Source organism: Staurois parvus, unplaced genomic scaffold (assembly GCF_062004578.1).
Source record: "Staurois parvus isolate SC_StPar_1 unplaced genomic scaffold, SC_StPar_1.0 ptg000647l, whole genome shotgun sequence".
Classification (NCBI taxonomy): domain Eukaryota; kingdom Metazoa; phylum Chordata; class Amphibia; order Anura; family Ranidae; genus Staurois; species Staurois parvus.
In genome coordinates, this window is record NW_028318443.1 from 1,947,929 (window position 1) to 2,020,017 (window position 72,089).

At 45.8% G+C, this 72,089-nt stretch overlaps 1 protein-coding gene across 1 annotated transcript; it reads left to right on the plus strand.

Annotated features, from left to right (window-relative positions):
- The first annotated feature begins 673 nt into the window (after positions 1–673).
- Positions 674–57,143, plus strand: LOC149448970 (uncharacterized). The gene is made up of 6 exons (XM_089694022.1): positions 674–806; positions 18,991–19,395; positions 32,633–32,929; positions 35,192–35,551; positions 51,951–52,052; positions 57,019–57,143. Exons 1-6 carry the CDS (start codon positions 674–676, stop codon positions 57,141–57,143), a joined length of 1,422 nt encoding a protein of 473 aa, XP_089550148.1.
- The last annotated feature ends 14,946 nt before the right edge of the window (positions 57,144–72,089 follow it).

Sequence of the window (72,089 nt, forward strand, 5' to 3'; positions counted from 1 at the left end):
GCTCGCCCTCGGAACGGTCCTCTTCTCTGCGCCAGTCGGATGGCCTCCCAGTCCCAGGAGCCACGGGTCCCATTGGTCTGTGCCACTCACGACTCCGCCTCCCGGCACCAGACCTGCCCACTGCAGTCCTGGATCGCCGTCCAGCCACGCGCTCAGCTGCTCTCTGCCCAGCGCTGCTCCTCTTGCCAGTCTTCCATGCTGAGGCTCCTAACCCCCCTGAGGGACCACCGGCCACAGGAGGGGAAAGCCCGGCGGCCGCAGCTGAACGTCTCGCAAGCCGGGCCCCCTCCCGGTCCGGTGCCCAACCAGGGGAGGAACCGTTACCACAGCGACCACTCTGCTGAGCTCCGCTGCGGATGGGGATTCCTACCGGCTGCTACGCCAGCAGAGGCAGGGGAGCGCCCTGCCCACGGGGCCGGAAGGTCCCGATCGGGGCTCCCAGGAAGGCGCTGAGCTCTGGGGGAGGAGCCTGGACTAAACTGCTCCGGAGGCCAAGACCTCCAAGCGTGTGGGCACTCCCGCCCCTCCGCTGCTTGCACTGAGCCCAGGTCCCCCAGTACGGCCAAGACCCGGCTCTGTAGCCAAGCAGCACCCCAGGATGCAGCAGCCTCCCGCAGCTGGGACATCAGCCCCTCCACATCCATGAAGGCTGGACTCAGAAATCCCTGCAAGAATGGGGGAAAGCAGCATCTCCAAGCTCTCTCAATCTCTTTCTCAGTTGTCTGCTCCTGGACTGCAGAACGACCCTCCCCATACACACCCACAGGTGCAGAAGACCCCACCTTCCACCCCAAGTTACCAATCAGGTACTTAGCCTTAACTAAAATCCACCTCTTACTTTTCTCTCACCCTTTCCTGTCTTTTTTTTAACCCCCTCTTGGCCTCGTCATGTCTGCCCTGCGCTATTATCTTTTCTTTCCTTTCGCTACGGGCATCTCTATAAAAAGGGGAAAAAAGAAACAAAGAACATCAAGAGTTTCCTTTTCCTTTAACTTTATGTTGTTTTAGGGTCCTCTCTTTGATATATGCAAATTTCTTTTGTGTTTGTCTGGGTTGGATCAGGCTCTTCAGAGAGCAGTTTCTGAGGTAATGGCCTCTCTGTTTCTCAAGAGTAGATATCTCCTCGAGGTACACATTCTTATAACTTTGGTGTTAATTCTCCTGATAGTGATGCACATTATTAATTGCATCAAGAAGAGCAACAGGGTTACACAAATCAGATGAAGAGGGTGGAGTAAGATGTTTAGGAAAGCTGTGGTTTTAGGACTGTACCGGAAAACCTCTCATCAGCATACTTTAGCATCTCTCTCTAATGTGTGTGTTACTTGGATTAATTGACTTTGATCCAAAGATAACACCTAAATAGACCACTCCACTCCTCCTAAGACATCCTGATCTCCAGCTCCCTTGTTACGTCCTCCCATGATCTTCATCAGGACTGGTCCAGAACCTCTGGAACTCCCCTCCCCAGTATGTCCAGCCATCTCCTACCCTGTTCACCACTAGATGATCTTAGAAAACTAATTTATTTAGGGGAACCTCATCCACCTCCACCTAAAAACTATACCTCAGCCAGCTCCATCAGATCATCCACCCGCAACTATTATCTTTTGCACCACTCCCACACTTTAGGTTATAAGCCCCTTGAGCTGATCCCTCCTATTAACGCCCTGCCCAAACTGTTGGCGCTATCTAAAACCTGTTGCCCAAAACCAAACTTTTAACTCTGCTCCAAATTCCAAAGGAAGTTTCTGTAGGTGTATGGGGGTGTCAGGTTTGAGACCAAGCCTTTTCTCTGAAGTAATAGGGGTATATCCCTGTGTCTCTGCTATATTTATGCCAAGGACAGGAGATGTATAGTAGACTCCCCGAGGTAGTGTACCCCGCTGTGTACAATGTAACCCGTATGTAGAATATAGGGCATCACTAGACATTTGACACCGGCACCAATACCCTTGCCCCAAGTATTCTATAACAAGGTTGGGACAATTCCTCAGCATCCATTAGACATGACCTTGCTTTGTGCCAATATTGCTGTCTCCTTTAAAGCCCCAAGCATAACACAACACCCTCCTTCCCCCCACCCCGTGCCCCCCCCCCCATCCTCTCCATCACCACTAACAACGCCACCATCTCTCCCACCCCACACGCCAAAGTCCTGGGTGTCACCCTGGACTCCGACCTCTCCTTTCTACCCCACATCCAACTGCTATCTAGATCTTGCAGGCTCCACCTCCGCAACATCTCCAAGATACGCACATTCCTCACCCCAGACACCACCAAACAACTCGTACACTCCCTCATCATCTCAAGCCTGGACTATTGCAATTCCCTTTTCACCGGCCTTCCCAAACGAACGCTATCCCCACTCCAGTCGATCCTAAACTCAGCGACCAGACTCATCCACCTCACCAAGCGCTCCACATCTGCCTCCCCCCTCTGCCAATCCCTTCACTGGCTCCCGATTGCCCAACGCATCAAGTTCAAGCTGCTAACCCTGACCTACAAAGCCATTCACAATGCCGCCCCGAACTACATAACTGACCTGATACCCAGATACTACCCTACCCGTGCCCTCCGCTCCTCACAGGACCTCCTGCTCTCTAGCTCCCTGGTCTCCTCCTCCCACGCCCGATTGCAGGACTTCTCTAGGACTTCCCCCATCCTCTGGAACTCCCTACCCCAATCCATCAGAAAGTCACCTACCCTCCTCACCTTCAGGCGCACCCTGAAAGCACTCCTCTTCAGGGAAGCCTACCCCAACCTCTCCTAACACCTGACCTCACCTCATAACCAGCCTCCTTCATTCTACCCACCATTCCATCCCCCACAGCCATCTCCTCCTGTGCCACCTTCCCCTCCCTCCTAGATTGTAAGCTCGAAAGAACAGGGCCCTCAAACCCCTTGTTTAGTGCACTGTTACTGTCTTGTCTCATGTTATGTCCCCCTGCTTCTGTACAGCGCTGAGCATGCCCTTTGGCGCTATATAAATACTGTATAATAATAATAATAAAGTGTGATAGGATAGTACCCAAATTGACTGCGGTATACGCACGTCGTACAGTCCCTGCAACAGGACACAGGGATGAGACAGTGCAAGTCAAACTTTGACAGCCAAGGAACTGAGCCATCCACCAATCCTTATGACTCATAGCAAACTTGGATACTACCCTACCTGTGTCTCTGCAAAGTGGAAATGATCCCACTGAGAAAGAGGCAATCATTCCTCCGAGGTCCTGGGACACCTCTGTTTGTACCTGGGTACTGGACAGAGCAAGCTGGATTTCCTGACACCTTCACCACCATTTGGTTCTGAGTTCCTCCAGATCCATAGTGTAATATTAATTGAGGTACACTAGGTGTTCAGGACAGGAAGGGCACCTGAGGACAGGGTACTATCTGAGGAGACTACAGCATACCCGCATATATAACAAAGGTGAAGGGCTCTTGGAAGGGCCAAGGCGCAGTGTTCAAGGAACTGCTACTATTGGAATCAAACGGGCAATAAACAAACAAGAATCCCTTGCAGCATCGAAGCGCTGGAATCACTGAACAGTAGGGGGTACAATTCAAGCTGACAGGTATGCATGGAGACACACAGACACTGAGGACAAATACAGAAAAACACATAAAAACAAACAAACAGAAATCTCTAGAAGCCAGGGAGAGGTGCATGGTGACACTGGACAGGAAACAGGCTTTAAATACACTTGGGGACACAAAGGCAGGCTGCTAGGAACACTAAGGTGACAAGCCTATGGTAATTAGGCAAGCTTGAAAAGAGATGGCCTGGTTGGGGGGTGGGGGTGTAGCTAATTGAATTAACAGCAGGAGGTTAACCAGTCCACAACACAAGTCTTGTGGGACAACAAGGATCAGCAAAACCTTACAAGTTAAAGCCATGGCACTACATATACCATCATACCTACAGATCCTTAAGAATTTCTTCACAAAACACAAACACAATAAATGTAGTAACACTTTTTAGCCTTATAGCGCTGTCCTAATCAGATTTCCATCTGAAAACTGGCTTTACCTTGTCGCCAATCAGTGGAGCAAAGAAACTCGTTAATACCAGAGCTCCATACATGTCAGATTAGGACATACAAGTGTACAATCCAGACGCGCACATTCCTGCGTTACAAATGGCGGTGTGTATAAGTGGGTGCTGCAGAGATCGTCGGCTGGAACTGAACAGAATCAGCAAGGGACAATGTCACCAGCACACCGAGGATCACCAATATGGGGCCAAAAGTTTTAATGAACGATCACATAGTTACAAGGAAAGTAGATTTGAACATACAACACACGCCTAGACCTGAACAGTAAGACACAACCTGACTGACAAACTCAAACAAGCACCATCTAGCTAATGGGGGGGTGAAACCCATAAACATGGACACATGAAAACAGACAATACAGGAAAAAGACAATTTTTGGAAGGACACTTCTTGTCATTGGACGCCATGATCAGGGGCGGACTGACCATTTGGAAACTCGGGCACTGCCCGAGGGCCCGGGGTCAGTAGGGGGCCCCATGAGATGCCCCTGGTACCTTTTTCATAGGCTTTTTTGAGTTTGGGCAAGGACACAGGGGCCCCATGATCCCCTATTGCCCGGGGGCCCCATGAGTTGTCAGTCCGCCCCTGGCCATGATCACCTTCTGTTCGGAAAGCCCTGAAAGCCAATGACAAAACCTGTGAGGTAAAAAACCAATAACATTTAGTAATAAAACATTACATTTTTCACCTAAAAAATAGGGACTTTTTAACACCAACACAATATACATTGACTATTTTATGTTTTAAGAGTGCACTTTTTTGAATACAAAAATTGTTGACGTCAACTAATTATTACCACATGGATTTTGTTTATGGTAGACCATTAATATCCCAAAAAAAATTGTTCATGGTTAAAAAAAATGAGCAGCTCAAAACAAACATTCATATAGTGAACTCGGTGTAGACTTATTCACCCTGAGGTCATCACAGAGGACAAGGGGGCGCTCCTTACATCTGGAAGAAAAAAGAGGGGGGAGGGGGTTGCCTTCCTCTGGATCAACTGTGGACATACAGGATTGTGTATATAGGATTGTATAATTTTCTCTCCTTGAACTAGATGGACTTTTTTCAGCTAGACTAACTATGTAACTACAGTGGGGCAAAAAAGTATTTAGTCAGCCACCAATTGTGCAAGTTCTCCCACTAAAAAGATGAGAGAGGCCTGTAATTGGCATCATAGGTACACCTCAACTATGAGAGACAAAATGAGAAAACAAATCCAGACAATCACATTGGCTGATTTGGAAAGAATTTATTTGCAAATTATGGTGGAAAATAAGTATTTGGTCACCTACAAACAAGCAAGATTTCTGGCTCTCACAGGCCTGTACCTTCTTCTTTAAGAGGCTCCTCTGTCCTGCACTCATTACCTGTATCAATGGCACCTGTTTGAACTTGTTATCAGTATAAAAGACACCTGTCCACAACCTCAAACAGTCACACTCCAAACTCCACTATGGTGAAGACCAAAGAGCTGTCGAAGGCCACCAGAAACAAAATTGTAGACCTGCACCAGGCTGGGAAGACTGAATCTGCAATAGGCAAGCAGCTTGGTGTGAACAAATTAACTGTGGGAGCAATAATTAGAAAATGGAAGACATAAAAGACCACTGATAATCTCCCTCGATCTGGGGCTCCACGCAAGATCTCACCCCGTGGGGTCAAAATGATCACAAGAACGGTGAGCAAAAATCCCAGGACCACACGGGGGGACCTAGTGAATGACCTGCAGAGAGCTGGGACCAACGTAACAAAGGCTACCATCAGTAACACACTATGCCGCCAGGGACTCAGATCCTGCAGTGCCAGACGTGTCCCCCTGCTTAAGCCAGTACATGTCCGGGCCCATCTGAAGTTTGCTAGAGAGCATTTGGATGATCCAGAAGAGGATTGGGAGAATGTCATATGGTCAGATGAAACCAAAATAGAACTGTTTGGTAGAAACACAACTCGTGGTGTTTGGAGGAGAGAGAATGCTAAGTTGTATCCAAAGAACACCATACCTACTGTGAAGCATGGGGGTGGCAACATCATGCTTTGGGGCTGTTTCTCCGCAAAGGGACCAGGACGACTGATCCATGTACAGGACAGAATGAATGGGGCCATGTATCGTGAGATTGTGAGTGCAAACCTCCTTCCATCAGCAAGGGCATTGAAGATGAAACGTGGTTGGGTCTTCCAACATGACAATACATACCGCCCGGGCAACGAAGGAGTGGCTTTGTAAGAAGCATTTTAAGGTTTTGGAGTGGCCTAGCCAGTCTCCAGATCTCAACCCCATAGAAAACCTTTGGAGGGAGTAGAAAGTCCGTGTTGCCCAGCGACAGCCCCAAAACATCACTGCTGTAGAGGAGATCTGCATGGAGGATGGGCCAACATACCAGCAACAGTGTGCCAACCTTGTGAGGACTTACAGGAAACATTTGACCTCTGTCATTGCCAACAAAGGATATATAACAAAGTATTGAGATGAACTTTTCATATTGACCAAATACTTATTTTCCACCATAATTTGCAAATAAATTCTTTCCATATCAGCCAATGTGATTGTCTGGATTTTTTTTCTCATTTTGTCTCTCATAGTTGAGGTCTACCTATGATGCCAATTACAGGCCTCTCTCATCTTTGTATGTGGGAGAACTTGCACAATTGGTGGTGACTAAATACTTTTTTGCCCCACTGTATGTAGTAAACCTACCCCAATATGTAACTTTGAGTTTCCAGATGTTCAAAAAGATCAAATGAAAGATATGGAGGTTTTTAAAAGGCATTCACTGCTGTTTACTGAAGGAACAAGAACTTTGTATACTGGTAATTAGGGCTGCACCAAAACTGATACCGGTATCAGTGCCGAATATTTTCATGAGTACTCATACTCATGAAAATACTACCAATACCTTAACCCACGGGTGTCAAACTGGCAGCCCTCCAGCTGTTGCCAAACTACAAGTCCCATGAGGCATTGCAAGATTGACAGTTACAAGCATGACTCCCAAAGGCAGAGGCATGATGGGACTTGTAGTTGTGTAACAGCTGGAGGGACACCAGTTTGCAATCCTTGCTTAACCGATACATTGTGGTGTGATGTGCATTAATGGACTAGTTAAAGGATTATCAAGCGCCCCAACATTTAATCTATCCCGACTCTGTGAAGGAGGTCTCTGAGGGGGGGGGGGGGGGAATTGATCATATATTTGGTTTTATCACTGGTTACTGACCAGCTGTGGGAGCTGCCTTTTTTTCACATCGCTTGAAAGAAAAATAAGTCTTGAACAGTGTGTACTTAAAGTGGAGCTCCACCCAAAAGGGGAAGTTCCTCTTTAAGGACTGCTCCCCCTCTCCCCATTGAGGATTGGCACCTTTGGGGGGGCGGGTACCCGAATTTGACAGGTACCCGCTCCCACTTCTGGTCTGCTCACCTAAGCGATTGGAAACAGAAGTTGTCCTCCCTCCCTGTAGTCTTTTGGGACACATGACAGGTCCCAGAAGACTACAGGACCATTCATGAAGCGCAGCACTACTCGCACATGTGCAGTGGGTACCCGGTTGTGAAGCCGCAAGCTGTCACAGCCGGGTGCACACTCTGAAGATGCCGGCCTCCTGGAATACAGGACGGCCGGTGAAACGGGCTGCGGGGGACACACCACGGGACCGAGGGACAGGTAAGTGGCTGTTTTTTAAAAATCAGCAGCTACAGTTCTTGTAGCTGCTGACTGTTATTTTTTGACAGGTGAGTGGAACTCCGCTTTAAATCACAACAGTTAGGCCTATCACCCCTGCTGAAAGCTGTCCCGCTGCTGGACAATTTTACACTGCTGTGTTATCTCAGGGACCTGCTGCACATTTTCTATCCCCCGGTCAAAGCTGATCAAAGGCATCTGCCACTATCTACATTTTTCAAGCTGAAATGAATCATTGAAGAGTTGCTGCTGCTGTACATAAGCCAAGCTAGTCGTAAAATATACACATTGTTGTTGAGGCCGTCTGTGCAAATCATACCATTCTGTAACCCTGAGCTCAGCTTTAAAGTGCCGCTAAATACACATCATAAAATACAGCAAATGCTGGATTACATGCTGTTTATACTCTCTGAATTCTGCAAAAAACCTGGTTGATCCTGCTGTTCTCAGGCTCCCCCTACTGTCCATGTCCCCAATACAGCTGGGGATTTTGCAGAGCAGTGTTGGCAGCTACTGCACATGCTCAGTTTTCAGTGAGTTTCTATGCTGAGCATATCCTTCCTATCACATCTGAGAAGCCCATGTGAATATAGAGTCACACATGTGGGAGTATACACAGTGGTAAATGACAGCCCACTCCCTCCTCCTCCATGCAAACTTACCAGCTAATCACAATGGGGGTGGGATATTACATCTTGACTGATGCAGGCTTCACCTTCCTGTTATTCTAAGACACAGGCTGGAGGGGCGTGTGACCGACTGAAATCCACTCACACCATGGTATTGCTAAAAAAATAATAAAGATTTAATTTCAAATACCTTTGAAAATCTCCCCCACACCAATACACCACCACCACCAGCCTGAACCATTGATACAAGGCAGGATGGATCCACCACACCATGACACCACCACCAGCCTGAACCATTGATGCAAGGCAGGATGGATCCACCACACCATGACACCACCACCAGCCTGAACCATTGATACAAGGCAGGATGGATCCACCACACCATGACACCACCACCACCAGCCTGAACCATTGATACAAGGCAGGATGGATCCATGCTTTCATGTTGTTTAAGCCACAATTTGACCCTACCATCTGAATGTCACAGCAACCAGTCTGCCCTTTCTCCTCTGACCTCAACAAGGCATTTTCCTCCACTGCTGCTCACTGGATTTTTGCAAACCCTAGAGATGGTTGTGCGTGAAAATCCCAGTAGATCAGCAGTTTTTGAAATAACCACTCCAGTCCTTCTGGCACCAACAACCATCCCATGGTGAAAGTCACTTAAATCCCATTTCTTCCCCATTCTGATGCTTGGTTTGAACTTCAGCAAGTCATCGTCACCACGTCTAGATGCCTACATGCATTGAGTATATCAGAAAAACACTAAAGGTAGCGTTCCTCAAATTAATATATCTCTGAATGAGTGAACTCAACCAAGATAAATAAATAAACAATGGTATAACAATAATAAAAAGAACAAATCGATGTGAAAAATCTGAAAGATAATTCTGTGATTAAACAAATAAATTAGTGTCCAACATAAAAGTCCATATAAATAATAGTGTTCATAAAAGTAGTGTTCGTGAAACAATGAATTTTCTTTGATCTTTTATATTAAACTCTTTCATAAAGTGCCCAAAAACACTGTGAAAATCCACCACCAAATGAATTGAATCCACTCACCAGAGCTCAATGCTGGTAAAACTATAAACCAGCTACAACCGATCTGCAAAAGCATACACCAGCTGATTGAGACTCCTTCAAATAACAATTGGCTTCTCATATGCTCAGAATGGGACATGAAGGAAGAAAAAAGAAATCCACATAGTGTAAAACCATTCAGGCATTTATTAAATACAAAACGTTTTAAAACCACTCACATTTGTCAGTGTCCTGGAGGACGTCAGATGACGAAACGCGTAGGGTGGGGCCTCGGAGTTGATGTCACCACGTATGGGTGAGCTGCCTTTGTCTGTTGAGACCAGAGCAAACCTTTGATTATCTATGTTCAATGCACTATATGCTAGTGACGGCCTTGAACCTACGGACATATAACCCTTAATTCGGCCAATCTCGTCAGAGCCCCTCTTGATCCAGCGATGTCCACAAAAGCCTCGGTTCTCTGGGGACCCTCACTCCTGATTGGCTGAGGCAGCAACGGGAGCCATTAGCTCCTGATGCTGTCAAGCACAACCAATGGGCCAATCAGGATAGGGAGGGGTTTGGGCCAAGTCACGGCTCTGTGCATGTGAATGGACACAGAAAGCCACATCTTGGAAGTGTGCCTGCTTGGGTGCCCCCATAGGAAGCTGTTTGCTATGGGGGCACCGGCAGGAGGGAGGGTTAAGGAGTGCCAGCGGGGGACCCAAGCAGAGGAGGATCTAGGCTGCTCTGTGCAAAACCACTACACACAGCAGGTAAGTATAGACATGCTTGTATTCATAAATAGTGGGGGAATACATTGCTGAATTGGAAAAAGGTGTTGAGTAGAAAGAATGCCTAAAATGACAGCAAAGACATCCAGTGCGTCCCTGCTTCCAAATGAGCCAACTGCCCAAAAAAATGGCAACCGTCCCAACATAACCAGCCAAACTGGTTGTTTTGCAGGCTGGCTGCTAAATCCTTTGTTTGGCATTGCCCTTCCATGTGCACCTTACTGCTAAGGCTGGTTAAAGGTTGGGATGGTTGCATTTTATGTGCAGTTACCTCATAGACTTCAATATCAGGGAAGATTAGCTCATCCCTGGTGAAAGAGCGACAATTCTACAATAATAATAGGAGCCAACGTTTGTCTTTTAACATCAAATTGTTGTGATAAACCGTATACAAAATGCAGCATTCTAATATCTGGCACACAAATACGCGAAGATCCCTTAAATGCAGTTTACACCTGACAAGTCCTATCAGCACGGCAATTACCGTCATTTCATTCTTACAAGTGGCTTTATGTGACAGAGAACTTTAATTTTCTTAACAGTTAAATGATAAGTCAGCTGGTTTACCACTTTCCCTCCGCCCTATAGCAGAAGTACTGCTACAGGGCGGCAGGACTGCGCAAAATTATGCATATATATATATATATATATATATGTGATTTGCTTTACTGGGTAGGGGGCACGTGCGCGCACTGCCCTACCCATGTCGCTATTGGCGGCTAGGGATGTCAATCACCGGGTCCCAGCCAGCAATTCCCGGCCGGCATTCGGTGACCATCGTGTAAGGCTGAGAGGGGAGAGTTCTAAGTGTAAACAACACAGGTCTCTCTCCTGCCAGCAAGGACATGCTGCTGTTTATCTCTCTGCACAGTGTGTCTCCCTCGTTAAACACACACAACACACAGTTAACCCTTTGATCTCTCCAGATGTTAACCCCTTGCTGCCCAGTGCCATTAGTACAGCGTCAGGGCTTTTTATTAGCAATGATCACTGTATTGGTGTCACTGGGGATGTCAGTGGCAGTTAGTCAGTTACCCCCCCCCCACCCCCAGTGTCAGAATGCCCGCCGCAGTCCTGCTATAAGTCGTTGATCACCGCCATTACTAGTATACAAAAAAAAATTCCTGTGTAACAAGAGGGCTCTAGATATAGATTGTATAGCGAGCGCCCACTGTAGTGAAAATTCGATGCAAGTTGCTAGAACACCAAAAAGGTAACCAACATAACCTTCCAAGACAATATACATAGAAAAAAGGGTGCAGCGCTAATAATACCAGTAGAGCTATATCAACATGAATTGAAAAAAGTATGCAAATAATAATCTTATTAGATCATAATTAAAGGTTCAGTTTATTGTCCCAAAACCACACAAGAAGTGTGATATACAAATTCTGTCGTATCTCCTTTTCAAACCACGATAAATAATCCACAGGTGAACAGGAAATAAGTGAAATACGCACTCACCAGAAGTGCGTTTAAGATACGCATGAAAGCAAATTCCTCTCTCATCTGGTACATCTGGGTCCTTGGATCTCAGGTCAGGCTGCGCTCTCGCTAGACATCCATCATGGCCAAGAGGTGTAGACAGGAAGTGATGTCAGGTACAGACAGGAGGTATAGAGGAGACGTTGCTGGAAGTGGCAGCAGAGGAGGGCTCTTTATGAGCGCCACCCTTTCAGTTCCAAACTTAAGGAGGGACCCCTAAGGTGCATAAGTGTCTGAGGAACCAGGGAACTTGGCCATGATGGATGTCTAGCGAGAGCGCAGCCTGACCTGAGATCCAAGGACCCAGATGTACCTAACAAGAGGGCTCTGTCCCTTCTTTATTATGGTTACCTCTATTTGAGGTTGTTATATATACCAGCATATTATAGTTTAATCTTTATTGGATGAACTATATAGATCGGTTATTATATTTGTATTATTTGGATCGGAACCAGTTGTTAAATTACCTACATTGGAGGGTTGCTTCCTATTATGAGACTGCGATTCTTCTTAATTTAATAACATTCTGATTGATATCTGCTTCCTGCCATTGGAGCACATTCCAAGGTGTGGGAGGGTCCCTTTGAGGTCCGTTGGCCCTTCACTTGCTGTTTCAAGCCTGTCTTCCGCTTACTGGAACACATCTCGATTAGGGGGGGTGTCCCTCCGAGCTCTATTTATTGGAAGCGATGCATCTCACTGGCCATGCCCCTGACGTCTTTTTGATGACGAAATGCATAGGGTGGAGCCTCGCCGTGTGACGTCATCACGCTCTGGAGGGACGGTGGCCCTCTTGTCGGCCAGAAACATCCTGTTTTCTCTTGCTGATTGTTTTATTCATGTATGTGGAAATAAATAAATAAATTGAATTACATTTGATATACTACACTATGAGTTGCCTTTCTTCTCTATCCATTCCCTTACCACCTGATGGGAGTTTCTGCCATTTGGAGGTTTATTGAAGTTGGAGAAGCTACTTATTATTCTGGAGGGGATCTCTATGGACGATCGATTGCTGCATTTGATGTTATATCACACTGCTCATGTTGACCGACCTTTGTGCCGTCAAACTGTCTGGTAAGAAGTCAATCTGTTTGGGTGTATGGTGATGGCTTTTTGGATCAAACTTTTCCTCTTATGCACCTGTTTCCATTCATTCGGGAATTTATATGGACTTTATTACATTTAAGTCCTATAAGTCTATTACATATTTAGTGCTGCATTTATTTATTTATATTAAATTATTGCCTTCATATCTGCAAGCTGCTTTTATTTATTTTTGTTGTTTTATAATCTGAGCGCAAGTGTTTGTTTACAATTAAAAAAAAATACTTACCAGCATTCATCCCCACTTGACAGAAAAAAAAAATGGTAGTCTCAGCTGGATGCTATTGCAAATACATGTGGAAACAACCGGCCATATTGAGGTGCCCTCTGGATTCACAAAATATGCAAATCGCAGCCTTTTGGCCAGAAAGTTTGTAGGTTTGCTATCAGAAATAAGGAACAGCCTATAATGCGGGGCCCTGGTCAGCTGAGTCACAAGAGCCAATCATTTGAAGAATGATTTGTGTTGTGGGCAGCACAGTGGCTAAGTGGTTAGCACTTCTACCTAGCAGCACTAGGGTTGTTGGTTCAGGTCCCAACCATGGCACTACCTGCCTGGACTTTGTATGCACACCCGGCGATCTCTGTTACTGCTGTGCCCTACGGACACAGCTGATCACGTGATGAGGTAAAAGGCCAATCACAGTGGACTTTTACCACGTGATCAGCTGTGTCCAATGACACAGCAGATCATGGAGTAAATACAGTTGCCAGTTATCAGCAGCACTTTCTCACGCTGTTACAGCCCAGCAGTGTCGCCAGTCAGTGTCATTAGTCATTGCTGTCAGTGTCATCCATCAGTGCCGCCTATCAGAGACCATCATTGAAACCTATCAGTGTGCATCAGTGCCGCCTATCAGTGACCATCATTGAAACCTATCAGTGTGCATCAGTGCCACCTATCAGTGCCATCATTGAAACCTATCAGTGTCCATCAGTGCCGCCTATCAGTGACCATTATTGAAACCTATCAGTGTGCATCAGTGCCGCCTATCAGAGACCATCACTGAAACCTATCAGTGTGCATCAGTGCCGCCTATCAGTGACCATCATTGAAATCTATCAGTGTGCATCAGTGCCACCTATCAGTGCCATCATTGAAACCTATCAGTGTGCATCAGTGCCGCCTATCAGTGACCATCATTGAAATCTATCAGTGTGCATCAGTGACCATCATTGCTGCATATCAGTGCATCATCAGTGCCTCCTCATCAATACCCTCCAGTGCCGCCTCATCAGTGCTGCCTAATCCGTGCCACCTCATCAGTGCCACCTATCAGTGCCCATCAGTGCTGCCTATCTGTGCCACCTCATCAATGCCCATCAGTGCTGCCTACCAGTGCCCGTCAGTGCTGCCTATCAGTGCAGCCTCATCAACGCACGTCAGTGAAGGAGAAAAATTACCCGTTTGCAAAATTTTATAATAAAAACAAAATGTTTCAAATTTTTTGCTCTGTTTTGTTTATAGTGCAAAAAATAAAACAAACAGCGGTGAATAAATACCACCAAAAGAAAGCTCTATTTGTGTGAAAAAAATGAAAAGAATTTCATATGGGTACAGTGTTGCATGACCGCGCAATTGTCATTCAAAGTGCAACAGCGCTGAAAGCTGAAAATTGACCTGGGCAGGAAGGGGGTATAAGTACCGGTAGGCGAGGGGTTAAAATGTGTTCCTTTCATTTTTTTTGAGCAATGTACATTTGAAAATTGATCAGCCCTGATTAGAAAAAAAAATATTTCCCTACATGTAAAGCCATCATGAATCTTGATGAATGCCAGCAGCTGAGAAGATGACCATCAAACACGACCAACCCGGTCCCAACAATCATTGAATGACAGCGTTGCTTTACTATGTACACAAAGGGGTGACATCACAGGCCTCCCCCTGAGACCCCACCCATAGTCATCATAGTAACCCTGACCGCATGCTTGGAAAAGGGTCTGGTATGAATTTTGGGGGGAGGCCATGTTTTTGCCATGGGGTTCACCTTAAAATCCATACCTAACTGACGGGCCTGGTATGGATTTTGGGTGGTGCCCATACATTTTTTTTTTTTTGCGGGTTCCTAACAACCAATAAAATCAAAGCAAAAAAACTGGAAGCTTTAGCAAAAAAGACAAGAGGGGGAAAAATGCACTGGAACGTATTAAAACGCATGAAAATGTATCAAACACATGCATCTGGATCACAAAAGCATGGTGTGAATCATCCCTTATTACTAGATGTACGATGCTCTGTGTATTAGTACTTCTTCTAGAAGAGTGTTCTGTAACGATACTACAGGTTTGCGCCAATATCTACTTCTATCTTTGTCTGTGAAGAGTCGGGGAGAAGAGGAAGTCCATCTGCGTCGGCGTCTTTCCACATATACTGCACATATTGTAACAATATAAGTTCCTCTTTGGATGTTTTATAATCAGCAAAGATTGTCCTGATATCAGTTACTAATCATGATGTCCCATGTGCTGGTCCTGGTCATGCTGTGTCTATGGGGTATGTAGTATATGCAGTCTGTAGTGATTCTTATATACAGTGTGCTGGTCCTGGTCATGCTGTGTCTATGGGGTATGTAGTATATACAGTCTGTAGTGATTCTTATATACAGTGCGCTGGTCCTGCTCATGCTGTGTCTATGGGGTATGTAGTATATACAGTCTGTAGTGATTCTTATATACAGTGCGCTGGTCCTGCTCATGCTGTGTCTATGGGGTATGTAGTATATACAGTCTGTAGTGATTCTTATATACAGGGCGCTGGTCCTGGTCATGCCGTGTCTATGGGGTATGTAATATACAGTCTGTAGTGATTCTTATATACAGGGTGCTGGTCCTGGTCATGCTGTGTCTATGGGGTATGTAATATATACAGTCTGTAGTGATTCTTATATACAGTGTGCTGGTCCTGCTCATGCCGTGTCTATGGGGTATGTAGTATATACAGTCTGTAGTGATTCTTATATACAGGGCGCTGGTCCTGGTCATGCCGTGTCTATGGGGTATGTAGTATATACAGTCTGTAGTGATTCTTATATACAGGGTGCTGGTCCTGTTCATGCCGTGTCTATGGGGTATGTAGTATATATACAGTCTGTAGTGATTCTTATATACAGGGCGCTGGTCCTGCTCATGCTGTGTCTATGGGGTATGTAGTATATATACAGTCTGTAGTGATTCTTATATACAGGGTGCTGGTCCTGGTCATGCCTTGTCTATGGGGTATGTAGTATATACAGTCTGTAGTGATTCTTATATACAGGGTGCTGGTCCTGCTCATGCTGTGTCTATGGGGTATGTAGTGTATATACAGTCTGTAGTGATTCTTATATACAGGGCGATGGTCCTGGTCATGCTGTGTCTATGGGGTATGTAGTATATATACAGTCTGTAGTGATTCTTATATACAGGGCGCTGGTCCTGGTCATGCCGTGTCTATGGGGTATGTAGTATATACAGTCTGTAGTGATTCTTATATACAGTGTGCTGGTCCTGCTCATGCCGTGTCTATGGGGTATGTAGTATATATACAGTCTGTAGTGATTCTTATATACAGCAGTAAATTTATATATGGCCTGTAGCAGGGGTGGACTGACAACTCATGGGGCCCCCGGGCATAGGGGATCATGGGGCCCCTGTGTCCTTGCCCAAACTCAAAAAAGCCTATGAAAAAGGTACCAGGGGCATCTCATGGGGCCCCCTACTGATCCCGGGCCCTTGGGCAGTGCCCGAGTTTCCAAATGGTCAGTCCGCCCCTGGCCTGTAGTATTATATGTAGCATTGGCTGCTAATTCTGTGCTCTCTATACACACTGATCAGCCATAACATTATGACCACTGACAAGTAAAGTGGATAACATTGATTGTCTGGTTACAATGACATGTGGGAGTCAGTGGGATATATTAGGCAGCGAGTGAACATGTCCCTGAAGTTGACGTGTTAAAAGCAGAATAAATGGGCAATTATAAAGACTTGGACAATTGCTCAATGGCTGCATGACTGGGTCAGAGCCAATTCAACGTGGCAGCTCTTGTGGAATGTTCCCGGTCTGCAGTGGTGAGCACCTTTCTGAACTAGTCCCGGAAGGAGAACATGTCAACTGGTGACATGGGGCTACTATGGGTGGCCAAGGCTCACTGATACATGGGGAGAGCGAAGGCCGGCCCATGTAGTTTGATCCAGGGTACCACAGTCCATGCTGACCCGTGTCCACAGTCAGAAGGAGAGTTTGGAATCTGATGGTTTGATTGCTCCTGTGGACAGGTGTCTTTTATACAGGTAACAAAATGAGATTAGCAGCACTCCATTTAAGAGACTGCTTCTAATCTCAGCTTGTTACCTGCATGAAAGACACCTGGTAGCCAGAACTCCTGCTGAATAATAGGGGATCAAATACCTATTTCCCTCATGAACATGCAGATCAGTCATCATTTGTTAGACACATTTCTGCTGAATTTGTTGTTGTATTCTGTCTCTCAGTGTTACAATACACCGAACATTCGATTTTTAGACCGATCATTTCTTTGTGAGTGGGCAAACATTCAACATCAACAGGGGATCAAATACTTATTTCCTTCACTGTATGTGTGTGTGTGTGTATATATATATATATATATATATATATATATATATACAGTATCTCCCAGAAGTGAGTCCACCCCTCACATTTGTGTAAATATTTGATTCTATATTTCATGTGACAACACTGAAGAAATGACACTTTGCTACAATGTGACGTAGTCAGTGTACAGCTTGTATAACATGTAAATTTGTTGTCCCCTCAAAATAACTCAACACACCGCCATTAATGTCTAAACCGCTGGCAACAAAAGTGAGTCCACCCCTAAGTGACAAGGTCCAAATAGGGCCCAATTAACCAATTCTCCTCCCCGGGGCCATGTGACTCGTAAGTGTTACAAGGTCTCAGGTGTGAATGGGGAGCAGGTGGGTTACATTTGGTGTTATCGCTCTCACTCTCTCATACTGTTCACTGGAAGTTCAACATGGCACCTCATGGGAAAGAACTCTCTGAGGATCTGAAAAAAAGAATTGTTGATAGTGTAAGGTTCTCCCAGGTGGGGGGGCAGGGGTGTTGTTGGTCAATGTCAGGCTCTCTCTGTGGGAGGGGGAAGGGGGTGTTTTGTTGGTTGGTGTCCGTGGGGCCAGACGATTTTTGTGTTCACTAGGGCAGCACAAAACCTAAATACACCACTGCCCCTGCAATACTTCTGTTTCAACGGAGAGACAGTTGCTGTTATTGAAAGAATGTCATTCAGAAGCTTCTTTCAGAAATACCAAATAACAACATTGTTATATTGTTTTGTCAAGTTTTCTAGCACATTCAAATGAACGGCAAATTATTTATTTATTTCAGGTACTTATATAGCTCCATCAGTTTACATATATATTGTACATTCACATCAGTCCCTCACCCTCAAGGGGCGTACAATCTAAGGTCCCTAACCCTCAAGGGGCGTACAATCTAAGGTCCCTAACCCTCAAGGGGCGTACAATCTAAGGTCCCTAACCCTCAAGGGGCGTACAATCTAAGGTCCCTAACCCTCAAGGGGTGTACAATCTAAGGTCCCTAACCCTCAAGGGGCGTACAATCTAAGGTCCCTAACCCTCAAGGGGTGTGCAATCTAAGGTCTCTAACTTACATTCATACACATACTGGGGACAATTTAGACAGGATCCAATTAACCTACCAGCATGTCTTTGGACTGTGGGAGGAAACCAGAGTACCTGGAGGAAACCCACACAGGCAGAACATGCAAACTCCAGGCAGGTGGTGCCATGGTTGGGATTTGAACCAACGACAGGAGTACTGCCAGGCGGGAGTGCTAACCATTTAGCCATTGTGCTGCTTAGATACAAGTAAGAATTTCAAATACACAACTTTTCTGTACTATGGTGCAATGAAAAGAAAAGAACCACAAAAACCCCTGTAATTTCCCCTTCCCATTTGACTCCAATGCGTTTTGTCAAGACAGAAAATTTACTGAAGTCATCAGATTTTTCAGGCTTCATCATTTTTTTAAATTTTAGGGAAATCAGAACTCTCAGTTTCACTCACAATATAATTGACATAAGCGCCGGGACAAATGTTTGTTGGAATAGACACACAGATATTGGAAAGCGAATGTCCACCTTTTAAAATATGATTTCTTGTCCTTTTTCCTACCTGAGTGATAATCCCGATATGTTCTTTTCATAGGCGGGTTCCATGAAACTTCCACACAATACTGCATCGATCAGCTGAGAGGAAGGGAATCGGTGGTTGGAGGAGCGATAACAATCCCCTGCCAGATTGTCTTTCCAGTACAGAAGAACAAAATCACGTCTGTAAATCTTGCAGTAAAAGCATCAGCCACCGAAAATTATTGTGGACGTCAAGAAGATGAAATTTACAATGACACAGAAACCCCCAACATATCCCCCAGCTATTCAGGCAGACTGAGCGTCCATCTGGATCCAAACTACAGAAATGCGACCATAACTATAAATAATTTAATGACTTCTGATGCTAAAAAGTATTGTTTCCGTTTAAAATTAAAATTTCAAGACACTGAAGAGATTCATCAATGGCAGAATCCATATGGAACTCGCGTTTTTGTAAAAGGTAAGGCAAGAACAAATGTTTTAATAGCCAACATCAGCCCCCCCTTTTTCCTTTATAGCACCCCATACTTTTTCTGTTAGGCCCCATGTACACAGGATGTTTTCTGAACGATCGAAACTGACTGCTGGAAAACGTAGGTTAAAAATGTCTGTTTATGTGCATTTATGCGCGTTTGAGTTTAGAAGCATTTTTTAAAGCTAAGCACACACCTCCCACATGCCCAGAATGCACTGAAAAGTGGTAAATTATGAACTATTTCAGACTGTTTCAGAGAAATACAGAGAGTAGAAGCAAAGACAGCAGTATGTGTTGAGATTAGCTTAGGTGTGAGTTGCTCATTAACATTTCTTTTGTTTCCAAGGGTGGGAAAGGTGTCTGGTGGAGGGAGTCATTACTGCTCACCCATTGGTAGCTAGAGATTACTGCATATCAATAGATTGGTTGCATATCAATCACTGATTGGTTGCTAGAGGTTACTGCACATTATTACTGCTCACTGATTGCTCACTCCTGTTCATCCCACACCTTTACTACCACTGTACCCCATCCCACACCTGCAATCCTATGCAACCCATGTGCCCCCTGCCACCACTGCACTTTGCCTCTCTACCGCTGCCACCAATACTCCTCCTGCATATGTAAGCCGTGTACCGGGGTGGGCTCCCCAGGATACAGTGAAGTCACGAACGAGGAAAGCAACCCCAACACCATCTTTTGCCACAACAGAATTTTACTTAGATGTGGCAAATAAATACAACCACAAATGCTGGAAACATACAATAAATTTACATACACCCAGCCCAAAGGCTGAGACCCTTGTGCTGCACAGCATGGCGCCTTCTGATGGATGAAGGTAGAAGGTGAAGTAATTTACCTACTGGGGGGCACAACTAAGCTGCCACACCTTACCCGTTATTACCCTAAAAGAGCAGGAATCAGTGTATGGGTGTATGGTATGGGCTAGCCTGCGGTGCAGCACAACAGCTTACAATCTTACACAAATCTACAGTATTCCCTCTCCCATAACTGGTTCTGTAGCACGTGCCTGAGTATTCCTTCTGAGCAAAACGCCAGTCTGGCTTGAGTTTGTGGAATTTTATCAGCTCTCCAATGTGAAATGTCACTTTAAGTTGTGGAGTCCTTCTATTGATCAGTAATAACACTTGTGGCCTGACACAAACAGAGACCCTAACTAACTAACTATAGGCCTGGCCTCAGTCTCTATGCGCCAACGCTGAAATGAGGTGCGTGCCCAATCTTACCGACCGGGGTCTGCTTTTCATCCGCTGGTGACTCTGAACAGAGCAAATGTCTCTCCAACAAGCATGCAGTATCAAAGTATATGGTGCTTAGTTCCTCTGCTCTCATCAGCATTCCTGGCAGCAATCTTCCTTTCTCTGAACAGGATCAGGGTCTTGGACACAATCAGCTTCACTTAGCTGCAGCTCTGGTTACTGAGGGACGCTTTCACACCTGGATGTCATCAGATTCTCAGCTCACACGGCCCCTTATTCACCATGCTCCAAAACATGGCTTCTCTCTCTCCTTCCTGTTCTCTCTTAACTCTGTGAGCGAAACCCCACCTCTTCATGAATATACAAATATCTATGCAGTCTGAGGCTGTGTTCGAAAAACAGTGACATCCTGTGGCTAAACCGCAGAATGTCAGTCAAAACAATTTACTTCCACACAAACAGTGTTCAAACAATGATAGCTGTTTCCCCATCTCACACATACCTCTGTACCCTTAACATATCTCAACCATACTCTTTGTACCCCCAGCACCATTTTTTCTTCTTCTTTTTTCGGCAGCCAAACCGTCCATCAGCATGCAATACAAACAAGCTGTGCTTCGGAGGAGGAGGAGGGGGTGGGACCAGGATGTTGTTTTTTACAGGTTCCTTGCAAGAATTGGAGCCTGCCAGAAGACCTACCCACTTTCTCCCCACAGTGAAAGGGATGAGATACTAATGCCGGCTCCAATATCCAGTCACCATGGTGACCAGGGCAAACAGAGGCATGCTGCAGATTACTGAAAATTGGGACCCAGCCTGCCAGGACACAGACATCCCGGGACAATGGACCACTTAGCGGGACTATCCCGAGACTGTAAGTATGCTATTTGTGGGCTCCAGGGGCAGATGCTTTGGGCCTCATAACAATTTCATGGCTTAGGGCAGCTGCCCCCTTTGCCCCACGTTAAAGACAGCCTTGTCCAGGGGCGGACTGGCCATTTGTAAACTCGGGCACTGCCCGAGGGCCCGGGGTCAGTAGGGGGCCCCATGAGATGCCCCTGGTACCTTTTTCATAGGTTTTTTTGAGTTTGGTCAAGGACACAGGGGCCCCATGATCCCCTATTGCCCGGGGGCCCCATGAGTTGTCAGTCCGCCCCTGGCCTTGCCCTTACTAAATAGTTGATCCTGCAAAGAGAACATGAAGTACCATACTGCCTAACATCCAATTTAAACACTGATCACCCAGGACAGAAATCCTTCCACTTTCCTCTCAGCAGTCATGGATGGTGCTGAGGGACCAGTATAGTGCTCCATTGCTACACAGACACAGACAGCTCAGATCCTCCCAGTTGGAAGGCAATTCCTCCTAAAAAACAACAATAGTCATTGGAGAGTGACAATGGTTTATAAGACATATAAACGTTGTATAACATAACAACTTCACCATGGATGGTCCCAGAACGGTCATCAGACAGTCCAGCCTTCTCGGGTTGTTTCTGTTTTTTTCAGTGTTGGGCAGTTTATGAACATCTTGTCTTAAGTCAGGTTTGGCAATTCCTGAAGAGGTCTAGAGATGACCCGTATTCCTGGGTGACCTGAGCCCCGGCTCTGTGCAGGCTAGAAGAGGCACAGCAATGGACAGGATACTGCAACTTTTTTAGCACAAATTATAATGTATCATTGGAGAGCAGGGGCTGACTGACTATTTGGAAACTCGGGCACTGCCCGAGGGCCAGTAGTCATGAGATGCCCCTGGTACCTTTTTCATAGGCTTTTTTGAGTTTGGGCAAGAACACAGGGGCCCCATGATCCCCTATTGCCCGGGGGCCCCATGAGTTGTCAGTCCGCCCCTGTTGGAGAGACATTAGTTACAAGGATTATAAAATGATGTAACAAGTCAGGCAGGTTGTTAGGAAGTTTTACAGTGTGCAAAAATAGTAGTAGGCAGAGGCATCCCCAGGGTTGGTGTCACCCGGTTTGGTAACACTTGGTGTCACCCCTCCAACAATCCCCACGGGATGAATCGGATCTGCGGATTGAGCATAATGGATCGGAGTCGGATCCATTATGCTCCAAAATCCGCAGATCCGATCCACCTTGCGAAGATCGTCGGCTTGCAACCTATACGGGGTTAACTGATCTTTCAACACCGGTTCGGTCTGCAAATGCTCAAGAAGTGGTCAGATGGAGGAGGTTCCTGCTATCGTGGCTGCATTTCCTGGTTGCAGACAAGTCCCGGATCTTGCACAGCCTTACCTACATCAGTTAACCCCGTATAGGTTGCAAGCCGACGATCCCCGCATGATGGATCGGATCTGCGGATTGGGGAGCATAATGGATCGGACTCTAATCCATTATGCTCAATCAGCAGATCCGATCCATGTTGTGGGGATCATCGGCTTGCTTTAAAACTTTCCTTTTCGTGGAGCTCATGGAGAGGGTCCGGTGTCACCCAGTGCGATAGGTGTCACCTGGTGCGGCGCGCATCCCCTCACCCGCCTAGGGACGCCACTGGTAGTAGGTACATCCTGAAATAGTTATACTCAGAAGTCACTGAGCACAACGTGAATAACATACCAATAATGTAGAGTACATTTTAAAGGAGAAATATAGTCAAAGCAACCTTGGCTATACTTCCCCTGGGGATCACAGGAGTGTGATTCGTTCTGCACTCCTGTGCCCCATTTTCAGCTGACAGCGGGCTAAAGTCCACTGTCAGCTGATGTCACTCAGCCAGTCCAGGCTCTGGAAAGATCCTGACTTTAAAGTGGATCAGCCCTGCATCTGAGCACCACAAACCAAAAATGTTATTTATTTCATTGTTAACCCCCCTGGCGGTATTCCCGAGTGTAGCTCGGGGTAAAGTTTCAGTACCACAAGCGGTAACCCTGAGCTACACTCGGGAATACACTGCAGTGTTGCTCCAGGATCTCTTCTTCTCTTACCTTGTCCTTCGCTCCCGCGATGTCCCTCCTGCAGTGTCCCCTGTAATGTCCTCCAGCCAATGCCGGCATCTGTCTTCCAGGTTCCATCCCCTGCGAGCATCGGTAAGTACGGGGGACGGAACCGGCGAGAAATTCAAAAATGTTAAAAGTGACATTCACTAAATACACTAAAATCACATAGTATAACATTCCTGTATCAAACCATTTCACATACATTTTGTCCCGAGTGCTTTGTCCGGCGCCCTGCCTGCATTTTTACTGTTCTTTCTGTCTGGAAACTGAGAAACGTCCATGGCGTCCAAAAAGCGTCCCTTTAGGTCAAAAGCGGTTTTAGACCGGCTAGAGAACAGCGATAGTAAATCAGAACCACTTGCAGAATTGAGTGATAATGATTCGTGGGGGAAATTCCTCATCAGACACTGAAAACGATTCTGCGACTGAGCTCAGCGATGTGCGAACTTGGCGCTATATTTCACATTTCAGTGTTTTTGGTTTGATGACATCATTGAATTAAATTTATTATTATATTGTTATGTTTTATGATTTTTTATTAAATTATAATTTATGATTTCTTGTTTCAAATTTTATCCTACCCTGGATGTTTACTAGACTCTTGTTCGGACAGATTTCAGTGAGTTATTCCTAAGAATTACAGGCCTACAATAAAAAACTACATATTTCCATGCAAAAAAATGTACCGCTTTGAGCACAGAAATATGGACATAATCAAACCGCTAGGGAGGTTAATATTCACTGACCATTCAAGCACTCGAGCACTGCCCGAGGGCCCGGGGTCAGTAGGGGGCACAATGAAATGCCCCTGGTACCTTTTTTTATAGGCTTTTTTGGGTGTGCTTTGAGTGTGGGCAAGGACACAGGGGCCCCATGATCCCCTATTGCCTGGGGGCCCCATGAGTTGTCACTCCACCCCTGATTCAAAGCAAACTCATCCATCCATCCATGTCTTTATGCCCATGCTTTATTTTGGTGAGAATCTTTTTGAAAAACACCCTGGCATTTCTGGCAGTGGCCATCTTGAGTTAGGGCAGATTATTAATTTAGCATTTTATTCCTGGAATTCATCTGCCTTTAGCTCAGACATTAGCTAAACTGAGAACCCTCCCTCCCTTCCTGAAGACTCCTGGGATATATGACATCATTTGCCTAGGCATGGACACAAGGTAGTAACCGAAGAAAAGAAAAAAAAAGACGTTTAAAACAAGTAAATATGATATACTTTCCTATCCATGTACTAATGCTAGCAGTGTAAGGATTGACAATCGTCCATGTTGACTGAAAGAGTGAAGTTCCACTTTAAGACCAAACCTTTTCTGACACTTTCTGTTTCCATGTAAAAATCAGTTTTAATGCTAGAAAATTACTTAGAACGCCCAAACATTATATATTTTTTTAAAACCGGAGGCCATAGAAAATAAAATGGTTGGTGTTGCAATTTTTTGTGTCACGCAGTATATGTGGAGCGGTTTTTCGAACGCAATATTCTTGGAAAAAATACACTTTTTAAAATTTTTATGCACAAAGAACACCATATAATAACCAATTGTTTCGTAAAATATAAAAGATGATGTTACGCTGAGTAAATAGATACCAACCATGTCACACTTTAAAACTGCGCACATCCACGCAACTGCGACAAACAACCTACATTTTATTATTCATAGGCGAAGCTATGAAAGATTTTACAGGTGACCACTTTAGATTTACACAGGAGGTCTGGTGCTAGAATTACTGCCCTTCATCTGACCTTCACGGTCATACCTCACATATGTGGGATGATTGCTGTTTGCATGCATGCGGACCATGGCTGGATCTAAGGGGGTGATGGGGTGGGCTATGCCCCCCAAGATTTTAGTTGTTGCCCCCCAAAGCCAATCCTAACCTGTCACTAAACAACCCTAACCTGCCACTATACTGTCCTAATCAGACACTATACTACACTAATCAGATACTTTACCACCCTAATCAGATACTTTACCTCCCTAGCCTGACACTATACCGTCCTAGCCTGACACTATACCCCCCTAGCCTGACACTGTACCGCCCTAGCCTGACACTGTACCGCCCTAGCCTGACACTATACCCCCCTAGCCTGACACTGTACCGCCCTAGCCTGACACTATACCCCCCTAGCCTGACACTGTACCGCCCTAGCCTGACACTATACCCCCCTAGCCTGACACTGTACCGCCCTAGCCTGACACTATACCCCCCTAGCCTGACACTGTACCCCCCTAGCCTGACACTGTACCCCCCTAGCCTGACACTATACCGTCCTAGCCTGACACTATACCGCCCTAGCCTGACACTATACCGCCCTAGCCTGACACTATACCGCCCTAGCCTGACACTGTACCGCCCTAGCCTGTCACTAAACCGCCCTAGCCTGACACTATACCGTCCTAGCCTGACACTGTACCGCCCTAGCCTGACACTATACCGTCCTAGCCTGACACTATACCGTCCTAGCCTGACACTAAACCGCCCTAGCCTGACACTGTACCGTCCTAGCCTGACACTATACAGCCCTAGCCTGACACTATACCGCCCTAGCCTGACACTATACCGTCCTAGCCTGACACTAAACCGCTCTAGCCTGACACTGTACCGTCCTAGCCTGACACTGTACCCCCCTAGCCTGACACTAAACCGCCCTAGCCTGACACTTTACCCCCCTAGCCTGACACTGTACCCCCCTAGCCTGACACTGTACCCCCCTAGCCTGACACTAAACCGCCCTAGCCTGACACTATACCCCCCTAGCCTGACACTATACCCCCCTAGCCTGACACTAAACCGCCCTAGCCTGACACTAAACCGCCCTAGCCTGACACTATACCCCCCTAGCCTGACACTATACCCCCCTAGCCTGACACTGTACCGCACTAGCCTGACACTATACCATCCTAGCCTGACACTATACCGTCCTAGCCTGACACTGTACCGTCCTAGCCTGACACTATACCGCCCTAGCCTGTCACTGTACCCCCCTAGCCTGACACTGTACCCCCCTAGCCTGACACTGTACCCCCCTAGCCTGACACTATACCCCCCTAGCTTGACACTATACCGCCCTAGCCTGACACTATACCGCCCCAGCCTGACACTATACCGCCCTAGCCTGACACTATACCCCCCTAGCCTGACACTAAACCGCCATAGCCTGACACTAAACTGTCCTAGCCTGACACTGTACAGCCCTAGCCTGACACTATACCGTCCTAGCCTGACACTATACCGCCCTAGCCTGACACTAAACCGTCCTAGCCTGACACTATACAGCCCTAGCCTGACACTATACCGTCCTAGCCTGACACTGTACCGCCCCAGCCTGACACTGTACCCCCCTAGCCTGACACTGTACCGCCCTAGCCTGACACTGTACCCCCCCTAGCCTGACACTGTACCCCCCTAGCCTGACACTATACCCCCCTAGCTTGACACTATACCGCCCTAGCCTGACACTATACCGCCCCAGCCTGACACTATACCGCCCTAGCCTGACACTATACCGTCCTAGCCTGACACTAAACCGCCCTAGCCTCACACTATACCGCCCTAGCCTCACACTATACCGCCCTAGCCTCACACTATACCGCCCTAGCCTCACACTATACCGCCCTAGCCTGACACTATACCGTCCTAGCCTGACACTATACCGTCCTAGCCTGACACTGTACCCCCCTAGCCTGACACTATACCGCCCTAGCCTGACACTGTACCGCCCTAGCCTGACACTGTACCCCCCTAGCCTGACACTATACCGCCCCAGCCTGACACTATACCCCCCTAGCCTGACACTATACCGCCCTAGCCTGACACTATACCACCCTAGCCTGACACTGTACCGCCCTAGCCTGACACTGTACCGTCCTAGCCTGACACTATACCGCCCTAGCCTGACACTATACTGTCCTTGATCTCAATTATGCATTGTTTGGGGAGGAGTTCTGCTGCCTGTGCCCAGGCTGTGTGCAGTGCAGGGATGGGAGAAGGAGCAGTGTCCCTGTCCTCTTCCCTGCCAGCAGTGACCCCTGTCCTCTTTCCTGCCAGCAGTGACCCCTGTCCTCTGCCCTGCTGACTTCCTATCCTCTGCCCCCCTGACATTTGTTGATGCACCCCTACATCAGACAGGCTAGATCCAGCCCTGATGGGGCGTATTTACCACAAGGCAAACAAGGCAGTTTCCTAGGGCTGCATTTTTCAGGGGGGCAGCGCTGCCCCCTGGAAGAAGGGACACTTGTGTCATGGGGACCAGGTGGGATCTGAGAGAGGCTGCGGACTTCTTGATGGTGTATGCAGAACTCTTGTTCCCAGGGATGTCCAGAGCTGTGAAGGTGAGAGACTTTCTCTCCGGGGGGGATAATGTGTGTTAGTGGAAGGTCCTGTTGGGTGGGTGGGGGCAGGGGTGTTGTTGGTCAACGTCAGGCTCTCCCCGTGGGGGTGGGCAATTTTTGTCTTGCCTAGGGCATCACAAAACCTAAATACACCACTGGGACCAACATACGCGTTTGCCTTTTGTGCGCAAGTATGGAGGGATGGGGGTTCCCTGTTACATTGTCGCTTGTAATTTTTTTTATCACTTTTATTTTTATAATAGAAATATCTATATATGAATATAAATATCTCCATGTGACAGCAATAGGCAGTGACAGGGACTCTTTATAGAGAGATCTGACACTATCTATCAGACCCCAGATCTTTCCTTTGCCCTTAGAAACACCTGATCACACCAAGATCGGTGTGATCAGATACTTTGGCCATCACTCATTGCTTCCAGTTTCCTGTATCATAGAGGTGATCAGAGATGATCTGGTCTCTGTTTGCCTCTATGATCAGCCAGTGGAAGTGCTGGCTCGTCACCCGGGTCTCCTAGTGAGATGAGAGCATGAGAGACCCAAGGAAAGTGGTCAGAGGTGGTGGTTGGGGGAACGTCTTCTGCTGCCTGTAAAAGCAATCCAGTGGCTAATTATCCTAAATATACAACACCAGGATGATGCCTGAAACCATCAATATTGTCAGTGCCAAGATATCAATATTATCAGGGCCTAGATATAGTAACTAATTACACTGTTCAACAAATTTTTATTTTTTGCCAGTTTTGGAAACAAAAGGATCCATTTCTTAATGAATTTCACATTCTGAGTTCAAATATAACAATGAAATTTGTCAATTGGCTCTAGTTTTTCTGTAAACGGAAAGTTTTCTACTATAGGCGTAATGACTACATAATGCACAATAATTATACAGATAGATGTCTTTCCACAAATATAAAGCAAGTGATATTGACTACATAACAAAGCCTAAATGGCATAATATATTGCATAGGATTACCAAGAAAAATTATAGCCATAAGCTAAGTTGAATCATTTTAATACTTAGGATTCTCACTAGTTTTGTCTTCAGTTTGTGTCGGTTTTGCTTCTCTTGGCTTTTCTCTTGTATTCGAGGAAAGGGCTATCTCTTACAACTGCACGTGACTACATGCTTCAGGTTCTTCCTCACTTGACTCAACCACGAAGGATTCTGGTGCTTTAGGAATTGGTAGCCCCTCTCCATGAGGAACTGGACGTATTGCCGATGGAATATTTGGATAGTGCACAGATAACTTTTTCTTCTTATTTAGCCCTTTTACAATTGGAGGCACCATACAAAAGTAACAATTACTAACATGATCTGTTGGCTCTCTCCAAATCATTGGCACAGCAAAAGGTATAGATGCCTTTTTTCCATTCAACCATTGCTCCAGTGCCATCCCACAAGAATTGCAGCATATATGTGGTGCCCAGCTCTTGTCCTGGTCTCCTATCTTGCAGCCAAAATACAAGTTGTAGGCTTTCTTAATCATTCCTGTTATCCTCCTTTTTTGTGAGATAAAAGTTATTTCACCGCAGATATAGCAGAAATTATCTGCTTTATTCACACAAGTTCGAGGCATTACTGAGAAGCCTATATAAGCATAAAACGAAATGTAAAGACGCTGTCCAACTACAATCAGCTACAGATACTGCAGCTTTTATGCAGTGAAGTGATGCAATTAAAGGCTAATATTGCATCATCTCAGTATACATGCAATTTTCTATTGGTCACCAGTATCAATTGCGCAATATGCAGCTGAAGTTGCATCATAATTTTGAATGGCTTACGTCATTAGATGGGTGAATATATCATGGAAACTAGAGCCAATCAACATTTTTTAGGGTCATTTTCGTTTTCAACACCCCAAAATTATGTAAGATTAGCTAATTTTATGCCCAAAACTTTTTACCTGTTGAACAGTGTTATAGGAGAAGACAAGATAGTACATATTTATAATTCAAGGAGGGGGAAATCCGAAAAAAAAAAACAACGAAGGAAACCCACACAGGAACAGAGAGAACATGAAAACTCCAGGCAGGTAGAACCACGGTTGGGATTCAAACCTATGACCCTAGTGCTTCTAGACAGAAGTGCTAACCACTTATCCCCAGTGCTGCTCACTGCTTGATTAAAAACACGTTTCACTGCAAAAACGACCTGAAACACAGACTTTTTTTTTTTAAAAGGAAATTATTCAGATTGAGATGTTGCTTTATGTAATCCTGTTAATTGTGAAAGAAAAAAAAAAATCAGTTCTGAAGTCTAATAGGCACCACCAGTGAACTTTGTCAAACTGAATGCGGATAGATACTCTCAACTTTAGTTGAAAGGTTGGAAGTTCACAATTGCCTAAAATGACTTTGTTTATTGTAGCATGAAAGGCACCCTTGACAGTAAACACCTGATCTCAGGGCCACATACTTTTGGCCCTAAAGGTTAGGTGTTCACAGACCTTATTGTGTGAATTGGATAAACATAACATCCGGACAACTGGAATTTTGAGAAGGACAGGTGAGCAATGTTGGCCTCGTACTGACTGAGTAATGCATATATGCGGTGGCAGAAATAGTGGGCTTCAGCACCCAATCATTGTACATATGCATCAACGCGCACTCCCGGCACACTGACTGAGCTGTCAATGACAGATTCTGATTGGAAGCCATCAAGATAGGCCAATTATAGCGGTCACATAAAAACAGAAGCCACGCTGCTTCCTGGGCATTAAAGCCCACTTAATGGGCCATTTTGAGCAGGCCTTATGGGGTTAGCTCTTAAATTAATTATACGAAGGGCGTTCAAATCAAATCGGGACTTTTAAGTTTATATAAGAAAAGAACAAAATTTAAGGAGTGGAAACTGCATTTATTTTTCAACATACTCCCCTGCTACATTTATACACTTATCCCAGCATTTAACTAATGCCTGGAAATCTTCAGCATAGAAAGATTTGTCAGTACGCCAGAACCATCCTAGGACAGCCGTCTTCAATTCGGCACCATTGTGTTCACCGTTCCCACAGAAAGATTTATCTCTTGTGAGATTTCCCAATAGGTTATACATCGATTATCCAGGATCAGGTGTTCCACACACTAAATGTTCACAGGAATGACTGCTGTGGGCTGGAAACCACCATGGCCAGGCTCATCACTGATGGACGTACAGTCATCTTTGAAATGTTTACACCATTCAAATGGTTTACTGAATGTCTTATCACCGTACTGTACTTGAAGTCTTCTGTAGATATTCGCGAGTTGCCCCATTCAGATGTCTTACTGCGGCTTAACGTCTCATCACCGTATTGTGCTTGAAGTCTTCTGTAGATATCCGCGGGTATCACCATTCAAAAGTCTTACTGCGGCTGAACGTCTCATCACCGTACTGTGCTTGAAGTCTTCTGTGATATCCACGGGTTGCACCATTCAAATGTCTTACTGCGGCTGAATGTCTCATCACCATACTGTGCTTGAAGTCTTCTGTAGATATTCGCGGGTATCACCATTCAGATGTCTTACTGCGGCTGAACGTCTCATCACCATACTGTGCTTGAAGTCTTCTGTAGATATCCGTGGGTATCACCATTCAAATGTCTTACTGCGGCTGAATGTCTCATCACCGTGCTGTGCTTGAAGTCTTCTGTAGATATCCCAGGGTTGCACCATTCAAAAGTCTTACTGTGGCTGAATGTCTCATAACCATACTGAGCTTGAAGTCTTCTGTAGATATCCGCGAGTTGCACCAGTCAAGTGTCTTACTGCGGCTGAATGTCTCATCACTGTACTGTGCTTGAAGTCTTCTGTAGATATCCGCGAGTTGCACCATTCAAATGTCTTACTGCGGCTGAACATCTCATCACCGTACTGTGCTTGAAGTCTTCTGTAGATATCCCAGGGTTGCACCATTAAAATGTCTTACTGTGGCTGAATGTCTCATCGCCGTACTTTGCTTGATGTCTTCTATAGATATCCCAGGGTTGCACCATTCAAATGTCTTACTGCGGCTGAACGTCTCATCACCATACTGTGCTTGAAGTCTTCTGTAGATATCCACGAGTTGCACCAGTCAAGTGTCTTACTGCGGCTGAATGTCTCATCACCGTACTGTGCTTGAAGTCTTCTGTAGATATCCCAGGGTTGCACCATTAAAATGTCTTACTGTGGCTGAATGTCTCATCGCCGTACTTTGCTTGATGTCTTCTATAGATATCCCCGGGTTGCACCATTCAAATGTCTTACTGCGGCTGAACGTCTCATCACCATACTGTGCTTGAAGTCTTCTGTAGATATCCCAGGGTTGCACCATTCAAATGACTTACTGCGGCTAAAAGTCTAATCGCCGTACTGTGCTTGAAGTCTTCTGTAGATATATTCTATAGGTTTTACTCCTTCGTTTTCAAGAAACGTCATCACCACACTCTGTTCCATGCAAGCACTAACAATGTTATCTGCCATCTTGATTAACGGTCTCTGGACTGGCCCCCAACATGCGCCTATCAGTAATAGGACACACTTGCCACTTACTACTGGGTGTAGCATTCCTTTTTATACCTGTAAAATTTAAAGTCCCAGTTTGACTTGAATGCCTCTCGTAAAAAGCATTCCATTAAAATTTGCTGTTTTGTTCTGTGCATTGCTTTACTCTTTCTATACTATACTTTATACTTTATTTCTTTGAATCCGTCAGGTGAACATGACCCCAGTGTGGAGACCTTTCCTGTTATCTTTTCTGCTCCTGGAGAAAATGTGACACTTCTCAGTCGCATCAGAATTAGGAATGTAAATACTTTACCCAACATTACTGCCTGCCGTATAAGATCTAGGACAAAAACAGGAAACTGCGTGTTCAAAGATTCTATTTTATCTTTCAAAATAAATCAAGTGACTCATTCACACCAAGGATCTTATGGGTGGAATATAGAAACTTCTACAAGTCATGGAAAAACATCATCTAACGTTCTTGGACCAGAACTTCAAATTATAAGTACATTTTATGTATTTTTATGCATAATTTATTGTTATTCATTATTTTAGGTGGAAGTGACCCGTTTTGATAGAAGCAATATTAGCAACAGAACAGTTTCACTAGCAAAACTATTTTCTCATGTTTTCTTTATTTCCAAAGGTCAGGGCTCAACTTTAAAATGTATATACTGTGTACATTTTTCATTTTAGCTAAAAATATTTATATATTTATATATATTTTTTAGTTGAGTTGAGTAAATTTGAAATTTTGCTTTCCAGTTTCTCCTTATCTAATGTTATCAAAATGTAGTTGCTTACAGACCTCAGTAGCTTAAGCTGAAATGTACTCACACAAGTAAATCAGTGCAGGGACTCCTCACCTTGCTACCCTCCTTCTCTACAGCTCTGTCTGAGAAGGAGTGTCTGAAAGGACATGACTACTGCTAGTCTGTATCTTTGGATAACTAGTAGTGCTCTGTGAATCCTTTGTCCTGTGTTAAAAGCTTAAGTGTAGAGAAAAGATGATAACATATGTAAAGTAAAATGGAATAAAATCATTATAGTTTCACTTTAAATACATGGCTCAAAAAAATTAAAGGAACACTTTAAAACCCATCAGATCTCAATGGGAAAAAACCTCCTGCTGGATCTCTATACTGATATGGACGGGGTAATGTGTTGAGAATGTAAGGACGCCCCATCATTTGATGGAAATGAAAATTATCAACCTACAGAGGACTGAATTCAAAGACACCCCGAAAATCAAAGTGAAAAAATTATGCAGCAGGCGAGTCCATTTTGCTGAAATGTCATTGCAGCAACTCAGAATGGTCCTCAGTAGTTTGTATGGCCCCCACGTGCTTGTATGCATGCCTGACAACGTCGGGGGAGGCTCCTAATGAGACAATGGATGGTGTCCTGGGGGATTTCCTCCCAGATCTGGACCAGGGCATCACTGAGCTCCTGGACAGTCTGAGGTGCAACCTGGTGGCGTCGGATGGACCGAAACATGATATCCCAGAGATGTTTTATTGGATATAGGTCAGGTGAGCGTGGGGTCCATTCAATGGTATCAATTCCTTCATCCTCCAGGAACTGCGTGCATACTCTCGCCACATGAGACCGGGCATTGTCTGTACCAGATGGAACCCAGGACCCACTGCACCAGGGGGAACCCAGGACCCACTGCACCAGCGTAGGGTCTGACTATGGGTCCACGTATTTCATCCTGATACATAGTTAGAATGGCATTGTCTAGCCTGTAGAGGTCTGTGCGTCCCTCCATGGATATGCCTCCCCAGACCATCACTGACCCACCACCAAAACGGTCATGCTGAACGATGTTACAGGCAGCAGAACGTTCTCCACGGCTTCTCCAGACCCTTTCACGTCTGTCACATGTGCTCAGGGTGACCCTGCTTTCATCTGTGAAAAGCACAGGGCGCCAGTGGTTGACCTGCCAATTCTTGTGCTCAATGGCAAATGCCAATCAAGCTCTATGGTGCCAGGCAGTGAGCACAGGGCCCACTAGAGGACACCGGCCCTCAGGCCACCCTCATGAAGTCTGTTTCTGATTATCTGGTCAGGTGTTGCCTCATGTTACCAGTAGTGACACTGACCCTAGCCAAATGCAAAGCTAGTGAAAAATAGTCAGAATAAGATGAGTAGGGAAAAAATGTCAGTGGCCTCCACCTGTAAAACCATTCCTGTTTTGGGGGTCGTCTCATTGTTGCCCATCTAGTGCACCTGTTATTAATTTCATTACCACCAAAGCAGCTGAAACTGATTGCCAACCCCCTCTGCTAGTTACCTGACCAGATCAATGTCCCAAAAGTTTCATTGACTTGATGCTAGACTCTGATTAAAAAGTGTTCCTCTCATTTTTTTGAGCAGTGTATATATATATATATATATGGCTTCATTATTATCAAAATGATCAGTATTACTTATTACTATTGGTATTATTTAGTACACATCTGTAACAGGCACCACAGATGGGACCCAATTGGGCTCAGACTGGTTAACCAGGTTTTAGTTCTAGCAGCTGGTGCAGACAGTGCTGGACGTCGTGGAAAAGACATAGAAAGTTCAATGTTCCCACTTGAATATCAAAGGTAAAAGCCCTTAGACAGGACAGGAAGTGAAGGTAAATCTTCCCAGAGGGAACCCAGGCAGAAAAAAAAAGCTGCCGAGAGTTTAATTCTTTTCTTGACACCTTAGATATGATTTCACTGAATACTACACAGGGATGTAACTTTTAATTTTTGTTCTTAACTGTTAGATAAAACAAATTCATTAAACATCAGTCAGCCAGAGGAAGCTGAATTCCATCGACCCACAACAATCACTTGCAGCTTCACAGTACAGAATAAGAGCAATGTATTAATGACTGAAGTGTACTGGATGATCGGAGACCCAAGAGAGGACTACGTCTACCATCCAAACCCGGACTACATACACCCGGATTACAGGGGAAAGACCAGACTGGTAAATGGCTCCAATCTTCTCCTACAAGACGTCAATGGTTCAGATAACACCACCTTCTACTGCCGAGTGATAATACGAAGATGTTTGGCTACCATGAATAACCCGAACTTTGTGGGGACAATCTTAGAAGACGGTGCTGGAACACAAATTAGAGGTATGTGCTAACTTGTAAATGACAAAAATTGAAAGTAGTCTTCTACTGTTGCAGCAGCTGTTTTGCTTTTTGTTTTTCTTATGTTTTTACAAATTTTTGATAATTTAATTTTTTTTTTAGCAAAAAAAAAAGTATTTTGACATGTTGCACAATATTTGGGTTAATGTTCCTTTTAATTGGCTATTTCTTTTAATCCTCGAATCACAAAATACATAAAAATACTGAAAAGGATCTAAAATGTTGTGCTTAATTTTTATTACTACAATTTTGGTAACTTTGTGGATTTAGTTTTACAATAAAATGTCATTCAGTGACTCCACCTAATGTAAAACGACTACTTCATTCATCTCATGTTCTCATTTTACCTTTTCTGTGTGTAACCAATGGTCCACTTTAGGACCAGGCCTATTCGGACGCTTTTTTTTTTGCTAGAAAATTACTTAGAACCCCCAAACATTATATATATTTTTTAGTAGAGGCCCTAAAGAACAAAATGGCGGTTGTTGCAATTTTTTAAATCATCTGGTATTTATGTAGAGGTTTTTCATACGCAATTTTTTGGAAAAAACACATTTTAGTGAATTAAAAAACACAATATATAACCCTATTTATTTTTAAAATATGAAATATGTTGTTATACCGAGTAAATGATACCTAACATGTCATGCTTTAAAATTTTGCACGCTCATGGAATGGCGCCAAACTACGGTACTTAAAAATCTCCATAGTCGACTCTTTAAACGTTTTTACAAGTTATCAGCTTAGCGTTGCAGAGGGGGTCCGGTACTAGAATGATGGCTCTCGCTATAACATTTGCAGCGATACCTCACATGTGCCGTGCAAACATAGTTTACATACGTGGGCGTGACCTCCGTATATGTGTTAGCCACTGCATTCAAGCACAGGGGGATGGGGGCACTTTAAAAAAAAATTAAAATTTCTTTATTTTATTAAATTTTTTTAACATGCTGACAACCAGTGAGTCCTCCCCACTTAGCCAACTCAGCTGTCAGCTTGGAACTCCTGGCTGTTGGCTGAATGTAAGCAAAGGAGCAGGAATGGAGCTAAACAGAAATGGAACGCTCCCCAAAAAAAAAAGTTTATACTAGATTCACTCAAAACAAAAGTGTGGGCCTACTCGAAAAATCCATATTAGATCCTTACCAATGCATGCAGGCAAGGGAAAGCATGCTGTCGCCAAGCCCTACAAGGCCACAGGTCCTCACCATTGGGACTAGAGATGAGCGAATCGAAGTATCCGAAGTGGAATTCGAGTCGAATATCGGAAAAATTTCGATTCGTGCCGAATCCGAAAAATAGCCTAATTCGGACGCGCGAATCGAAATTTTTCAGAAAATGGCGGCTGACATGTGCGGCGACGGAGCGGGGATGTCTGGGAAGGCGCGCAGACAAGGCGCGCTGACCCATAATGCATTCCTCAACTACATGTGATCGCATCAGCCAATCAGCAGCCAGCCAGCCAGCACTGTGTAATGGTCGAGCTATAAATAGCGGCCATTTTGGAATTCTTCATTTGCCTGCAGTTATTGAACAGAGGCAGACCGCTCTGTACTAGGGACAGGGACAGAGTTAGGGCCACAGAAACGATAATTGGGGACAGAGAAAAGTTACTTAGGGACAGAGAACCATTACTCAGGGACACAGACTTGTTAATGAGGGCCACAGAATCGTTATTTAGGGACAAAGAAACGCTAGTTAGGGCCACAGAATTCATACTCAGGGACAGACAGAATTGTTACTCAGTGCCAGAGAATTGTTACTTAGGGCCACAGAAACGTTATTAGGGCCACAGAATTTTTACTCAGGGACAGACAGAATTGTTACTGAGTGCCAGAGAATTGTTACTTAGGGCCACAGAAACTTTACTTAGGGCCACAGAATTTTTACTCAGGGACAGACAGAATTGTTACTGAGTGCCAGAGAATTGTTACTCAGGGACAGACAGAATTGTTACTGAGTGCCAGAGAATTGTTACTTAGGGCCACAGAAACTTTACTTAGGGCCACAGAATTGTTACTCGCACAGACACAGAATTGTTACTCGCACAGACACAGAATTGTTACTGAAGGCCACAGAACTGTTACTTAGGGCCACAGAATTGTTACTCGCACAGACACAGAATTGTTACTCGCACAGACACAGAACTGTTACTGAGGGCCACAGAACTGTTACTTAGGGCCACAGAATTGTTACTCGCACAGACACAGAATTGTTACTCAGGGCCACAGAACTGTTACTTAGGGACAAAGAAACGCTAGTTAGGGCCACAGAATTCATAATCAGGGACAGACAGAATTGTTACGGAGTGCCAGAGAATTGTTACTCAGGGCCACAGAAACTTTACTTAGGGCCACAGAATTTTTACTCAGGGACAGACAGAATTGTTACTGAGTGCCAGAGAATTGTTACTCAGGGACAGACAGAATTGTTACTGAGTGCCAGAGAATTGTTACTTAGGGCCACAGAAACTTTACTTAGGGCCACAGAATTGTTACTCGCACAGACACAGAATTGTTACTCGCACAGACACAGAACTGTTACTGAGGGCCACAGAAACTTTACTTAGGGCCACAGAATTGTTACTCACACAGACACAGAATTGTTACTCGCACAGACACAGAACTGTTACTGAGGGCCACAGAACTGTTACTTAGGGCCACAGAATTGTTACTCGCACAGACACAGAATTGTTACTCAGGGCCACAGAACTGTTACTTAGGGACAAAGAAACGCTAGTTAGGGCCACAGAATTCATACTCAGGGACAGACAGAATTGTTACGGAGTGCCAGAGAATTGTTACTCAGGGACAGACAGAATTGTTACGGAGTGCCAGAGAATTGTTACTCAGGGCCACAGAAACTTTACTTAGGGCCACAGAATTTTTACTCAGGGACAGACAGAATTGTTACTGAGTGCCAGAGAATTGTTACTCAGGGACAGACAGAATTGTTACTGAGTGCCAGAGAATTGTTACTTAGGGCCACAGAAACTTTACTTAGGGCCACAGAATTGTTACTCGCACAGACACAGAATTGTTACTCGCACAGACACAGAACTGTTACTGAGGGCCACAGAAACTTTACTTAGGGCCACAGAATTGTTACTCACACAGACACAGAATTGTTACTCGCACAGACACAGAACTGTTACTGAGGGCCACAGAACTGTTACTTAGGGCCACAGAATTGTTACTCGCACAGACACAGAATTGTTACTCAGGGCCACAGAACTGTTACTTAGGGACAAAGAAACGCTAGTTAGGGCCACAGAATTCATACTCAGGGACAGACAGAATTGTTACAGAGTGCCAGAGAATTAGGGCCACAGAATTGTTACTCGCACAGACACAGAATTGTTACTCAGGGCCACAGAACTGTTACTTAGGGACAAAGAAACGCTAGTTAGGGCCACAGAATTCATACTCAGGGACAGACAGAATTGTTACGGAGTGCCAGAGAATTGTTACTCAGGGCCACAGAAACTTTACTTAGGGCCACAGAATTTTTACTCAGGGACAGACAAAATTGTTACTGAGTGCCAGAGAATTGTTACTCAGGGACAGACAGAATTGTTACGGAGTGCCAGAGAATTGTTACTCAGGGCCACAGAAACTTTACTTAGGGCCACAGAATTTTTACTCAGGGACAGACAGAATTGTTACTGAGTGCCAGAGAATTGTTACTCAGGGACAGACAGAATTGTTACTGAGTGCCAGAGAATTGTTACTTAGGGCCACAGAATTGTTACTCGCACAGACACAGAATTGTTACTCGCACAGACACAGAACTGTTACTGAGGGCCACAGAAACTTTACTTAGGGCCACAGAATTGTTACTCGCACAGACACAGAATTGTTACTCGCACAGACACAGAATTGTTACTGAGGGCCACAGAACTGTTACTTAGGGCCACAGAATTGTTACTCGCACAGACACAGAATTGTTACACAGGGACACAGAACTGTTACTGAGGGCCACAGAACCGTTACTTAGGGCCACAGAATTGTTACTCGCACAGACACAGAATTGTTACTCGCACAGACACAGAATTGTTACTCAGGGACACAGAACTGTTACTGAGGGCCACAGAACTGTTACTTAGGGCCACAGAATTGTTACTCGCACAGACACAGAATTGTTACACAGGGACACAGAATTGTTACTGAGGGCCACAGAACCGTTACTTAGGGCCACAGAATTGTTACTGAGGGCAACAGAACTGTTACTTAGGGCCACAGAATTGTTACTCGCACAGACACAGAATTGTTACTCAGGGACACAGAACTGTTACTGAGGGCCACAGAACTGTTACTTAGGGCCACAGAATTGTTACTCGCACAGACACAGAATTGTTACTCAGGGACACAGAACTGTTACTGAGGGCCACAGAACTGTTACTTAGGGCCACAGAATTGTTACTCGCACAGACACAGAATTGTTACTCAGGGACACAGAACTGTTACTGAGGGCCACAGAACTGTTACTTAGGGCCACAGAATTGTTACTCGCACAGACACAGAATTGTTACACAGGGACACAGAATTGTTACTGAGGGCCACAGAACCGTTACTTAGGGACACATAATTGTTACTGAGGGCCACAGAACTGTTACTTAGGGCCACAGAATTGTTACTCGCACAGACACAGAATTGTTACTCAGGGACACAGAACTGTTACTGAGGGCCACAGAACCGTTACTTAGGGCCACAGAATTGTTACTCAGGGACACAGAATCGTTTAATTAAAGAGTATGTCAGACAACATGCAGAGGAGTGGCAGAGGAGGCAATGTTTTAGGAGCGAGCAGACGTGGCAGCAGAGGAAGGGGTCGAGGCAGCACTATTCGCAGCCAGAGGCTAGTGCTCCCGGTGTCATCCAGTACAGTGAGGAAGAGCTAACAGAGGGCGGTCAGGAACTGGGGGAGACATGGCGAGGAGAGTGGCTCGGTAGTGGCGAGGAGAGTGGCTCGGTAGCCGGTGTAAAGACAGGTCTGTCTCCTGACCCACACGCAGCCGAGGGGGCTAGTAGTGAGGCGGAGACCCTAATTGATGATGATGAGGCTGATCGCACTTGGCAGCCTCGTCGTCATCAGGCTATTGCTTCCGCATCATCAGGAGAAGAGGGTGGCAGCTTGGCAGCGAGCAAAACAGTCGGTGGGTTGTCTCCATCGCCACACTCTGCCATGTGCCACTTTCAGGTCTCCTCACACACTGCTGGTGTGTTGAATTTTTTGACATAGGGTGCTGGCAGATTACGGGCCTCCCATAGCTGCTGCCAGGCCCCTAATCTGCCATGGGCCCCTATACCGCCTCCTCATGCTGCTGCCAGGTCCACAGTCTCTCATGCCATGTGCCACTTTCAGGTCTCCTCACACTGCTGGTGTGTTGAATTTTTTGACATAGGGTGCTGGCAGATTACGGGCCTCCCATAGCTGCTGCCAGGCCCCTAATCTGCCATGGGCCCCTATATACCGCCTCCTCATGCTGCTGCCAAGTCCAAAGTCTCTCATGGGTCCCTGTACGGCCTCCCATTGCTGCTGTCTCCATCGCCACACTCTGCCATGTGCCACTTTCAGGTCTCCTCACACACTGCTGGTGTGTTGAATTTTTTGACATAGGGTGCTGGCAGATTACGGGCCTCCCATAGCTGCTGCCAGGCCCCTAATCTGCCATGGGCCCCTATACCGCCTCCTCATGCTGCTGCCAGGTCCACAGTCTCTCATGCCATGTGCCACTTTCAGGTCTCCTCACACTGCTGGTGTGTTGAATTTTTTGACATAGGGTGCTGGCAGATTACGGGCCTCCCATAGCTGCTGCCAGGCCCCTAATCTGCCATGGGCCCCTATATACCGCCTCCTCATGCTGCTGCCAGGTCCAGAGTCTCTCATGGGTCCCTGTTCGGCCTCCCATTGCTGCTGTCTCCATCGCCACACTCTGCCATGTGCCACTTTCAGGTCTCCTCACACACTGCTGGTGTGTAGAATTTTTTGACATAGGGTGCTGGCAGATTACGGGCCTCCCATTGCTGCTGCCAGGCCCCTAATCTGCCATGGGCCCCTATACCGCCTCCTCATGCTGCTGCCAAGTCCAGAGTCTCTCATGGGTCCCTGTACGGCCTCCCATTGCTGCTGTCTCCATCGCCACACTCTGCCATGTGCCACTTTCAGGTCCTCATGCTGCTGCCAGATCCAGAGTCTCTCATGCCATGTGCCACTTTCAGGTCTCCTCACACTGCTGGTGTGTTCAATTTTTTGACATAGGGTGCTGGCAGATTACGGGCCTCCCATTGCTGCTGCCAGGCACGTAATCTGCCATGGGCCCCCGTACCGACTCCTCATGCTGTGACGTTGCAACAAGGTGGAATTCAACCCTACATATGTTAGACCGCCTTTACGAGCAGCGAAAGGCCATCACCGATTTCCTGATGTTACAAGCGGATAAAGGTACTCCCCTGTGTAACTTCGATGTCAGCCATTGGCAGCTCATGCGTGACACCTGCCGCTTGCTCAGGCCCTTTGAGGAGGCCACGCTATTCGTGAGTCGGCAGGACTATGGGATGAACGACGTCATTCCTCTGTTGCACGTCCTGGAACAAATGCTGTTAACAATGGCTGGTCAGGGTGCGGTAGACGTGGCGCACAGATCTCAACGCCACATGACCCCTGTGGGGGCAGGACAGGAAGAAGAGGAGGAGGTAGAGGAGGACATTTGTGCTCAGGAATTATTGAGTGAAATGGGTGGTTTTTCCACTCAGCGGACAGGAGTGGAGGAGCAGGAGCATCTGGTAGAGGAGGAGGAGGAGGAGACAGAGGACCCAGACGCACCATGGCAGTATGCTGTGGAGATGGAGGCAGGGAGTCCCTCGCATTCCTTGGCACAAATGGCCCATAGCATGCTCGGTTGCTTGCGTAGCGACAGCCGAATAATAACCATCAGACAGAGGGATGACTTTTGGCTGTCCACCTTGTTGGACCCTCGCTACCGTTCCAAAATGGTGGCCTTTTTCACACCTGCTGAGAGGGAGGCCAAAATAACGTACTATAAAAACCACCTATGTAGTCAGTTGGTCTCTGCCTTTGTGCGCCAACGTCCATCCTCAGACACTGTGGGCCCTGTGCGCTCGCGTTCCGCTGCCATGGCAGCAGGGGAGGGGTGGGGTGGTAGGAGCAGTGGCAGCTCCACCAGCAGCGGCTGCCTCAGTCTGCAGTCGATGATGAGTAGCTTTCTTCACCAGCGCAGTGAGGAAACTACTAACCAGCCGCAGCAGCAGCAGCAGCAGCATCAGGTGGACCTGGAGCAGGAGCTCAAACAACAGGCTTGGGCCTACTTGGACAGCACCCTGCCAACCGAGGTAGACAATCCCCTTGACTACTGGTCAACGAAACTTGACCTTTGGCCCCAACTAGCTGAATTTGCCCTTGAAAGGCTGTCATGCCCGGCCAGTAGCGTGGCATCGGAGCGCGTGTTTAGTGCGGCAGGAGGTATTGTAACTCCGCGGAGGACACGACTGTCCACCCAAAGTGTGGAGAGACTCACGTTTGTGAAAATGAATCAGGCGTGGATTAGTCTGGATTTCAAACCACCAGTTCCTGACACAACTGACTAAATCCGCCATGAATCATGCCTCAAACATGTGCCACTTTCAGGTCTCCTCACACACTGCTGGTGTGTAGAATTTTTTGACATAGGGTGCTGGCAGATTACGGGCCTCTCATAGCTGCTGCCAGGACCCTAATCTGCCATAGGCCCCTATATACCGCCTCCTCATGCTGCTGCCAGGTCCAGAGTCTCTCATGGGTCCCTGTACGGCCTCCCATTGCTGCTGTCTCCATCGCCACACTCTGCCATGTGCCACATTCAGGTCTCCTCACACTGCTGGTGTGTAGAATTTTTTGACATAGGGTGCTGGCAGATTACGGGCCTCCTATAGCTGCTGCCAGGCCCCTAATCTGCCATAGGCCCCTATATACCGCCTCCTCATGCTGCTGCCAGGTCCAGAGTCTCTCATGGGTCCCTGTACGGCCTCCCATTGCTGCTGTCTCCATCGCCACACTCTGCCATGTGCCACTTTCAGGTCTCCTCACACTGCTGGTGTGTAGAATTTTTTGACATAGGGTGCTGGCAGATTACGGGCCTCCCATAGCTGCTGCCAGGCCCCTAATCTGACATAGGCCCCTATATACCGCCTCCTCATGCTGCTGCCAGGTCCAGAGTCTCTCATGGGTCCCTGTACGGCCTCCCATTGCTGCTGTCTCCATCGCCACACTCTGCCATGTGCCACTTTCAGGTCTCCTCACACTGCTGGTGTGTAGAATTTTTTGACATAGGGTGCTGGCAGATTACGGGCCTCCCATAGCTGCTGCCAGGCCCCTAATCTGAGATAGGCCCCTATATACCGCCTCCTCATGCTGCTGCCAGGTCCAGAGTCTCTCATGGGTCCCTGTACGGCCTCCCATTGCTGCTGTCTCCATCGCCACACTCTGCCATGTGCCACTTTCAGGTCTCCTCACACTGCTGGTGTGTTCAATTTTTTGACATAGGGTGCTGGCAGATTACGGGCCTCCCATAGCTGCTGCCAGGCCCCCAATCTGCCATGGGCCCCTATACCGCCTCTTCATGCTGCTGCCAGGTCCACAGTCTCTCAATCCATGTGCCACTTTCAGGTCTCCTCACACTGCTGGTGTGTTGAATTTTTTGACATAGGGTGCTGGCAGATTACGGGCCTCCCATAGCTGCTGCCAGGCCCCTATTCTGCCATGGGCCCCTATACCGCCTCCTCATGCTGCTGCCAAGTCCAGAGTGTGTCATGGGTCCCTGTACGGCCTCCCATTGCTGCTGTCTCCATAGCCACACTCTGCCATGTGCCACTTTCAGGTCTCCTCACACTGCTGGTGTGTTGAATTTTTTGACATAGGGTACTGGCAGATTACGGGCCTCCCATTGCTGCTGCCAGGCACATAATCTGCCATGGGCCCCCGTACCGACTCCTCATGCTGTGACGTTGCAACAAGGTGGAATTCAACCCTACATATGTTAGACCGCCTTTACGAACAGCGAAAGGCCATCACCGATTTCCTGATGTTAAAAGCGGATAAAGGTACTCCCTGTGTAACTTAGATGTCAGCCATTGGCAGCTCATGCGTGACACCTGCGCTTGCTCAGGCCCTTTGAGGAGGCCACGCTATTCGTGAGTCGGCAGGACTATGGGATGAACGACGTCATTCCTCTGTTGCACGTCCTGGAACAAATGCTGTTAACAATGGCTGGTCAGGGTGCGGTAGACGTGGCGCACAGATCTCAACGCCACATGACCCCTGTGGGGGCAGGACAGGAAGAAGAGGAGGAGGTAGAGGAGGACATTGGTGCTCAGGAATTATTGAGTGAAATGGGTGGTTTTTCCACTCAGCGGACAGGAGTGGAGGAGCAGGAGCATCTGGTAGAGGAGGAGGAGGAGGAGACAGAGGACCCAGACGCACCGTGGCAGTATGCTGTGGAGATGGAGGCAGGGAGTCCCTCGCATTCCTTGGCACAAATGGCCCATAGCATGCTCGGTTGCTTGCGTAGCGACAGCCGAATAATAACCATCAGACAGAGGGATGACTTTTGGCTGTCCACCTTGTTGGACCCTCGCTACCGTTCCAAAATGGTGGCCTTTTTCACACCTGCTGAGAGGGAGGCCAAAATAACGTACTATAAAAACCACCTATGTAGTCAGCTGGTCTCTGCCTGTCTGCGCCAACGTCCATCCTCAGACACTGTGGGCCCTGTGCGCTCGCGTTCCGCTGCCATGGCAGCAGGGGAGGGGTGGGGTGGTAGGAGCAGTGGCAGCTCCACCAGCAGCGGCTGCCTCAGTCTGCAGTCGATGATGAGTAGCTTTCTTCACCAGCGCAGTGAGGAAACTACTAACAAGCCGCAGCAGCAGCAGCAGCAGCAGCATCAGGTGGACCTGGAGCAGGACCTCAAACAACAGGCTTAGGCCTACTTGGACAGCACCCTGCCAACCGAGGTAGACAATCCCCTTGACTACTGGGCAACGAAACTTGACCTTTGGCCCCAACTAGCTGAATTTGCCCTTGAAAGGCTGTCATGCCCGGCCAGTAGCGTGGCATCGGAGCGCGTGTTTAGTGCGGCAGGAGGTATTGCAACTCCGCGGAGGACACGACTGTCCACCCAAAGTGTGGAGAGACTGACGTTTGTGAAAATGAATCAGGCGTGGATTAGTCTGGATTTCAAACCACCAGTTCCTGACACAACTGACTAAATCCGCCATGAATCATGCCCCAAACATGTGCCACTTTCAGGTCTCCTCACACTGCTGGTGTGTTCCATTTTTTGTCATAGGGTGCTGGCAGATTACGGGCCTCCCATAGCTGCTGCCAGGCCCCTAATCTGCCATGGGCCCCTATACCGCCTCCTCATGCTGCTGCCAAGTCCAGAGTCTCTCATGGGTCCCTGTACGGCCTCCCATTGCTGCTGTCTCCATCGCCACACTCTGCCATGTGCCACTTTCAGGTCTCCTCACACTGCTGGTGTATTCCATTTTTTGTCATAGGGTGCTGGCAGATTACGGGCCTCCCATAGCTGCTGCCAGGCCCCTAATCTGCCATGGGCCCCTATACCGCCTCCTCATGCTGCTGCCAGGTCCAGAGTCTCTCATGGGTCCCTGTACGGCCTCCCATTGCTGCTGTCTCCATCGCCACACTCTGCCATGTGCCACTTTCAGGTCTCCTCACACTGCTGGTGGGTTCCATTTTTTGTCATAGGGTGCTGGCAGATTACGGGCCTCCCATAGCTGCTGCCAGGCCCCTAATCTGCCATGGGCCCCCGTACCGACTCCTCATGCTGCTGCCAGGCCCGTAATCTGTCATGGGCCCCTGTTGTCGCTTGTTGGCATATTCCGCTCGTTCAGATGCTCCTTCTCCTGCTACTCCTCTTCACGGATTCCGTCAGCAGTCTTTCTTGGAATCCGTTTCCAAGAGACAACAGTTTGCGAGCACGCACCAGACGGTGCAGAAACTGAACGTCCTCCTGTCCAAGTTGCTGCTGCCAGGCTCGTAATCTGTCATGCGCCCCTGTACCGCCTCCTCATGCTGCTGCCAGGTCCAGAGTGTGTCATGGGCCCCCGTACCGACTCCAAATGCTGCTGCCAGGCCCGTAATCTGTCATGGGCCCCTGTACCGCCTCCCCATGCTGCTGCCAGGTCCAGATTGTGTCATGGGTCCCTGTACGGCCTCCCATTGCTGCTGCCAGGCCCGTAATCTGCCATGGGCCCCCGTACCGACTCCTCATGCTGCTGCCAGGCCCGTAATCTGCCATGGGCCCCTGTACCGCCTCCTCATGCTGCTGCCAGGTCCAGAGTGTGTCATGGGTCCCTGTACGGCCTCCCATTGCTGCTGTCTCTATCGCCACACTCTGCCATGTGCCACTTTCAGGTCTCCTCACACTGCTGGTGGTTTCCATTTTTGTCATAGGGTGCTGTATGGCCTCCCATTGCTGCTGCCTCCACCGCCACACTGTGGCTCCACACTCTGGTTTTGGCCCCGTGACTGCCCAAATGAGTGAAGTGTGCGGTGATTCTAAGATCGACGGCACTCATCTGCATGTCATACTGCCTGACAGTATTATTTCTCTTCCCCAGCAGACTCCAAGGGCATTTAAATTAAAGGTACAGTGTTCAGCACTAATATTAAGTCTCTCTGAAGCCTAGAAACACCCTTTTTTAAGTTAAATTCACAGCGAATATATTCGACTCGAATCGAAATTTTTCCACGAATTCGCCGAATCAGTCGAATCGAATTTTTGAATACTTCGCTCATCTCTAATTGGGACCATTCCTGGACAGGGAGAATCTCTTCTTGGCAATGCTCCTTATCCCCATGTTGATGAAGTCAAAGGCCTCTTCCCCACAACCCTGGCCCGATGGTGGAGTGGGTCTGTGGGTGGGGTGCTTATCGGGATCTGTGGCCAATAAGGATGTGTCTTTTGAAGAAGGGGGCCCAGGGTCTTTAGGGGATCTTTCCCTTCAGGATTTTTCTTTTGGTTTTGGCTAGCAATACAAACCCACAACTGATGAATAAAAATTGCTTCTTATAGTGTGACCAGGCAATGATGGTGGGAACATCTTAATGCATTAAATTGTTTATATGATAAACGAAGGACAACCAAACCGATAAGATGCTCAGCTATAAGGAAAGATTAGCTGAAATTAATTTATTCTCTTTTGAGAAGAGGAGATTGGAGGATGGGGGGTGTGATCACCAAATACATAAGTGGTCCCAGGGGCAGACTGACCATTGGAAACTCGGGCACCGCCCGAGGGCCCGGGGTCAGTAGGGGGCCCCATGAGATGCCCCTGGTACCTTTTTCATAGGCTTTTTTGAGTTTGGGCAAGAACACAGGGGCCTCATGATCCCCTATTGCCCGGGGGCCCCATGAGTTGTCAGTCCGCCCCTGAGTGGTCCATATGGTGAACTCGGTGTAGAGTTATTCACTTTCAGGGCATAACAGAGGACAAAGGGGCGCTCTTTACATCTGGAGGAAAAGAGGTTTAACCTCCAAATATGGAAGAGCTGTGAAAGTGTGAAATAAACTCCTTCGGAAACTGGTTCTGTCCAACTCAGTAGGTTGTTTAAAAAAAAAATGTCTGGATGGATTCTCAAATGTGCATAATATAACCAGATATAAATATTTAGAGGTAATAACACCTGGGGTAGTTGATCCCAAGGAATATCAAATTGCCTCCCGGGGGATCAGAAAGGAATTTTTTCCCCCTCACTGGAGCGAATAAGATCAACGTTTTTTTTTCTTTCCTCTGGATCAACTGTGGGTATAGGGCTGTGTATATGGAGGTTTTCAATATCATTGTTTTCCCTCTAAAAAAATGTTGGTTGAACTACAGTAGATGGACTAGTGTCTTTTTTTCATCACATCACTAACTATGTAACTATAAATTAAGTGCACAGAGCAATTGGAATTGGACACTTGCTGACCGCCTAACTCTGAAAATATGACCTTACTTAACCATTTCAATACCGGGCAATTTTACCCCCTTCCTGCCCAGGCCATTTTTCAGATTTCAGCGCTCTCACACTTTGAATGACAATTGCGCGGTCATACAACATTGTACAAAAACTAAAATTTTATCATTTTCTTCACACAACTAGAGCTTTCTTTTGATGGTATTTAATCACCGCTGGGGTTTTTATTTTTTGCTAAATTAATAAAAAAAGACCAAAAATTTTGAAAAAAAAAACACATTTTTCTTTGTTTCTGTTATAAAAGTTTACAAATAAATAATTGTTCTTCATAAATTTAGGCCGAGATGTATTCTGCTACATGTCTTTGGTGAAAATAACCCAAATTAGGATGTATTTTTTAGTTTATCGGAAAGCTATAGAGTTCACAAACTATGGTATAGATCTGAAAATTGATCAATCCTGAAGTACTGACGGCCAATCTAATTTCTTGAGGTCCAAGAATGTCAGAACAGTACAGATATCCCCCAAATGTCAGGAAGGTACAGATATCCCCCAAATGTCAGGACAGTACAGATATCCCCTAATTGTCAGGACAGTACAGATATCCCCCAAATGTCAGGACAGTACAGATATCCCCCAAATGTCAGGACGGTACAGCTATCCCCCAAATGTCAGAACAGTACAGATATCCCCCCAAATGTCAGGACAGTACAGATATCCCCCAAATGTCAGGACAGTACAGATATCCCCCCAAATGTCAGGACAGTACAGATATCCCCCAAATGTCAGAACAGTACAGCTATCCCCCAAATGACCCCTTTTTGCAGAGTAGACAGTCCGACGTACTTCATAAGAGGAATGGCGAGTTTTTTGAAGTTGTATTTTTTTTGTCATAATTTTTCGGAAAATTAAAAAATTTAAAAATTTATTTTCACTATTTTTTTTTTACATACTGTCACCAGTGCAGTACAGCGTCATCATATAACTGGCATGGCGGTGATCAGGGACACTGACTGGTGACAGTATGAAAAAAAAAAATATATATATATATAAATATATATATATATATTTTATTATTTTTAATTTTTTATTACATTTTTTTTTTTTTTAAGATTTTTTTTCATATTTTACTATGACCAAAGTAGTACAATGTTACCATAGTAACATTGTACTACTTTGGGGAAGTGATCAGTATTTTTTTTTTTTTACACAATTTGCTTTTAGCAAAGAATTACTTTGCTATAAGCAAGCATTTACCTGAATGACATCGATTCATTCAGGTTTTTTTTTTTTTTTTTTTTGTGCTTAGCTGTGATTTGGCCACAGCTAATCACATGACATGTGCATGTGACCTGCTGTGACCATTCACAGCTAGACAGTAGTATACAATGAATGGAATGAATAAAGCCATCCATTGTATACAACTGTCATGTGACCTGCTGTGATTGGTCACATCAGGTCACATGGTACCGGTAACAGGGGCCGATACTCAGATCTGTCATCGGCTGTGTCCGAGGTACACGGCCAGTGATAGATCGTGCCGCTGCGCGGCTCTGCAACCGCGCAAACTGCGCATGTGCGGGAGGACGCCAAATGGCGTACACCCCGGAAATCTAATGCATTTTTGCGGCCGCCAAACGGCTATAGGCCGGGCGGCTAATGGTTAATATCGGGAGTATGGCTGCAGCTAGACGCCATGACCCCGGTATTAATTTTTCCCTCAGATGCCGGACTTTATGTTAAAAGTGATCTGAGTGGTCGATTTGCCGCTGGATCACTTTTAGAAGCAGCAGGAGGGGTCACCCCCCCCTCTCCCGCTGCCTTCCTGATGATCGGTAGCTCCAGGAACCGACCTGGCGCTGTCGACGGCTAGACATAGAGGTTATATAAAGGAAATATGGCCTCCACTCATCTCTATAGACTAGGAGGACCGAAGGGATGTCATGATGCCACTTGTGGTTTCTACACCACATAAACAAGGCCTTTTTTTTTTCAAAGCAAAAGATTTTATTTTTTTTGCTTTTAAAGGTAGAGGAGATATTTGGGGTCTTATAGACCCCATATCTCTCCATAAACAGCATGCTGTCTTGTTATCGCAAGGGATATTTGCATTTCTTAAGATAGCAATAAAAGTGATAAAAAAAATTTAAAAGGACAGTGTTAAAAAAAAAAAAAAAAAAGTTAAAGTGCCCATCCCCCCATGCTGGCACGCATTATACCTCCTCTGCAGGGGCGGACTGACAACTCATGGGGCCCCCGGGCAATAGGGGATCATGGGGCCCCTGTGTCTTTGCCCAAACTCAAAAAAGCCTATGAAAAAGGTACCAGGGGCATCTCATGGGGCCCCCTACTGACCCTGGGCCCTCGGGCAATGCCCGAGTTTCCAAATGGTCAGTCCGCCCCTGCTCCTCTGTAATTCTAAACTGGTAACCTGTAGGATTGTTTAAAGCATCACCTATGGAGATTTTTAAGTACCGTAGTTTGGCACGAGCGTACGCAATTTTAAAACATAGTTACATAGTTAGTCTGGCTGAAAAAAGACAGAAGTCCATCCAGTTCAACCATAGAAAAAAAAAAGTTATAATCCTACACCCACCATTGATCCAGAGGAAGGCAAAAAAAAACAGCAAAGCATGATCCAATTTTCTCCTGCTGGGAAAAAACTCCTTCCTGATCCCCCGAGAGGCAATCGGATATTCCCTGGATCAACTTTACCTATAAATGTTATATCCAGTTATATTCTGTGTATCCAAGAAAGAATCCAGGACTTTTTTGAAGCAATCTACTGACATGTTAGATATCTTTTTTACTCGGAGTAACATTATCATTCATATATTACAACAAAATTGGGGTAAATATTGTGTTTTGGGTTTGTTTATTTCCAAAAAAAATGTTATTTCAAAAAACCGCTGCTCAAAAACTGTGACATAAAAGACTGCAATGACCACTATTTTATTCTGAAGGGCCTCTGCTAAAAAAAAATATATATATATATATATATACACAGTATATATAATGTTTGGTGGTTCTAAGTAATTTTCTAGCATAATTACTGATTTTTACTTGTAGACAGAGTTTCAGAAACCGGCCTGGCCCTTAAGTGGTTAAATGATGTACATTTTTTTTTCAAAATTCACCTTCCAGTGTGGGAAGACAACATTAGACAACAAATTCACTGGAATGTCACCCAACGCCAAATCACTAAATTCACAGCACATCTGGGGTTGGTGAAATCCCCAGTTGATGCCCAAAAAGAATGTGCCGGTTGATGAGGAGGGTTCAGGGTCATTAGAGATTTGTCTCTTGGTTTAGGCTGGTGATGCAAACCTATAATTCATGAAAAAAATTGCCTTTATATGACCCCCGATATCTCTTATAACTGCCTGTATCTTTCAATTTCCAGGTAACCCCTCTCCAATATTACTAATTGTACTGAGTGTGGTCCTTGTCCTGGTCTTCCTGGTCATCTTCATTCTGTTGATTATCACCTTGATAAAAAGAAGAGGTAATCCTGCATTGCCATTCAAACTTTAGGGGGCTGGATTGTGGGCAGCGGGAGTAGAAAATTCTCTGGTATCAGTAGGAATAAACAATAGGTTTGGTGGTCAGTGGGAATAGTGCCCCAATGTTGGTGTCAGTGGGAGGAATAATGCCCTAATGTTGGTGTCAGTGGGAGGAATAGTGCCCCAATGTTGGTGTCAGTGGGAGGAATAGTGTCCCATCATTGGTATCAGTGGGAGGAATAGTGCCCCATCATTGGTGTCAGTGGAAGGAATAGTGTCCCATCATTGGTGTCTGTGGGAGAAATAGTGCCCCATCATTGGTGTCAGTGGGAGGAATAGTGTCCCATCATTGGTGTCTGTGGGAGAAATAGTGCCCCATCATTGGTGTCAGTGGGAGGAATAGTGCCCCATCATTGGTGTCAGTGGGAGGAATAGTGCCACATCATTGGTGTCAGTGGGAGAAATAGTGCCCCAATGTTGGTGTCAGTGGAAGGAATTGTGCCCCATCATTGGTGTCAGTGGGAGGAATAGTGCCCCATCGTTGTTGTCAGTGGGAGGAATAGTGCCACATCATTGGTATCAGTGGGAGGAATAGTGTCCCATCATTGGTGTCAGTGGGAGGAATAGTACCCCATCATTGGTGTCAGAGGGAGGAATAGTGCCCCATCATTGGTGTCAGTGGGAGGCATAGTGGGAGGAATAGTGCCCCATCATTGGTGTCAGTGGGAGCAATAGTGCCCCATCATTGGTGTCAGTGGGAGGAATAGTGCCCCAATGTTGGTGTCAGTGGAAGGAATTGTGCCCCATCATTGGTGTCAGTGGGAGGAATAGTGCCCCATCGTTGGTGTCAGTGGGAGGAATAGTGCCCCATCATTGGTATCAGTGGGAGGAATAGTGTCCCATCATTGGTGTCAGTGGGAGGAATAGTGCCCCATCATTGGTGTCAGAGGGAGGAATAGTGCCCCATCATTGGTGTCAGTGGGAGGAATAGTGGGAGGAATAGTGCCCCATCATTGGTGTCAGTGGGAGCAATAGTGCCCCATCATTGGTGTCAGTCTGAGGAATAGTGCCCCATCATTGGTGTCAGTAGGAGGAATAGTGCCCCATCATTGGTATCAGTGGGAGGAATAGTGCCCCATCATTGGTGTCAGTGGGAGGAATAGTGCCCCATCATTGGTATCAGTGGGAGGAATAGTGCCCCATCATTGGTGTCAGTGGGAGGAATAGTGCCCCATCATTGGTGTCAGTGGGAGGAATAGTGCTCCATCATTGGTGTCAGCGGGAGGAATAGTGCTCCATCATTGGTGTCAGCGGGAGGGGGCGTACAATCTAAGGTCCCTAACCCTCAAGGGGTGTACAATCTAAGGTCCCTAACTCACATTCATACATACACATACTAGGGACAATCTAGACAGGAGCCAATTAACCTACCAGCATGTCTTTGGAGTGTGGGAGGAAACCGTAGTACCTGGAGGAAACCCATGCAGGCACAGGGAGAACATGCAAACTCCAGGCAGATTTGTGTTTATGTCCATTAAAATTCATTTTAGTGTATTCTTTCCTGAAAATTTCCAAAAGTCACCATTTTATTTTCCAGAGCCTCTGCTTTCAGAAAAATATGTTTGAAGGCTCTAAGTAATTTTCTGAAAAAAAAAACAGATTTTTACAAGTCGGTGAAAAATGTGAAAAACATGCCCTGGAGAAAGGTTAAATAGAAAATAACGTGATTTTTTTTATTTCCCCCATGTAGGTAACAAACTACACAGCTCTAGGTATGATTATCTATTATGACCTATCTATCTATCTATCTATCTATCTATCTATCTATCTATCTATCTATCTATCTATCTATCTATCTATTATCTATCTATCTATCTCATATCTATCTATCTATCTATCTATCTATCTATCTACAGTCAGGTCCATAGATATTGGGACATCTACACAATTCTAACATTTTTGGCTCTATACACCACCACAATGGATTTGAAATAAAAAAAAAAACAAGATGTGCTTTAACTGCAGACTGTCAGCTTTAATTTGAGGGTATTTACATCCAAATCAGGTGAACGGTGTAGGAAATACAACAGTTTGCCTATGTGCCTCCCACTTGTTAAGGGACCAAAAGTAATGGGACAGAATAATAATCATAAATCAAACTTTCACTTTTTAATACTTGGTTGCAAATCCTTTGCAGACAATTACAGCCTGAAGTGTGGAACGCATAGACATCACCAGACGCTGGGTTTCATCCCTGGTGATGCTCTGCCAGGCCTCTACTGCAACTGTCTTCAGTTCCTGCTTGTTCTTGGGGAATTTTCCCTTCAGTTTTGTCTTCAGCAAGTGAAATGCTCAATCGGTTTCAGGTCAGGTGATTGACTTGGCCATTGCATAACATTCCACTTCTTTCCCTTAAAAAACTCTTTGGTTGCTTTTGCAGTCTGCTTTGGGTCATTGTCCATCTGCACTGTGAAGCGGCGTCCAATGAGTTCTCAAGCATTTGGCTGAATATGAGCAGATAATATTGCCCGAAACACTTCAGAATTCATCCGGCTGCTTTTGTCAGCAGTCACATCATCAATAAATACAAGAGAACCAGTTCCATTGGTAGCCATACATGCCCATGCCATGACACTACCACCACCATGCTTCACTGATGAGGTGGTATGCTTAGGATCATGAGCAGTTCCTTTCCTTCTCCATACTCTTCTCTTCCCATCACTCTGGTACAAGTTGATCTCGGTCTCATCTGTCCATAGGATGTTGTTCCAGAACTGTGAAGGCTTTTTTTAGATGTCGTTTGGCAAACTCTAATCTGGCCTTCCTGTTTTTGAGGCTCACCAATGGTTTCCATCTTGTGGTGAACCCTCTGTATTCACTCTGGTGAAGTCTTCTCTTGATTGTTGACTTTGACACACATACACCTACCTCCTGGAGAGTGTTCTTGATCTGGCCAACTGTTGTGAAGGGTGTTTTCTTCACCAGGGAAAGAATTCTTCGGTCATCCACCACAGTTGTTTTCCGTGGTCTTCCGGGTCTTTTGGTGTTGCTGAGCTCACCGGTGCGTTCCTTCTTTTTAAGAATGTTCCAAACAGTTGTTTTGGCCACGCCTAATGTTTTTGCTATCTCTCTGATGGGTTTGTTTTGTTTTTTCAGCCTAATGATGGCTTCACTGATAGTGACAGCTCTTTGGATCTCATTTTGAGAGTTGACAGCAACAGATTCCAAATGCAAATAGCACACTTGAAATGAAATCTGGACCTTTTATCTGCTCATTATAATTGGGATAATGAGGGAATAACACACACCTGACCATGGAACAGCTGAGAAGCCAATTGTCCCATTACTTTTGGTCCCTTAACAAGTGGGAGGCACATATGCAAACTGTTGTAATTCCTACACCGTTCACCTGATTTGGATGTAAATACCCTCAAATTAAAGCTGACAGTCTGCAGTTAAAGCACATCTTGTTCATTTCATTTCAAATCCATTGTGGTGGTGTATAGAGCCAAAAATGTTAGAATTGTGTCCATGTCCCAATATTTATGGACCTGACTGTATCTATCTATCTATAATCTATCTATCTATCTAACTACCTATCCTCTATATCCTATCTATCTATCTATCTATCTATCTATCTATCTATCTATCTATCTATCTATAATCTATCTATCTATCTATCTATCTATCTATCTATCTATCTATCTCTGTCTATCTATATCAAATTCTGTCTTCCTGTTTGTCTATCTCTCTAAATAAAACTTTAATCTTTAATAAATGACAACAATTAAATGTAATGTATGCTTCAATACAAATGTATGAGTATCTACACACCTCTACGACTAACACAAATTATCTTTATTGATCAGGGAGGCTTTTGCTGAAACTACAGAGACGACAGAGGATATAAAAGTAGGTAAAAATAAATTCACGCAGAAGTTCCAATACACACATTACTCCTACACTTCTGAGGGACACGAGCTCTCCGTTTGGCTACTAGGGCTAGTAAATAACTAGTCATGAGTAAACAGATACATTGTACACCACGTACATTAATGGAATTAGGAAAAGTTAAATCTGACTGGCAGTGTGGTAAACCTCTGTTACGTTTCTTGGAGTAAGGGTAATGTGATTTTAGAAATCTACTTGTTTCAGGTTCACAGTTAGTTGTGCTCAAAAGTTTGCCTCCCCATGGAGAACTAGTAATATACAGTATGGACCATTTTTACAGAAAACATGAGTAAGCGGGCAAAACACATTTCTTTTATTTCTTATTGGTTTAGTATTCATCTGTAGGTGATAACAGAATGGTACAATCTTAAAACAAGGCATGGCAAGTAACCAAATGAAATGCCCCCCCCCCCCGTTCAAAAGTCTGCATCCCCTTAGTTCCTAATCCTGTGTATTGCCCCCTTTAGCATCAATGACAGCGTGCCGTCTTTAGTAATAGTTGTCTATGAGGCCCCCCGAATTCTTGCCGCTGGTATGGCTTACCATTCGTCTTGGCAAAATGTCTCCAGGTCATGCAAAGTCTGATTGTCTTGCGTGAACCGCACATTTGATACCTCCCTAGAGCGGCCCGATGATATTAAGGTCTGGAGACTGCGATGGCCACTCCAGAACCTTCACCTTTTTCTGCTGTAACCACTGGAGGGTCAAATTGGCCTTGTGTTTAGGGTCATTGTCGTGATGGAAAAGTCCAAGAACGTCTCATGAGCAGCTTTCGTGCACAAGAATGCAAATCGTCTGACAGTATTTTCTGATAACATGCTACATTCATCTTGCCCTCAATTTTCACAAGATTCCCTGTGCCTTTAGAGCTGACAACCCCCCAAAATGTCAGTGAGTCACCACCATGCTTCACAGTGAGGATGATATTCTTGGCGCTATAGTCCTAGTTGACCCCTCTCCAAACAAATGACTTATGGTTATGACCAGAATGCTCTTCTTTTGGTCTCATCATTTCAGAATACAGTGTGCCAGGAGCTGTGAGGAGTGTCAAGGTGTTGGCATATTGTAACTGGGTCTCTTTGTGGCATCGGCAGAGTAAAAGTTATTTCTGGCAGCTCAACCATGCAGCTCATTTTTGTTGAAGTATCGTTGTTTTGTGCTCCTTGAAACAACCACACCATATTTTTCCACAGCAGCCTGTATTTCTCCTGAATTTACCTGTTGCTTTTTCTTTGCGATCTGTAATCTTCCATGATCTACCTGACCTTGGCTTGGTTTCAAGAGATCCCTGAACTTTCCACTTCTTATTAAGTGATTGAACAGTAATGACCGGCATATTCAAGGCTTTGGATATCTTTTTATATCCTTTTCCATTTTTCTAAAGTTTCATTACCTTGTTATGCAGGACTTTTGACAGTTCTTTTCTGCTCCCCATGGCTCAGTATCTAGCTTGTTCAGTGCATCCACTCATTGACTATTTATACAGAGACACTAATTGCAATTTAAAAAGCCACAGATGTGGGAAATTAAACTTTAATTGCCATTGTAACACGTGAGTGTCACCTTGTGTGTCTGTACCAAGGCCAAACATTCCGTGGGAGGGAAGCTTTTGATCCAGGGGGTGGAGACTTTTGATCCAGGGGGCGGAGACTTCTGATCCGGGCCATTCGGGTGATTTCTGTTATCATTATGATTTATAAAGGAGCCAAACAACTACATGATAATAAATGGCTTCATATGATCACTATCCTTAAAGTGGAACTTTAGGCTCCTCCTTAAATGTGGGTGGACAGGCAGGATTTTTAATGCAGAAGAGACATGCTTTCTCTCTTCTTCTTTATTTAATTACCATATTTATTTTGTTTAAAACTTTTTTTTTACACTGTCTCTTTAATATTTTTTGGGGGGTCAGCTTTATTGCTTTCACGACGGATGAACAACATCCCTTGTGAAAGCATTGGCTGTGACACTGTACATACAGTGCTCAGCACCTTAACAGATTTGTCAGAAAACCTTCACTTTCCTTTCAGAATCCACATTTTCTATGGGACACTATACTACAAAATACCACAAATGCCGGCAATTGATTGCAAACAAGATTTGTTCATTTGCACACACGAAAAAATATTTTTCCTAACAAATTCATTCAAGACCATGTTGCAAAAATGAATACACCCAATGAAAGTCTTAGGAGCAAAGCTACATTTTAGACAACAAAATCCTAATTAACAAGAATCTAACTACAGGTGAGTCTGATTATTCATTAAACAAGAGTCCAGTAGACAGATGATTATAAAAGAGCGTTACTCAACAAAGAAAACCCCTCCCATTTCATGCTGTCAGCAATGGCCCCACATGGAAGAGAAATGTCACAAGGCCTGAGAAAGAAAATCATTTCTTTACACAAGAAAAGTGAAGGCTACAAGAAGATGAGCAAAGCTTTACTTATCAGTCAGAATACTGTTGTCTTGGAAATTCGCTTTAACGAATTTCTCCTTACCGTGAGTACTCGCAGTTGGATGCGCAGAAATCCCCCATAAAGCTGTGCGAATCTCGCTTACCACGACTGCAGCCAAACTACACGATTCCTGCCCATCCAAATACTTTGGTTCTGTTGAATTTGTGGGTGATTGGAGCTCCGTTACCCTAGAATGATCACACGACACTCTAAGGCTGGTTGCAACTCACATAAGGGCCGGCTTTAGGCTCAGCTCTCTGTTTTATTAAGAATACACACATGCCCCCCCACATGAATAAAGTCAATCCCTCCCACCGAACAATACAATGGGGATTGCCTATACAGAGGATGTACATTCCAATTGGAGCATAGCCTTTGCTATTATCTATCACTGGTCCTCCCCCATGAGTCTTCTGAGGTCAGCAGACTTCCTCCCCTTCCCCCCTATGAGCCATCTGAGGTCATATTTCCTGTCCTACTAGCTTCTATTGGTATGCAAAATTCTCTGCACAAGCATCTCCCTAAAAATATCAGTCTGTACCTGGATGGGCCCGATACGATCTTTATTAAAACACATCCATCCCAGATACAGTTCAGATTAGTAATGGGTTGTAAGATATGCATAAGCCTACACGTGGAGTTCACACCGCTTGCGCATTGCGTTATGAAGCCCACGTGGTACCATGCTGCTGATATGCGGATACAGGCCCACGGTCTACTGACAGCAGCATTCGCATGGAATGCCGTGGTGGTATACACGCCGGTCTATAAGCGCAGATCTGCCATCTCATCCATTACCAAGCTGAGTACTGTAATACATACATTGTACATGCGCATGGCCCAATTGCAGCCTTCAGAGCTTTAATTAAGCCACACGAGAGACATATGAATAACACGAATATATGACACATTTAAAGTTCGACCAACAATACAAAATTTCCATGACATTCCCTCCTGTTTTATCATATTCTCCTCGTGTCCCTTCTTGATCTTCTTCAGCTTGATGGGTGTAGTCTCAAACTTCAAAGAGTTCCTGTAGTTGTCCCTGAGAATAAAGCTCCACGGGGTACCTGAAACAACAAGACCCGATGCAGACTCGACGCAAACAGGCTTGATTGAAGCGATGATCCTCAAGAGCGTTGGAACCTTCACTACAGGAAGGCTCTTGCAAAAACCACAAACAGACTTGTGGTATGAATAAAGCTTGTGATCCCACGGTGGTCTGGGGAGATCCAGCAATAGATTCTCAAATTGCCCCTGCAGACGGGGCCACACAAGGCTGGTCTCGACCCAGACAGTTTTCCAAATCGCAGACACAAACAATGATGAGGCTTGAAGCTTGCTTGAAGGTCTTGGAGAATGTGGTCTTCAGAGAGATAAATTAGAGGGAAGCCAGGACGTAATCTGTAGAGAAGGTGGTTGGTTGGTGAGGTCTTCCCCCGATCAGTGGTTGGAGTGGGATCCCCGGAGCGGGCATGGAGATGTGGTCGTCTGCCCGAGCTTGGCTTACACGGTCGATGAGGCAACAGGAACATCTCACCGCGGCATATAAAAGGCAGATGAAAAAGAGAAGCATCAGGATATACACTCCCACTTCCTTCAACCAAGATCCGATGGAGAACAGGAAATCTCCCAATCCTCCCAAACCCTTGAACGGATTCCAACCCTCACTAGCTATAGCTCTAGCTTTTCCCTGTAGTTCACTAACTTTGTCCATATGGGCCTGGACCTTGTCATCGGTGTCTTCTATCCAAGTACAACAATCCTCTCCGATGAACTCACAGAACCCCCCTTTGGCGGCTAAAAGATAATCAAGGGCCATCTTCTCCTGAAGCACTAAAATTCCCATCTGCCGTTGTTCTTGGGCAATTTCTCTGACAGCCTCTACGGTCTCGTTAAACATACTATCCACGATGACAGAAAAATTGTTCAGGCGCTTCATAAGTTCTATTCCCCATCCTGTCCATGAGGGGAACCAAGCCCATGCCTGGTCGCCCTCAGAGAACAGTTCCCTGCGAACTCTCCCTGCCATCCTTACCTTCTTGTGGACCATCAACTCTTCATGGTCCATCACTACATAGGATGCGGGGACTAGCTTTATGAGGGCACACGAACCTTTCGCGTTCTGGGGAAATGTTCTATAGGCTGCCGAACCACACAGAAAATAGTATGGACCTGTCAGAGCAGAACAGGAGGAGTTCCTCGTTCGGCCTCTGGCACTGAGCAACAGTTGCACAGACTGGGGGATTGCTCCCTCAGTCTGCACATCACATCCGTCCTTCCAACACACGTGGTCTGGTCGGTCAGTGTGGTTACTCAGAAGGGAAGTCTGGTTAGTCAGATTGACAGTTATACCTCCCTCACAGGTGGTAGTCCCAACAAACTTGTTACCTGTGCCAAAGCTGATGTTAAAGCACACCTGAGGGCTGCCTAGCTGTCCAGTTACCCATAATGGACTGGTGAGGGCCCTACAGGAGCTAGAGCTAATATTGGTGCTGAAACTGATGTTACCTGCTAAAAATGTGTCATTAAGTTCTACCGATAAATGTCTACGTGGGGGCTGACCAGGGGTCCCTTGCTTTTTCATGCCGACGCGGATGTCATATAGGGCATGAACAGCGGCCATTGCGGACATGTGATGACTGGGTGGGGGCTTAGAGCATACCCAACAGTTGGTTTTGTTGGCGGTTCTGGCTAAACGTAGGTGCATTTTAAATAAAAGGTTGGGGTATCTGCCATCTTTTCCTCCGTTCACACACATGTAAGACATACAAACAAAAAGAAAAAGGAAAATGACACCCCTCATTCTCTGGTGTAGCTGAGAAGCTTCTTGCAGTGGCTTGCGTGCACCCAGTTGTCTCGTCCCTCGAGTTTGAGTGAGGTAGGTGTCGTCAGCTGGACTTTGTATGGTCCGGTGAACCGTGGCTCGAGTCCGGTTCTTTGATGTTTCTTTAGGACGACCCAATCACCTGGCTCAATAGAAAGAACACCTGTTATTGTATTTGGATCGGGGAGCGATTCGCAAACCCGATGGTGTATCTTCTGCAGCTCCCGTTGCAGAGATTGCACATAACCTGTAAGCTGTGAATGCAAAGACAACAACTGTTGAGGAAAGTACAACCCTGTTTTGGGAGGTCCCCCAAACAACACCTCGTAGGGTGACAGCCCATGTGGTTGCCGAGGGGCATTCCGGATGGAATAGGGGGCAATGGGGAGACACTCAGGCCAAGGTTTTTGGGTATCGGAAGACGTTCAACCTTACCGCTACTCTCGGGGTGATATGGGGTGTGTCGCCGCTGACTCCAGTTCCACCAAAGAAATGCAGTCGTGTCCTTTGGAAGAGAGATTAGTAGTGGACAAAGAAGACATGTTAGCAGAAGAGGTGTTAGTATTGTTAGTCGTGTTGCAAAATTCAGCACTGTCATTGCTGTCCTCCCCCCCCTTCTCATCTTCCGACACAGGAAGAAGAGAAGCTGGGTTAAGAATAGTGCATCGTTTGATAGTGAGGTTAGTAGGGGTTAGGAGGGCTTTCCCCTGAGAGGGGTACCTTGCCTTGGATGTCCTGTTTTCGCAGGACCGTTCTTGCTGCACCGGTGTCAGTGAGGCAAGGGAGGGGATATTTTAATTCCTCTAGAAAAAGATGGATCTGGGCCGACACCGATTTGTCAACTTCCTATGAGAATTCATAGGAGTTACTTACCATGGTGGTCATAGGGGCGGAGGACTCATCAGGAATGAACTGCCACCGACCTTTAGGTAATTGGGGACAGCTCCTCCTCATGTGCCCCGTTTGGTGGCACTGGAAGCACCTGGGTGGGGGCCTATCCTTCCTGTGACCCAGATCCCTTGGTTTTTCGTGTGGGGTCTGGGACATAAGAACTTTGGCCTTGTCTTGTTTTCTTCTATCCATTTCCCTCTCTATTGCCGCAAGAGTGGAAAGGATAGCAGGGATAGACATCTCATTATATTCGGGTCGGGCCAGAACTAGCCTTTCCCGAATTTTAATATTGATGCCTTCCAAAAATTTGGCCCGCAACAGAATGTGCGTCGCGGTCACCTTTACCCCTTCAGTTGGAGCATCAGGTCCAACTTCCAGATCCGCATCCAGTGCCGTCTGCTTGAGACGGCGCCAGAAGCAGGCGCTTTCCTCATTAGGACCCTGGGTGAGCTTCATCATGTCCGTAGTAGAGGTAGCACCATACATTTCTGGAAGCTTTGCCTTTAGCTGTGTACAGAACTCTTTGCCCCCTGAAGTCATCTCCTCATGCGTGGTTATAGAGCACCCTGCAATCACTGTACTGGCCACTTCCATGCCCACCTTTGCCCGTAGGATCTGTGCACAATCTGACCCGCTCATACCATAGCTGAACTGGTTTTGTCCAAACATTCGAGCAAATCCTCTCGGATTGACTCGATAGTCCGGGAGCTCAGCCAGAATAGTGCGGATCTCTGCCGGGGTGAAGGGGACATGCCAAACTACCCGTTCCCCTAAAGTCCGTTCCCCCTGTGCATTGGGAGGACCTTCAAATTGCTGCACCCTGACTGGATAGGCCTCGGTCCGGGAAGAGTGCAAGGGCTGGCCCAGCATCATCGGTGGGCTTAGATTAACCACCTCGCTTACTGCACCTTCAGGTTTGAGGTCCCTCAGATCAGGGTATAGCTGGGGGGCAGGGGTCTGATCAGTGGTTCGTAGCGCTTTGATGCAATCCGCCCTGTTTTTTAACTGGGTATCTATTCCCCTTGATTCACAGATAGTCTGCAAATCGGTTGTTGAGTAGGCTTCATAGTTGGAAACAGAAGGAGCTGGGGTGAAGCAGGGAGAAGGGAGAGGTAGAGGCAGAGGCTGAGGCATAGAGACAGAAGACACAGAAGGTATGTCAAGAGTGACGTCACTAACAGAAGAGACAGGTGCAGTTATACTTATCTCAGCCACTGTTGGTTGTTGGGGAACCCCAGCAGACCCTGATCCTGCCTGCCTTAGTAGAGTCAGCCCTGAAAGAGCTTCTTCCACCTCTGACACTGGATCCTCCTGTTTTATTCCCTCTGGAGGCCAGGTATACATCACCTGGTTCTTCCGGACAGACACCAGTTTATGTATGCCCTGCTTCCCTAATCGGATTGACCTGTGAAGCCATAGCTGTGCGATCTCTAGTTCTGACGCCTGCATCCGTGGTTCAAATTCAGAGATGAATTTTTCCCACCTCCATGCGTCAAATGTACCTTCCCGGGGAATTTCCCATCTGGTACCCTTCGACCATTTATTCCACCTTTTGAGGGGTTCTGTAGACTTCCCCCCCAAACTCACCTTCATCAGTTGTGCAGCTGTCCTTACCCTGAAGAGGGCTGGTTCCCCCTCTCTCTTCATGGACTGACTACTGCCCATCGTGACTAGTCACTGGTATATATCCCGCGTCCGGGTACCTGTTTACCCCCTGGAGCACTCGGTGGGATCCTACCGAGAGGCCTGATTCCACCACTTTCCCAGCACAGCGTAATTTATGTGATACTTATCGATCACCCGAAGCGCATCAAGTGGCGGTCAGACTGAGAGCACACCTCCCACTCCCACAGCGCAATTTGTGTGATCCTGACCACCCGAAGTGTTTGTGGTGACCAGGCTAATACTTCCCTGGACCGCCCACTCGCACAGCGTAATTTATGTGGTTCTCATCACCCACTGTGTTTGGCAGGCCACACCGCACAATGATGAAAGTGGCTTTTCTCTCCCTGCACACAGTAGCTAACACAAGTCAAAACAAAAAGAGGGGTTCTTGGATGTTACTTAGGGGTCACTGGTTGGGCAGAAACCTGCTAACTGACCTTTAGGAAATTTGTGTAAAGAAAAAAACTTTCCTAATACACACAGAAAAACCCTTTTTCAACCTGAAAAACTGTTAAAAAGGACAAAGTGGATCCTTATGAAAAACACGGGACGTTTCACAGTAAAACAATTACACAGAGGTAAACCGAAAAACTGCGCCAAAAGTAACCTTGTTGCTGACGCAAAAATCACTCCTATCAGCACCGCTAAATGATCCACGTTATACACGCAATCTTTACTGCAACCACCTAGAACCGTTTACACAAAAAGTCTGCTGGACGTGAAACACGCGACACAGCAGCTTAAAACAAACCCGCTTTACAATAAGGAACTACTTTTAACAGGAAAAACACAAGAAAAACATAATCACTATACAAGAAATCTATGTGCAAAAACCCAGACTACACCGCGCTCATTAAATGTGGAACACGTGAAGGGAAAACTCGCTTAATACACTTTAAATTGGCTGGCAATACGCAAATTTAAAGCTAAAAGCAAACAAATAAAACTGTAAAAAATTTGGATTAAAAACACAATATGGGTCAAATGCATATAGGAAACTTCATGCACATTGCATAGAGATTACTGCACATATGGTAGCCAACAAAATGGCCACCAAACAAAAGGAGTCCATGTGGTTTAGTCAAGAAAATGACCCCCCACAGGGGAGCACATGGTAACACTAGAATGACCCCCCCCACAGGGAAACACACGGCAGACTCTAGCCTCAAAATTGCCTCTTACATAAAACAGACTTTTAGACAGAACATACACTGGACAATTACACAACAATATGAAGTACACATACAACACAATTTGGGCACAATCACAGAACGGACATAAAACACCAACATATCACACTAACATGTAACAGAAAGGACCCCCTGCTGCATGCTTGCTGGGAGCAGTAGTACCACAAAACATTGTACAGACCACATAACACAGATCTTACAACAGTTAACAATTAACCTAAGCCTTTCAACACTGTAATAATTACCTCACGTGGAGGGGGGTAAAGCAATCACCACAGTACCTACAGCCCACAAATACTTACCTAACACTATGCAACAACTTTTACCCACTAAAACATATACCCGTTTAATTTTTGGTTGGAAGATTTTTAAACTTGACCAAATCCAGCCAACCAAAACCCACCCCTCTGCTGCTCTCCGCAGAGACAAACCCTTGTCTTTCACCCACAAATCAAGAGTTTAGGACAAAAAACGAGGTCCTTGTTAAGCGGTATTTCTTGTTAGCTAACAGAGAGCGAAATCAGCCACACGAACACGCAAAAAGCGATCCTCTTAATGGCAGAGAGACCTGAAATGTGCCGGCATACTTTTTGCTAGTTCATGATAGTTAATTTCCCCCCCGTTCTTTGTTAGCTATGCAATAATACGCGTTAGTATCCACCAGGCTCGCCAAACTGTCTTGGAAATTCGCTTTAACGAATTTCTCCTTACCGTGAGTACTCGCAGTTGGATGCGCAGAAATCCCCCATAAAGCTGTGCGAATCTCGCTTACCACGACTGCAGCCAAACTACACGATTCCTGCCCATCCAAATACTTTGGTTCTGTTGAATTTGTGGGTGATTGGAGCTCCGTTACCCTAGAATGATCACACGACACTCTAAGGCTGGTTGCAACTCACATAAGGGCCGGCTTTAGGCTCAGCTCTCTGTTTTATTAAGAATACACACATGCCCCCGAACATGAATAAAGTCAATCCCTCCCACCGAACAATACAATGGGGATTGCCTATACAGAGGATGTACATTCCAATTGGAGCATAGCCTTTGCTATTATCTATCACTGGTCCTCCCCCATGAGTCTTCTGAGGTCAGCAGACTTCCTCCCCTTCCCCCCTATGAGCCATCTGAGGTCATATTTCCTGTCCTACTAGCTTCTATTGGTATGCAAAATTCTCTGCACAAGCATCTCCCTAAAAATATCAGTCTGTACCTGGATGGGCCCGATACGATCTTTATTAAAACACATCCATCCCAGATACAGTTCAGATTAGTAATGGGTTGTAAGATATGCATAAGCCTACACGTGGAGTTCACACCGCTTGCGCATTGCGTTATGAAGCCCACGTGGTACCATGCTGCTGATATGCGGATACAGGCCCACGGTCTACTGACAGCAGCATTCGCATGGAATGCCGTGGTGGTATACACGCCGGTCTATAAGCGCAGATCTGCCATCTCATCCATTACCAAGCTGAGTACTGTAATACATACATTGTACATGCGCATGGCCCAATTGCAGCCTTCAGAGCTTTAATTAAGCCACACGAGAGACATATGAATAACACGAATATATGACACATTTAAAGTTCGACCAACAATACAAAATTTCCATGACACTGTAGCAAAAGTGATACAAAAATTTAACAAAGATGGAACTGCAACCATCTCACAGAGACGTCCAGGCCATCAACAGAAGTTAACACGTTGACATGAGTGTCTTCTGATGAGAAGGTTTGAAGAAAATCACCATGCAAGTTCTTTGCAGTTAGTTAAAAAAGTAGAAAGCCAAACTGGGGTGATTCTTTCCTGTGACACAATATGGGGTACACTGCAGAGGAATGGCATGCATGGATGTTGACAGCAAAGGAAGCCTCTCCCAAAGCCCATGCACAAAAAAGTCGGCCTAGAATATGCCAGGGCTTATGCTGAAAAAGAAGAAACCCACTGGGACTCTGTACTCTGGAGTGATGAGACCAAGATAAATGTTCTTGGAACTGATGGTTTAAAAACTGTATGGCATTGCAAAGGTGAGCAGTACAAAGAAAAATGCATGGTGCCTACAGTGCAACATGGTGGTGTCAGTGTCCTTCTGTGGGACTGCATGATTGCTGCTGGTGTCGAGGAGCTGCATTTCATTGATGGTATCATGAATTCACAGATGTACTTCTCTATATTGAAAGAGAAGATGCTCCCATCACTCCGTGCCCTTGGTCGTCGTGCACTTTTCCAACATCACAATAATCCAAAACACACATTTAAGGCCAGTGTTGCATTTCTGAAGAAGAATCGGGTAAAAGTGATTCAGTGGCCAAGTATGTCTCCTGATCTGAACCCAATCGAACACCTATGGGGAATTCTGAAGAGACAAGTTGAGCATCACTCTCCATCCAGCATCCAGGCTCTAAAAGAGGTCGTTCTTGAAGAATGGAAAAAGACTGATGTTGCAATATATCACCAACTTGTTCATTCCATGCCTAGAAGACTTGGTGCTGTCCTTATAAATCATGGAGGTCAATACTAGACGTAGTAGTTTTTGTTGTGGGGTGGATTCATTTTTGCATCAACTAATTTGAGTAAAACGTAAGATTTTGTGATCTAAGTTATATTATTAACCTTACCTTCATGTAATGAGCCAAACAAATGTTCTATAAAACTCAGTTTTGTCAACATTTTGGAAATTGTTCTTGTGTTCATTGAGATATTGATTAAAATCTTACTTTTCAAAAGCGGTGTCCTCATTTATGCTGAGCACTGTACATGGCTATAATTATTTAACCTATACTGTTCATTTAAATATTCCAACAGGGTGAAAATTTGGTATATGCTACTGTGAATCACTCATCATCTTCTACAACGAAAAAGACAGAGAGCTCCTTGGATCCCAATACAGAGATTGTCTATGCAGATGTGAAAAAGAACTGAAAAAAAAAAAAAACTTGACTGGAGATTCGTGATGTTGCTTAATTCTAGCGATTTTTTGGAACTTTGCAAACAGGTTTTCGAGGGAGGAAATCCCCTCCACCTCCTCTACTTCATTTTACCAATAAAAATGCAGAATGTGCATGCAGCATTGCTTACAGCCCCCAACTTAGCTCTAGAAGTCATACACATATGAAAGCATTTAAAACAAATCTTTATTTGACCTACAATATGATGCTTTGCCTTGACTTGCTAGTAAAGTCAAAACTTCTGCACAGCTATGAATACTGAGGTTACCAGATTTTCAAAATGAAATGCAGGGACACCCTGCTGGCCTCATCCACTTTTAACCACCCACCATCCCAAAATGATGCCCCCATATGTCGTTATACCATCAAAAGCACTCCTCCATTTTTAATGTCTGCAAACACTTGGTCCAAGAAAAAAAGGAGGAGGCAAGTGAGCGCAATCTATCAGAGCGAGCAGCTGACATACCACGGTAATGCACGATGAGAGTGCGCCCTTGTTTGCTTTTGTTCACCAGTACCCAGATGTACCGATTTTTGAAGGTCTGCACCTCACCGTTTGGCATTCCGACTACCGTTTAGTCTGCATGAAGATTTGAGCGCTGCTTACGTTTGTTCTTTTGGACCTCTACTTTAATATATCTATTCCCTAATAAGGAAACATTATTATTCTTTGTTCTCCAAACCTGAAACAAATACATTTCCACAGACCAGTAAGTAAAGTGGATTAATATACCGTAAATACATTTTCAGAATACTACTCTATGATGTATGGCACGGGTGTCAAACTGGTGGCCCTCCAGCTGTTGCCAAACTACAAAGTCCCATGAGGCATTGCAAGATTGACTTTTACAAGCATGACTCCCAAAGGCAGAGGCATGATGGGACTTGTAGTGTCGCAACAGCTGGAGGGCTGTCATTTTGACACCCCTGATGTATATTGTCAGGGGCGGACTGACCATTTGGAAACTGGGGCACTGCCCGAGGGCCCGGGGTCAGTAGGGGGCCCCATGACATGCCCCTGGTACCTTTTTCATAGGCTTTTTTGAGTTTGGGCAAGGACACAGGGGCCCCATGATCCCCTATTGCCCGGGGGCCCCATGAGTTGTCAGTCCGCCCCTGTATATTGTGTAGCCTGTAGGCTGAACAAAACAATATCAGTTTATGGGGTATGTAGCGCTAGAAAATAAATATCAAACAAAGAGGGTGTCACCGTATATAGTAACAATAATATTGGACATAAATTGTTCAAATGGTGTATCTGGAGGGCAGATGGATACGATCTTGTGACGTTCCAGATCCAACTCAATAGAATGGAAAAAATAGTGCGGAAACAGAAGATGACCCGGATGTTTATGTCCAAGGAATCTTCGTAAACACAAAGGAAAAATCCAAATGCTAAAAGTAGATTGTCCTAATGAGATAATGAAACCAGAATTCTGCAGATTATATTTTATATATCACTATTTATGTATATAGGTCATGTACAGGGGCGGACTGACAACTCATGGGGCCCCCAGGCAATAGGGGATCATGGGGCCCCTGTGTCCTTGCCCAAACTCAAAAAAGCCTATGAAAAAGGTACCAGGGGCATCTCATGGGGCCCCCTACTGACCCCGGGCCCTCGGGCAGTGCCCGAGTTTCCAAATGGTCAGTCCACCCCTGGTCATGTAATAAACGATATTATACTCATTGCTGGTAATTGTGTATATCGCTCGTTCTGGCCCCAAGGGCGTGGCTACAAGGTCACACGCACACTCCGTCACTTCCACTTGTACGGAAGACGTCAACACTACGTATTGCCCGACAAACTATTTTTTTAGATTGGTTAATGTGGGCCATGAATTCGAACAACGATCGAACGTCTCTCGGTCGTCGGATGACCGATCGGTTGGTTTTCTGATCATGTATTCCACCTTTACTTTGGAGCATATTAGACAATGCACAGAAACAGAAGACCAGACCAGGGGTGGTCTGACAACTCATGGGGCCCCCCAGGCAATAGGGGATCATGGGGCCCCTGTGTCTTCACCCACACTAAAACCACACCCAAAAAAGCCTATGAAAGGTACCAGGGAAATCTCATGGGACCCCCTACTGACCCCGGGCCCTCGGGCAGTGCCCGAGTTCCCCAATGGTCAATGCACCCCTGGACCAGACAAACCTTGGTAAGTCATTTTTTAACAGGTAAATTGGTAAGTCATTCTTGATCTTATTTATGTAGCCAGGTGCCAGCTTTATCAATATACCTTTCAGGGACATTTACAGGTGAAACTATGGCTAATCCTTTCCCCCCTAGTGCCCAGTACTGGGACTGCTACATCACTTCCTGTTAGCAGAGTGGAGCCAGTTCTTCTGACAGCAGAGGATCTTGGGACCCAGGGGTGGACTGACCATTCGGGCTCTCGTGCACCGCCCAAAGGCCCAGGGTCAGCTGTGGACCCCATGAGATTCCCCTGGTACATCTCATAGGCTTTTTTGGGTGTGGTTTGAGTGTGGGCGAAGATACAGGGTCTCCATGATCCACTGCTGCCCGGGGGCTCCATGAGTTGTCAGTCTGCCCCTGTTGGGACCTGTAGTCCTACAGCCAATACATACTGTATTCTGAGTGCTGATTGAACTACAATGGCTGATTTCCAAGACCTAGCAATGAAGATTCTTGCTGCTGCAAATACGAATGCACTAAGCCTCCTTTTGTGTCCTGGTGCCCCCTCCACTGGGTGCCCAGGGTAAGGCCTGTATTGGTGATTTAAGAAGGTCCACCTGAGTAAGTGAAGAAATGAAATTGTAGGTGCGGATCCAACTTTATAATTTGCTTCTATCAAGGAGGTGTTGATACATTTTTTACATGTATACGACACCAAATTATACCATTCATCAATGACCAAAGTCTCCCGTACATCATCTTCACATTTATCCATGTAGAACAACTTGGCGGAGGCAGAAGTTAAAATATAAATCTTTGATATATGACCATTGTGTTGTTCAAAGGTCCTGCAAAGGTGTTCCATTGCTGCAAAGGATGTCAAGTCAGAGGTCCTATTTAATGTGGTTAACCTCTTCACGCCGGTCGAACGCAAATGTGCGGCCTCCCGGCGTCTGGGCCTAGACGCTGAGCAGCCTGACATTTGCGTTCTATTAAAAAAAGACGTGCTGAGAGCGCACCCTGCTTGCTCCCAGCACACATGTCCAGTACTCACGGAAAGGTCCCAATCTCCCCTTTCGATCGGGACCTTTCCTGATCATGTGACCGCCGGGATGGCGTGTCACGGCGATCACATGACCCTAAACCCCAACCCGCCTCCGGCTTCTGAAACCCTTAAAGGGCCGGGAGGCGCTGGTGTGAAGGGGTTAAGAAATGTGCTATTGGAGTGCAGAAGTAAAATTCTAAATTGGGGAGGTGGAATTTTTCCTGCAGATACGGCCTCGACAAGACACCGCTATGGTCACAGAAGTCTGCAATCCTTGGCAGACCCTTGTTAGTCCACCAGGAAACATTTTGGGGGTGGAGACCGGTGGTTGAAATTGGGATTCCCCAATAATGGGGCCAAAGGAGAATGTGGAGATTTAAATCTACAGGTTGTCCTCAATCTGTCCCACAGGCTCAATGAGAACGAGAGTTGGAGCCAGTGTCACCAGTCTGTACTTCGCTTGCAACCACATTAAATGGCTGATTTTCTTAGTGGGGTAAAGAGAAGATTTTATATCCTAAACCCATTATTCCTGTGGTCTACTCTTTTGAACAAGTCTAATATAGAGGTGTTACTAAAGAATTGTGTCTTTTGTGTTATTGTTCTATACTGTTGAAATATGTCTGAACCCCTGAGTCTCAGAGGAGTTGGGAAGCTTGCAAGGTCAGGACAACCCCTGGGGACAAGCATTACCAGTCGGCCCCTGCAGGGTTAGCGCTACATTTATTTCACTGTTCCTTATTGTCTGTTTTGTAATAAACCTTTTCTGTAAACCTCTTTTCTTTTCATTAAAACAATGTTTAATTTTAATGTTTCATTTTCATCTTTGAAGAAAGCTACCATACTTTAAACACTGTTACCTTCCTGTCTGGGGTGGCAGGGAGTATCACAGACATTGCTTAAAGTGTTACTAAACCCCGG

Coding starts and splice junctions, on each gene's coding strand:
- LOC149448970 (XM_089694022.1), top strand. CDS start 674: ATGGGGGAAAGCAGCATCTCCAAGCTCTCTCAATCTCTTTCTCAGTTG. Junction 32,930..35,191: donor ACCAGAACTTCAAATTATAA/GTACATTTTATG, acceptor CTTAACTGTTAG/ATAAAACAAATTCATTAAAC. Junction 52,053..57,018: donor CACCTTGATAAAAAGAAGAG/GTAATCCTGCAT, acceptor TCATCATTTCAG/AATACAGTGTGCCAGGAGCT.